At 45.3% G+C, this 50,971-nt stretch overlaps 2 protein-coding genes across 2 annotated transcripts; one reads left to right on the forward strand and one right to left on the reverse strand.

The window, feature by feature from the left end:
- The first annotated feature begins 12,024 nt into the window (after nt 1–12,024).
- Nucleotides 12,025–38,985, forward strand: LACTB (lactamase beta). Its single transcript, XM_038747320.1, has 7 exons — nt 12,025–12,072; nt 12,154–12,300; nt 22,994–23,060; nt 25,426–25,616; nt 26,041–26,389; nt 29,055–29,220; nt 38,238–38,985. Exons 1-7 carry the CDS (start codon nt 12,025–12,027, stop codon nt 38,779–38,781), a joined length of 1,512 nt encoding a protein of 503 aa, XP_038603248.1. The 3' UTR covers nt 38,782–38,985.
- Nucleotides 38,986–39,897: 912 nt separating this feature from the next.
- Nucleotides 39,898–47,713, reverse strand: RPS27L (ribosomal protein S27 like). Its single transcript, XM_038746514.1, has 4 exons — nt 47,664–47,713; nt 42,233–42,341; nt 41,218–41,328; nt 39,898–40,085 (listed from the first exon to the last, which is right to left on the reverse strand). The coding sequence occupies exons 1-4, from the start codon at nt 47,667–47,669 to the stop codon at nt 40,057–40,059; spliced, it is 255 nt and encodes an 84-aa protein (XP_038602442.1). The 5' UTR covers nt 47,670–47,713; the 3' UTR covers nt 39,898–40,056.
- Between the last annotated feature and the right edge of the window lie 3,258 nt (nt 47,714–50,971).

Below are 50,971 nucleotides of genomic sequence, written 5' to 3' on the forward strand. Positions count from 1 at the left end.
CTACACAACTTTGAGTTTTGTCTCAAATTTCCTCTGCTTCCTTTCATCCTTGCATCCTCTGGGAATTTTTCAAGGAATAACTCATGTAAATAACCAACTTAGATGGAAAACACCTCACCAGAACTCCCAAAATGGTATCCTGCCCGGAAGGAGACTTGTACTTCCCAAGCGCTTAGTACAGTGCTCTGCACACAGTAGGCGCTCAATAAATATGATTGAAGGAAGGAAGAAGGAGGTTTTTGAGGACACAAGTGACCCGAATGAAAATGGGCACTTAAAAGATATAGGTTTTGCTACCGTTCCTATTTAGTGGTACACTTGGCCAGAGATAATTCAGTACTTGGGACTCTTAATTAATCAATGAATGATGTTTAGTGAGCGCTTACTAGGTGCAGAGCATTCTACTAAGTGCTGGGGAGAGTGCAAAATAACAGAGTTGGTAGAAATATCCTCCACCCACACCCACTCTACAATCTAGACTGGGGCACAGACATTAAAATAAATTACAGATATGTACATAAGTGCTGTGGAGCTGAGGGTAGAGTGACTATTAAATGCTTAAAGGGTACCGACCCTAGTGTTAGACGAGGCAGAAAGAGAGGGAGTAGGAGAAAAGAGGGCTTAGTTGGGGAAAGCTTCTTGAAGAAGATGTAATTTTAATAAGGCTTTGAAGGTGGGGAGAGTGGTGGTGTGTCATATACGAAGAGGTATGGAATTCCAGACCACAGGGAGGATGAGGACAAGGGGTTTGCAGTGAGTTTGATGAGATCGAGGTACAATGAGTAAACTGGCATTGGAGGGGCAAAGTGTACAGGCAATAGCATCGTCTAAGGACCCAAAAAGAAATATCTGTATGGGGGGGTGGGGGGGGGCGGGGAGTGCTTACTGTGTGAGTGCCGTACTAAGTATATATATATATATATATATATATATATATATATATATATATATATATATATATATATATATATACACACACACACACTCATATGTATACTTATGAAAAGTACAGTTTGGCAACAGATAGAAACAATCCCTTATATATACATATGTGTGTGTGTGTGTGTGTTCTGGGGAGAATATACACATATGTGTTTGTGTGTATGTGTATATATAGCCATATGTATAATATTAAAATGCAGAAAATGAATTTACTTTAACTTTTCTCCATCAAAATCAGTTCCTTAGTGGAATTAAATCCTGCAGAACCAGACAGCACGTCAATAGAGTGCTAAGCCACTACATTAAAGAGAAAAAGATGAAGGATTTTGGGACATTCCCTTTAAAGAGAAAAAAAGCCCGAGGTACCATGCATATCATCTGGTCTGGATCGAGTTTTGCATACAAAAAAAGTATTTGGTTTGGTTTACTGCCAAATCCTGCAGCTCAAGATATCATCACAAATGGAGTTGGAAGCCAAGATTCCTTACATTAGATTCCCAGAATTTTCCTCTCCTTTAATGTAAAGATTTCAGCATAGGTCAGCCCTTCCTGGCCGGACATTTTGGTGGCTTCCCCAGCTGCCCCATTGCTGCTGTGAACAGTCTGGACTGCAAACAGTAGTTGGTTTCAAAATCTCAGAAAAAGGAGGGAACATATTAATATGTTTTATTTATTACTCTATTTATTTATTTATTTATTTATTTTACTTGTACATATCTAGTCTATTTTATTTTGTTAATATGTTTGGTTTTGTTCTCTGTCTCCCCCTTCTAGACTGTGAGCCCACTGTTGGGTAGGGACCGTCTCTATATGTTGCCAACTTGTACTTCCCAAGTGCTTAGTCCAGTGCTCTGCACACAGTAAGCGCTCAATAAATACGATTGATTGATTGATTGAGGAAATCTGATTTCACTTGCTCCTAATAACTGTGGCATTCGTTGAGTGCTTATTAGGTGTCAAGCACTGTTCTAAGCACTAGCAAAAATAGAAAGTAATCAGATCAAACATAGTCCTTGTCCCACAAAGGGCTCCCAGCCTAAGTAAGATGGAGAACAGGGATTGAACCCTCATTTTACAGATGAAGTAACTGAAGCACATAAAAGTTTAGGTGACTTGCCCAAGGTCACACAGCTGACAATTGGCACAGTCAGAATTAGAACCCAGGTCATGGGACTCCAAGACCTGTGCTTTTTTCCACTAGGCCATGGTGCTCCTCCAGTCCTTTGGGCAGGAATCGCGTCTACCAACTCTATTGTACTGTACTTTCCCAAGTGTTTAGTAGAGGTCTCTGTATACAGTAAGCGCTCAATAAATACCATTTATTAAGTTGCCTGAATGATGACAGACCTGAGACTCATTATTGCTTTCTCATTTAATTTTGATTTTCTAGGCATTAAATAGGTTGGACCTCTAGTTGTAAATATTTTTATGGTCTGTTTCCCCTCCTAGAATTCATTCATTCATTCGTATTTATTGAGCGCTTACTGTGTGCAGAGCACTGTACTAAGCGCTTGAAAAGTACAGTTTGGCAACAGATAGAAACAATCCCTACCCAACAACGGGCTCACAGTCTAGAAAACAGAAAAAGAACATGAAGGAATCATGAAGTTTTTCCTCCCATTATCTTCTTAACTCGAATCGTGAGCCCAATTTTGGATTCCTCAACAGAAGTGGGAAACGGAGACAGACCATAGAGTTTAGAGGATAGTCACAAAGATAAATAAAGTTAGAAAATTAAGACCAAGAGGAAATGGTTAAAGGATGTGGACTAGGGTTGGGGTGAGGTGGATTATTTATTTTGGAGAAGAGATCGCTGAAGGGTGTTTTAATCTAAACCTTTGTCTGTAGGAACAACTTTTACCCAGAAAATGGTGACCAGATATTTTCATTCTCCTTTTGGACAGAACAAGAGGAAACAGGCTTATAAGGTGTTCCTCTGGCCAAGAGGCGAGAGCTATGGGTGAAAACCTTCTAGGAATGAACTCTCTGTCCCCTAGACTGGTTCCAGCTGCCAAAATCAGAAGAGAAACTTTTTGTTCAGTCATTCCAGTTTCAGGCAGCAGTTGCCAGGGACTGGAAAGTGATCACAAAATATCGAATTACCAGCCCAATCCCAAAGCTAGAATTTTCAAAGCAAATAGAGCTGAATGACCATCTGATAACCTCAAGATGGAGAGGAAGGCCTTTTCCAGCCAAGGTGGCTGAAGTGGGAAGACTGAATTCACTTAGACAAGATAAGAAAGAAACTAGCGCCTGAAAGAAGCAAATGTTCCTGTGGGATCCTTCTATGGGGAAATAATATATACTGTGAGTTAACGTAACATAACCTGCTATTTGTTCATTCAGTCATATTTATTGAGCGCTTACTGTGTGCAAAACACTGTACTAAGCACTTGGGAAGTAGAAGTCAGCAACATATAGGGACGGCCCCTACCCAACAACGGGCTCACAGTCTAGACAGACAGTTATGTTATTCAGCTTGGAGTTGTATTTAATGTGATCAATCAATGCATGGTATTTATTGAGTGCTTAACTGTTTGCAGAGCACTGTACTAAGCACTTTAAGAAGTAGTGTGGTCTAGTGGAAAGAGCACAGGCCCGGGAGCCAGAGGACCTGGTTTCTAATCCTGGCTCGGCCACTTGTCTGCTGTGCGACCTTGGGCAAGTCACTTCACTTCTCTGTGCCTCAGTTACCTTATCTCTAAAATGGGGATTAAGACTGTAAACCCCACGTGGGACACTGACTGTTTCCAACCTGATATACTTTTATCTACCCCAGAGATAAAAGATAGGTACAGTGCCTGACAATAGGCACTTTAAAAATACCATTTTAAAAAAAAGCATTTGGGAGAGTACATTATAGCAAATTTGGTAGCCACATTCCCTGCCCACAAGGAGCTTACAGCCTAGAAGCAGCGTGGCTCAGTGGAAAGAGCCCGGGCTTTGGAGTTAGAGGCCAGGGGTTCAAATCCCGGCTCTGCCAATTGTCAGCTGTGTGACTTTGGGCAAGTCACTTCACTTCTCTGTGCCTCAGTTACCTCATCTGTAAAATGGGGATTAAGACTGTGAGCCCCCCATGGGACAACCTGATCACCTTGTAATCTCCCCAGCGCTTAGAACAGTGCTTTGCACATAGTAAGCGCTTTATAAATCCCATCATTATTATTATTATTTGCACATAGTAAGCGCTTAACAAATGCCATCATTATTATTATTATTATTATTATCCCGGCTCATTTGACAGATGAGGGAACTGAGGCACAGAGAAGTTAAGTGACTTGCCCAAAGTCACACAGCTGACACTTGGCAGAGTCGGGATTCGAACCCATGACCTCTGACTCCAAAGCCCAGGCTCTTTCCACTGAGCCACGCTGTTTCTCTTATGGACCTTTTGTCCACGAATTTATCCACACTCAGCACTGTGAGCCACGCTGCTTGGCGCATAGTAAGCGCTTAACAAATACCATTATTATTATTATTATTATCATTATTATTACCATCGTTAATTTGTTTATTTTTTAAGGGTGCAGTGAAGGCAGAGAGCTGAGGTCTAAGCACTGTGTGACCTTGGGCAAGTCACTTAACTTTTCTGGGCCTCAGTTACCTCATCTGTAAAATGGGGATTGAGACTGTGAGCCCCATGTAGGACAGGGACTTTGTTCAACCTGATAACCTTGTATCTGCCCCAACATTTAGGACAGTGCTTGGCACATAGTAAGCTTCTAGGCTGTGAGCCCGTCGTTGGGTAGGGACCGTCTCTATATGTTGCCTACTTGTCCTTCCCAAGCGCTTAGTCCAGTGCTCTGCACACAGTAAGCGCTCAATAAATACAATCGAATGAATGAATGAACAAATACTATTATGCACTTAAGCACTATGATTATTATTATCATTATTATTATATGATATAATCAGGCTGGATACGGTCCCCTTCTAGCCTGTGAGCCCGTCGTTGGGTAGGGACCGTCTCTATATGTTGCTAACTTGTACTTCCCAAGTGCTTAGTACAGTGTTCTGCACACAGTAAGCACTCAATAAATACGATTGAATGAATGAATAATTCCATTTGTTCTGGTATTGACACCAGTCTACGTTTTGTTTTGTTGCCTGTCTCCCCCTTCTAGACTGTGAGCCCGTTGTTGGGTAGGGACCGTCTCTATCCGTTGCCGACTTGTACTTCCCAAGCGCTTAGTACACTGCTCTGCACACACTAAGCGCTCAACAAATACGACTGATTGAATGAATGATGGTATTGACACCCGCCTACTTGGTTTGTTTTGTTGTCTGTCTCCCCCCTTCTAGACTGTGAGCCCGTTGTTGGGTAGGGATGGTCTCTGTTGCCAAATTGTAGTTTCCAAGTGCTTAGTACAGTGTTCTGCACACAGTAAGCACTCAATAAATACGATTGAATGAATGAATAATTTTATTTATTCTGATGGTATTGACACCTGTCTACATATTTTGTTTTGTCGTCTGTCTCCCCCTTCTAGACTGTGAGCCCATTGTTGGGTAGGGACCAGCTCTATCTGTTGCCGACTTGTCCTTCCCAAGCGCTTAGTCCAGCGCTCTGCACCCAGTAAGCGCTCAATAAATACGATTGAATGAATGAATATTTGCTATTCTATTTATTTTGTTAATGATGTGCATATAGCTATAATTCAATTTGTTCTGACTGTTTTGACACCTGTCTACATACTTTGTTTTGTTGTCTGTCTCCTCCTTCTAGACTGTGAGCCCATTGTTGGGTAGGGACTGTCTCTATCTGTTGCCGACCTGTACTTCCCAAGTGCTTAGTCCAGTGCTCTGCACACAGTAAGCGCTCAATAAATACGATTGAATGAATGAATGGTGGTATTGACACCTGCCTACTTGTTTTGTTTTGTTGTCTGTCTCCCCCCTTCTAGACTGTGAGCCCGTTGTTGGGTAGGGATTGTCTCTGTTGCCAAATTGTAGTTTCCAAGCGCTTAGTCCAGTGCTCTGCACACAGTAAGCGCTCAATAAATACGACTGAATGAGACTGAATGAATTCTATCTGTTCTGACGACTTTGACACCTGTCTACATGTTTTGCTTTGTTGTCCGTCTCCCCCTTCTAGACTGTGAACCCGTGGTTGGGTAGGGACCGTCTCTATCAGTTGCCAACTTGTCCTTCCCAAGCGCTTAGTCCAGTGCTCTGCACACAGTAAGTGCTCAATAAATACGATTGAGTGAATGTATGAATTATGCACTTAAGTACTATTACTATTATTGTTATTATAAGATATAATCAGGCTGGATACAGTCCCCTTCTAGCCTGTGAGCCCGCTGTTAGGGATGGACCGTCTCTATCTGTTGCCGATTTGTCCTTCCCAAGAGCTTAGTCCAATGCTCTGCACACAGTAAGCGCTCAATAAATACGATTGAATGAATGACTAATTCTATTTATTCTGACGGTATTGACACCTGTCTCCATGTTTTGTTTTGTCATCTGTCTCCCCCTTCTAGCCCCTGAGCCCGTTGTTGGGTAGGGACCATCTCTATCTGTTGCCGATTTGTCCTTCCCAAGAGCTTAGTCCAGTGCTCTGCACACAGTAAGCGCTCAATAAATACAATTAAATGAATGACTAATTCTATTTATTCTGACGGTATTGACACCTGTCTCCATGTTTTGTTTTGTCGTCTGTCTCCCCCTTCTAGACCATGAGCCCGTTGTTGGGTAGGGACCAGCTCTATCTGTTGCCGGCTTGTCCTTCCCAAGCGCTTAGTCTGGTGCTCTGCACACAGTAAGCGCTCAATAAATACAATTGAGTGAATGCATGAATTATGCACTTAAGTACTATTATTATTATCGTTATTATTATATGATATAATCAGGCTGGATACAGTCCCCTTCTAGACTGTGAGCCCGTTGTTGGGGGTAGGGACCGTCTCTGTTGCCAAATTGTAGTTTCCAAGCGCTTAGTCCAGTGCTCTGCACACAGTAAGCGCTCAATAAATATGATTGAATGAATGACTAATTCTATTTATTCTGACGGTATTGACACCTGTCTACATGTTTTGTTTTGTCATCCGTCTCCCCCTTCTAGACTGTGAGCCCGTTGTTGGGTAGGGACCGTCTCTATCTGTTGCTGACTCGTATTTCCCAAGTGCTTAGTACAGTGTTCTGCACACAGGAAGCGCTCAGTAAATAGGATTGAATGAATGAATGATGGTATTGACACCTGCCTACTTGTTTGGTTTTGCTGTCTCTCCCCCTTCTAGACTGTGAGCTCGTTGTTGGGTAGGGACTGTCTCTGTATGTTGCCGACTTGTCCCTCCCAAGCGCTCAGTCCAGTGCTCTGCGCACACAGTAAGCGCTCAATAAATACGATTGAATGAATGAATGAGTGTCGGGTAGGGACCATCTCTGTATGTTGCCAACTTTAGGGACCGTCTCTGTATGTTGCCAACTTGTCCTTCCCAAGCGCTTAGTCCAGTGCTCTGCACACACAGTAAGCGCTCACTAAATACGATTGAATGAATGAATGAATGCCGGGTAGGGACCGTCTGTGTATGTTGCCAACTTGTCCTTCCCAAGCGCTCAGTCCAGTGCTCTGCACACATCATCATCATCAGTCGTATTTATTGAGCGCTTACTACGTGCAGAGCACTGTAGGAAGCGCTCAGTAAATACGATTGGATGGATGAATGAATGAATGATTATTGGGTAGGGACCGTCTCTGTATGTTGCCGACTTGTCCTTCCCAAGCGCTTAGTCCAGTGCTCTGCACACAGGACGCGCTCAGTAAATACGATTGAATGAATGAATGAATGAATGATTATTGGGTAGGGACCGTCTCTGCATGTTGCTGACTTGTCCTTCCCAAGCACTCAGTACACTGCTCTGTGCACGGCAAGCGCTAAGTAAATACGATTGGATGAATGAATGACTGAATGAATGACTGAATGAATGAATGAATATTGGGTAGGGACCGTCTCTGCATGTTGCCGACTTGTCCTTCCCAAGCGCCCAGTCCAGTGCTCTGTGCACGGTAAGCGCTAAGTAAATACGATTGGATGAATGAATGACTGAATGAATGACTGAATGAATGAATGAATATTGGGTAGGGACCGTCTCTGCATGTTGCCGACTTGTCCTTCCCAAGCGCTCAGTCCAGTGCTCTGCACACACAGTAAGCGCTCAATAAATACGATTGGATGGATGAATGAATGAATGATTATTGGGTAGGGACCGTCTCTGCATGTTGCCGACTTGTCCTTCCCAAGCGCTCAGTCCAGTGCTCTGTGCACGGTAAGCGCTAAGTAAATACGATTGGATGAATGGATGACTGAATGAATGAGTGAATGAATGAATGAATATTGGGTAGGGACCGCCTCTGTATGTTGCCGACTTGTCCTTCCCAAGCGCTTATTGGGTAGGAACCGTCTCTGTATGCTGCCGACTTGTCCTTCCCAAGCGCTCAGTACAGTGCTCTGTGCACAGGAAGCGCTCAGTAAATACGATTGGATGAATGGATGACTGAATGAATGAGTGAATGAATGAATGAATATTGGGTAGGGACCGCCTCTGTATGTTGCCGACTTGTCCTTCCCAAGCGCTTAGTCCAGTGCTCTGCACACAGGTAAGCGCTCAGTAAATATGATTGGATGAATGAATGAATGAATGAATGAGTGAGTGGATGAATGAATGAATGATTATTGGGTAGGGACCGTCTCTGTATGTTGCCGACTTGTCCTTCCCAAGCGCTCAGTACAGTGCTCTGCGCACGGTAAGCGCTCAGTAAATACGATTGGATGAATGGATGACTGAATGAATGAGTGAATGAATGAATGAATATTGGGTAGGGACCGTCTCTGCATGTTGCCGACTTGTCCTTCCCAAGCGCTCAGTCCAGTGCTCTGCACACAGGTAAGCGCTCAGTAAATATGATTGGATGAATGAATGAACGAATGAATGAATGAATGAATGAATGAGTGGATGAATGAATGAATGATTATTGGGTAGGGACTGTCTCTCTATGTTGCCGACTTGTCCTTCCCAAGCGCTCAGTCCAGTGCTCTGTGCACAGTAAGCTCTCAATAAATACGATTGAATGAATGAATGAATGAATGAATGAATGATTATCGGGTAGGGACCGTCTCTGCATGTTGCCGACTTGTCCTTCCCAAGCGCTCAGTACAGTGCTCTGCACACAGTAAGCGCTAAGTACAGTGCTCTGAGCACGGTAAGCGCTAAGTAAATACGATTGGATGAACGAATGACTGAATGAATGAGTGAGTGAGTGGATGAATGAATGAATGATTATTGGGTAGGGACCGTCTCTGCATGTTGCCGACTTGTCCTTCCCAAGCGCTCAGTACAGTGCTCTGTGCACGGTAAGCGCTCAGTAAATACGATTGGATGAATGGATGAATGAATGAATGAATGAATGATTATTGGGTAGGGACCGTCTCTGTATATTGCCGACTTGTCCTTCCCAAGCGCTTAGTCCAGTGCTCTGCACACAGGAAGCGCTCAGTAAATACAATTGGATGAATGAATGAATGAGTGAATGAATGAATGATTATTGGGTAGGGACCGTCTCTGTATGTTGCCGACTTGTCCTTCCGAAGCGCTTAGTCCAGTGCTCTGCACACAGTAAGCACTCAATAAATACGATTGGATGAATGAATGAGTGAATGAATGAGTGAATAAATGAATGAATGAATATTGGGTAGGGACCGTCTCTGTATGTTGCCGACTTGTCCTTCCCAAGCGCTTAGTCCAGTGCTCTGCACACAGGTAAGCGCTCAGTAAATATGATTGGATGAATGAATGAATGAATGAGTGAGTGGATGAATGAATGAATGATTATTGGGTAGGGACCGTCTCTGTATGTTGCCGACTTGTCCTTCCCAAGCGTTCAGTCCAGTGCTCTGTGCACGGTAAGCGCTCGGTAAATACGATTGGATGAATGAATGAATGAATAAATGAATGAGTGGATGAATGAATGAATATTGGGTAGGGACCGCCTCTGTATGTTGCCGACTTGTCCTTCCCAAGCGCTTAGTCCAGTGCTCTGCACACAGGTAAGCGCTCAGTAAATATGATTGGATGAATGAATGAATGAATGAGTGAGTGGATGAATGAATGAATGATTATTGGGTAGGGACCGTCTCTCTATGTTGCCGACTTAGACTTCCCAAGCGCTCAGTCCAGTGCTCTGCGCACAGGAAGCGCTCAGTAAATACGATTGGATGGATGAATGAATGAATGAGTGAGTGAATGAATGATTATTGGGTAGGGACCGCCTCTGTATGTTGCCGACTTGTCCTTCCCAAGCGCTTAGTCCAGTGCTCTGCACACAGGTAAGCGCTCAGTAAATACGATTGGATGAATGAATGAATGAGTGAATGAATGAATGATTATTGGGTAGGGACCGTCTCTGTATGTTGCCGACTTGTCCTTCCCAAGCGCTTAGTCCAGTGCTCTGCACACAGTAAGCACTCAATAAATACGATTGGATGAATGAATGAGTGAATGAATGAGTGAATAAATGAATGAATGAATATTGGGTAGGGACCGTCTCTGTATGTTGCCGACTTGTCCTTCCCAAGCGCTTAGTCCAGTGCTCTGCACACAGGTAAGCGCTCAGTAAATATGATTGGATGAATGAATGAATGAATGAGTGAGTGGATGAATGAATGAATGATTATTGGGTAGGGACCGTCTCTGTATGTTGCCGACTTGTCCTTCCCAAGCGCTCAGTCCAGTGCTCTGTGCACGGTAAGCGCTCAGTAAATACGATTGGATGAATGAATGAATGAATAAATGAATGAGTGGATGAATGAATGAATATCGGGTAGGGACCGCCTCTGTATGTTGCCGACTTGTCCTTCCCAAGCGCTTAGTCCAGTGCTCTGCACACAGGTAAGCGCTCAGTAAATATGATTGGATGAATGAATGAATGAATGAGTGAGTGGATGAATGAATGAATGATTATTGGGTAGGGACCGTCTCTGTATGTTGCCGACTTGTCCTTCCCAAGCGCTCAGTCCAGTGCTCTGTGCACGGTAAGCGCTCAGTAAATACGATTGGATGAATGAATGAATGAATAAATGAATGAGTGGATGAATGAATGATTATCGGGTAGGGACCGTCTCTGTATGTTGCCGACTTGTCCTTCCCAAGCGCTTAGTCCAGTGCTCTGCACACAGGTAAGCGCTCAGTAAATATGATTGGATGAATGAATGAATGAATGAATGAGTGGATGAATGAATGAATGATTATTGGGTAGGGACCGTCTCTCTATGTTGCCGACTTGTCCTTCCCAAGCGCTCAGTCCAGTGCTCTGTGCACGGTAAGCGCTCAGTAAATACGATTGGATGAATGAATGAATGAATAAATGAATGAGTGGATGAATGAATGAATGAATATTGGGTAGGGACCGTCTCTGTATGTTGCCGACTTGTCCTTCCCAAGCGCTTAGTCCAGTGCTCTGCACACAGGTAAGCGCTCAGTAAATATGATTGGATGAATGAATGAATGAATGAATGAGTGGATGAATGAATGAATGATTATTGGGTAGGGACCGTCTCTCTATGTTGCCGACTTAGACTTCCCAAGCGCTCAGTCCAGTGCTCTGCGCACAGGAAGCGCTCAGTAAATACGATTGGATGGATGAATGAATGAATGAGTGAGTGAATGAATGATTATTGGGTAGGGACCGTCTCTGTCTGTTGCCGACTTTCGGCGTGGCTCAGTGGAAAGAGCCCGCGCTTCGGAGTCAGAGGTCATGGGTTCGAATCCTGCCTCCGCCACGTCTGCTGTGTGACCTTGGGCAAGTCACTTCACTTCTCTGAGCCTCAGTTCCCTCATCTGTCAAATGGGGATGAAGACTGTGAACCCCACCCCAGGGGACAGCCCGATCACTTTGTATCCCCCCCCAGCGCTTAGAACAGTGCTTGGCACATAGGAAGCGCTTCACAAATGCCAACATTATTATTATTATTATTGTCCTTCCCAAGCGCTTAGTCCAGTGCTCTGCGCACGGTAAGCGCTCAATAAATACGATTGGATGGATGGATGAATGAATGAAGGGGGCGAGGGGGGAGGGGGCGATCGATGCGTTCTGTGTTCGGCGCCCGTCCGCCCGCCCCGCCCTCTCCGTGCGTCTGTGAGGCGGGGGGGGGGAGGGGGGGATGACGGGGTGTCTATCGGCCGTCGGCTGGTGATGCCTGCGGGGGGACCGAGCCGCCATGGCCCGGATCCTGGACGCGGCCCGGCACGCGCCCTCCGCCCGCACTGCGCCCTCTGCGGCCGGTGCGGGGACTGCGCCCCCTGCGGGCTGTGCGGCCTCCATTGGTAGTGCGCCCTCTGCGGGGACTGCGGCCTCCATTGGTAGTGCGGCCTGTGTGGGCGGTGCGGGCTCCGCGCTCAGTGCGCCCCCCGTGCGCAGTGCGGCCTCCGCGGGTAGTGCGCCCTCCGCGGCCTGTATGGGCGGTGCGGGCTCCGCGCGCAGTGCGCCCCCCGCGGCCTGTATGGGCGGTGCGGGCTCCGCGCGCAGTGCGCCCCCCCGCGGCCTCCATTGGTAGTGTGGGCGGTGCGGGCTCCGCGCGCAGTGCGCCCTCCGCGGCCTCCGTGGGTAGTGCGCCCCCCGCTTCCTGTACGGGCGGTGCGGGCTTCGCGCGCAGTGCGCCCTCCGCGGCTTCCGTGGGTAGTGCGCCCTCCGCGGGTAGTGCGGACTCCGCGCGCAGTGCGCCCTCCGCGGGTAGTGCGCCCCCCGCGGCCTCCGTGGGTAGTGCGCCCTCCGCGCGCAGTGTGCGCAGTGTGCCCTTCGCGGGCAGTGCGCCCTTCGCGGCCTCCGCGGGCTCCGCGCGCAGTGTTCCTTCCGCGGGCGGTGCGCCCTTCTTGGCCTCCGCGGGTAGTGCGGCCTCCGCGGGCAGTGTGCGCTTCGCGCCCTCCGCGCGCAGTGTTCCTTCCGCGGGCAGTGCGCCCTTCTTGGCCTCCGCGGGTAGTGCGCCCTCCGCGGGCAGTGTGCGCTTCGCGGCCAACGCGCACAGTGTTCCTTCCGCGGGCGGTGCGCCCTTCTTGGCCTCCGCGGGTAGTGCGGCCTCCGCGGGCAGTGTGCGCTTCGCGGCCAACGCGCGCAGTGTTCCTTCCGCGGGCAGTACGCCTTTGTTGGCCTCCGCGGTTAGTGCGGCCTCCGCGCGCAGTGTCCCTTCCGCGGGCAGTGTGCCCTTCTTGGCCTCCGCTAGTAGTGCGGCCTCCGCGCGCAGTGTGCCTTCCGCGGGCAGTGCGCCCTTCTTGGCCTCTGCGGGTAGTGTGCGCTTCTCGGCCTCCGCGCGCAGTGTGCCTTCCGCGGGCAGTGCGGCCTCCGCGGGCAGTGTGCAATCCGCGGCCTCCGCGCGCAGTGTTCCTTCCGCGGGCGGTGCGCCCTCCTTGGCCTCCGCGGGCAGTGCGCCCTTCTTGGCCTCCGCGCGCAGGGTGCCTTCCGCGGGCAGTGCGCGCAGTGTGTCCTCCTCCGCGGGCAGTGCGCGCTCCGCGGGCAGCGCGGGGTGGGTCGGGCGCTGGGCCTGGCGGTTGGTCCGTGGCGGCTGGGCCCGCGGGCTGGGGCTGGGGCTGGGGTTGGGGCTGGGGCTGGGCCTGGGGACCCAGTTTTCCGGCAGCCTGCGCGGTGCGGAGGCCGGGCCTCCCCCCGGGCCTCCCCCCGGCCCCCCCCCTCGCCCAATTTTCCAGAGCCGTCCACACCAGTCGGGACCTGCTGGGCCGGATCAAGGTGCGGACCCCACAGCTCCATCATCATAATGACAAGAACGGCGTTTATTAAGCGCTTATGGCATTTTTTTTATGATTAAGCGCTTACTACGTGCAGAGCGCTGTTCTAAGCGCTGGGGAATTTACCGGGTGATCAGGTTGTCCCACGTGGGGCTCACAGTCTTCCTCCCCATCTTACAGATGGGGGAACTGAGGCCCAGAGAAGTGAAGGGACTTGCCCAAAGTCGCACAGTTGACAAGTGGTGGAGCTGGGATTTGAACCCATGACCCGTGACTCCAAAGCCCGGGCTTTTTCCACTGAGCCACGCTGCTTACTATTGCAAAGCACCGTTCTAAGCGCTGGGGAGGTTACAAGGCCACCAGGTTGTCCCACGGTGGGGGCTCCCAGTCTTCATCCCCACTTTACAGATGAGGGAACTGAGGCACCGAGAATAATAATAATAATGGCATTTATTAAGGGCTTACTATGGGCAAAGCACCGTTCTAAGCGCTGGGGAGGTTACAAGGCGACCAGGTTGTCCCACGGGGCGGGGCTCCCAGTCTTCATCCCCACTTTACAGATGAGGGAACTGAGGCACCGAGAATAATAATAATAATGGCATTTATTAAGCGCTTACTATGGGCAAAGCACCGTTCTAAGCGCTGGGGAGGTTACAAGGCGACCAGGTTGTCCCACGGGGCGGGGCTCCCAGTCTTCATCCCCACTTTACAGATGAGGGAACTGAGGCACCAAGAATAATAATAATAATGGCATTTATTAAGCGCTTACTATGGGCAAAGCACCGTTCTAAGCGCTGGGGAGGTTACAAGGCGACCAGGTTGTCCCACCGGGGGCCTCCCAGTCTTCATCCCCACTTTACAGATGAGGGAACTGAGGCACCGAGAATAATAATAATAATGGCATTTATTAAGTGCTTACTATGTGCGAAGCACCATTCTAAGCGCTGGGGAGGTTACAAGGTGATCACGTTGTCCCATGGGCGGCTCACAGTTTTAATCTTTTAGACTGTGAGCCCGCTGTTGGGTAGGGACTGTCTCTATATGTTGCCAACTTGTACTTCCCAAGCGCTTAGTACAGTGCTCTGCACACAGTAAGCGCTCAATAAATACGATTGATGATGATGATGATCCCCATTTTACAGATGAGGGAACTGAGGCACCGAGAATAATAATAATAATAACGGCATTTATTAAGCGCTTACTATGTGCAAAGCACCGTTCTAAGCGCTGGGGAGGTTACAAGGTGATCAGGCTGTCCCATGGGCGGCTCACAGTTTTAATCCCCATTTTACAGATGAGGGAACTGGGGCACTGAGAATAATAACAATAACGGCATTTATTAAACACTTACTATGTGCAAAGCACTGTTCTAAGCACTGGGGAGGTTACAAGGTGATCAGGTTGTCCCACAGTGGGGCTCACAGTCTTCATCCCCACTTTACAGAAGAGGGAACCGAGACACAGAGAATAATAATGATGATGGCATTAGTTAAGCGCTTACTATGTGCAAAGCACCGTTCTAAGTGCTGGGGAGGTTACAAGGTGATCAGGTTGTCCCACGGGAGGGCCTCACAGTCTTCATCCCCATTTTACAGATGAGGGAACTGAGGCACAGAGAATAAGAATAATAATGGCATTTATTAAGCACTTACTATGTGCAAAGCACTGTTCTAAGCGCTGGGGAGGTTACAAGGTGATTAGGTTGGCCCACGGGGGGGGGGCTCACAGTCTTCATCCCCATTTTACAGAAGAGGGGACTGAGACACAGAGAATAATAATAATAATGGCATTTATTTAGCGCTTACTATGTGCAAAGCACTGTTCTAAGCACTGGGGAGGTTACAAGGTGATCAGGTTGTCCCTCTTGGGGCACACAGTCTTCATCCCCATTTTATAGATGAGGGAACTGAGGCACAGAGAATAATAATAATGATGGCATTTATTAAGCGCTTACTGTGTGCAAAGCACCGTACTAAGCGCTGGAGAGGTTACAAGGTGATCAGGTTGTCCCCACTGGGGCTCACAGTCTTCATCCCCATTTTACAGATGAGGGAACTGAGACACTGAGGATAATAATAATAATAATGGTATTTGTTAAGAGCTTCCTATGTGCAAAGCACTGTTCTAAGCACTGGGGAGGTTACAAGGTGATCAGATTGGCCCATGGGTGGCTCACAGTTTTAATCCCCATTTTATAGATGAGGGAACTGAGGCACTGAGGATAATAATAATAATGGCATTTATTAAGCGCTTACTATGGGCAAAGCACCGTTCTAAGCGCTGGGGAGGTTACAAGGTGATCAGGTTGTCCCGCGGGGGGCTGAAAGTCTTCATCCCCATTTTATAGATGAGGGAACTGAGGCACAGAGAATAATAATAATAATGGCATTTATTAAGTGCTTACTGTGTGCGAAGCACCGTACTAAGCGCTGGGGAGGTTACAAGGTGATCAGGTTGTCCCATGGGGGGCTCAAAGTCTTCATCCCCATTTTACAGAAGAGGGAACTGAGGCCCAGAGAAGTGAAACGACTTGCCCAAAGTCACACAGCTGACAAGTGGCGGAGCCGGGGTTTGAACCCATGACCTCTGACTCCAAAGCCCGGGCTCTTTCCACAATCATATTTATTGAGCGCTGACTGTGTGCAGAGCACTGGAGTAGGAGAAGCAGCGGGGCTCAGGGGAAATCAGTCAATCAATCAATCGTATTTATTGAGCACTTACTGTGTGCAGAGCACTGTACTAAGCGCTTGGGAAGGACAAGTTGGCAACCCGGGCTTGGGAGTCAGAGGGCGTGGGTTCCAATCCCGGCTCCGCCACTTGTCAGCTGTGAGAAGCAGCGTGGCTTAGTGGAAAGAGCCCGGGCTTGGGAGTCAGAGGTCGTGGGTTCTAATCCCGCCTCCGCCGCTTTCATTCAGTCGTATGTATTGACTGCAGAGCACGGGACTAAACGCTTGGGAAGGACCAGTGTCTGCTGTGTGACTTTGGGCAAGTCACTTCACTTCTCAGGGCCTCAGCGACCTCATCTGGAAAATGGGGATGAAGACTGTGAGCCCCACGTGGGACAACCTGATACTACTAATAATGCTGATGGCATTTGTTAAGTGCTTACTAAGTGCCGAGCACTGTTCTAAGCACTGGGGGGGATACAAGGTGATCAGGTTGCCCCACGGGGGGCTCACAGTCTTCATCCCCATTTTACAGGTGAAGGAACTGAGGTTCAGAGAAGTCAAGTCACTTGCCCGAGGTCACGCAGCTGACAAGTGGCAGAGTCGGGATTAGATGATGGTATTTGTTAAGCGCTTACTATGTGCCAAGCACTGTGGTAGATACAAGGTGATCAGGTTGTCCCCCTTGGGGCTCACCGTCTTCATCCCCCTTTTACAGCTGAGGGAACTGAGGCACAGAAAATAATAATAATGATGATGGTATTTGTTAAGCGCTTACTATGTGCCAAGCACTGTGGTAGATACAAGGTGATCAGGTTGTCCCCCTTGGGGCTCACAGTCTTCATCCCCCTTTTACAGATGAGGTCACTGAGGCCCAGAGAAGAATAATAATAATGATGATGATGGTATTTGTTAAGCGCTTACTATATGCCAAGCACTGTTCTAACTGCTGAGGAAGATACAAGGTCAGCAGGTTGTCCCACATGGGGCTCACAGTCTTCATCCCCCTTTTACAGATGAGGTCACTGAGGCCCAGAGAATAATAATAATAATAATAATGGTATTTGTTAAGCGCTTACTATGTGCCAAGCACTGTTCTAAGCACTGGAGGAGATACAAGGTGATCAGGTTGTCCCACATGGGGTTCACAGTCTTCATCCCCCTTTTACAGATGAGGTCACTGAGGCCCAGAGAATAATAATAATAATGGTATTTGTTAAGCGCTCACTATGTGCCAAGCACTGGGGGAGATACAAGGTCATCAGGTTGTCCCACATGGGGCTCACAGTCTTCATCCCCCTTTTACAGATGAGGTCACTGAGGCCCAGAGAATAATAATAATAATGGTATTTGTTAGGCGCTCACTATGTGCCAAGCACTGTTGTAAACACTGGGAGAGGTACAAGGTGATCAGGTTGTCCCATGTGGGGCTCACAGTCTTCATCCCCATTTTACAGATGAGGGAACTGAGGCACCGAGAAGTGCCCAAAGTCACCCAGCTGACAAGCGGCAGAGCCAGGATTAGAACCCATGACCTCCGACTCTGAAGCCCGGTTTCTTTCCACTGAGCCACGCTGCTTCTCATGGCCACATACCCATCATTCCCCCTTTTTATATTACCGCCTGTTTACTTTCATTCATTCAATCGTATTTATTGAGCGCTGACTGTGTCCAGAGCACTGGCCTAAGTGCTTGGAATCAATCAATCAATCAATCAATCGTATTTATTGAGCGCTTACTGTGTGCAGAGCACTGTACTAAGCGCTTGGGAAGTACAAGTTGGCCACATATAGAGACAGTCCCTACCCAACAGTGGCCTCACAGTCTCAATTCGGCAACAGAGACAATCCCCACCTCACAATGGGCTCACAGTCTAGAAGAGGGGAGACAGACAACAAAACCAGTAAACAGGTGTCAATACCACCAATCAATCAATCAATCAATCGTATTTATTGAGCGCTTACTGTGTGCAGAGCACTGTACTAAGCGCTTGGGAAGTACAACTTGGCAACACATAGAGACAGTCCCTACCCAACAGCGGGCTCACAGTCTAAAAGGGGGAGACAGAGAACAAAACCAAACATACTAACAAAATAAAATAAATAGAATAGATATGTACAAGTAAAATAAATAAATAGAGTAATAAATATGTACAGACATATATACAGGTGCTGTGGGGAAGGGAAGGAGGTAAGATGGGGGGGATGGAGAGGGGGACGAGGGGGAGAGGAAGGAAGGGGCTCAGTCTGGGAAGGCCTCCTGGAGGAGGTGAGCTCTCAGTAGGGCCTTGAAGGGAGGAAGAGAGCTAGCTTCTCTTACCACCAAAATAGGTAAATGGAATTATAGATATATACACATCATTAATTATTGAGCCCTGACTGTTCGCAGAGCACTGGACTAAGCGCTTGGAAAGTACAATTCAGAGAAGTGAAGTGACTTGCCCAAAGTCACACAGCAGATAAGTGGCGGAGCCAGAATTGGAATTTCAGTTCAATTGAAAGTACAATTCGGCAACAGATAGAAACAGTCCCTACTCAACAACAGCCTCACAGTCTAGAAGGGGGAGACAGACAATAAAACAAGTAGACAGGCGTCAATGCCATCAAATGGTACTACTTGTTCTCATGTGTATATAGCTCTCTAATTTTATTTATTTATTATTGTTGTTATTGATTCCTGTGTCCTTACAGCAGACAAGTGGTGGAGCCAGAATTGGAATTTCAGTTCAATTGAAAGTACAATTCGGCAACAGATAGAAACAGTCCCTACCCAACAACAGCCTCACAGTGTAGAAGGGGGAGACAGACAATAAAACAAGTAGACAGGCGTCAGTGCCATCAAATGGTACTACTTGTTCTCGTGTGTATATAGCTCTCTAATTTTATTTATTTATTATTGTTGCTATTGATGCCTGTGTCCTTACAGCAAAGTGGCGCCAACTTGTACTTCCCAAGTCCTTAGTACAGTGCTCTGCACACAGTAAGTGCTCAATAAATACGATTGATTGGCAGAGCCAGAATTGGAATTTCAATTCAGTTGAAAGTACAATTCGGCAACAGATACAAACAGTCCCTACCCAACAACAGCCTCACAGTCTAGAAGGGGGAGACAGACAATAAAACCAGTAGACAGGCGTCAGTACCATCAAATGGTACTACTTGTTCTCATGTGTATATAGCTCTCTAATTTTATTTATTTATTATTGTTGCTATTGATGCCCGTATCCTTACAGCAGACGTGATGGAGCCAGAATTGGAATTTCAATTCAGTTGAAAGTACAATTCGGCAACAGATAGGAACAGTCCCTACCCAACGACAGCCTCACAGTGTAGAAGGGGGAGACAGACAATAAAACAAGTAGACAGGCGTCAGTACCATCAAATGGTACTACTTGTTCTCATGTGTATAGCTCTCTAATTTTATTTATTTATTATTGTTGCTACTGATGCCTGTGTCCTTACAGCAGACAAGTGGCGGAGCCAGAATTGGAATTTCAGTTCAATTGAAAGTACAATTCGGCAACAGATAGAAACGGTCCCTACCCAACAACAGCCTCACAGTCTAGAAGAGGGAGACAGACAATAAAACAAGTAGACAGGCGTCAATGCCATCAAATGGTACTGCTTGTTCTCATGTGTATATAGCTCTCTAATTTTATTTATTTATTATTGTTGCTATTGATGCCTGTTTCCTTACTTTGATGTCTGTCTCCCCCCTTCTAGACTGTGAGCCTAGTGTTGGGTAGGGATCATCTCTATTTGTTGCTGAATTGGACTTTCCAAGCGCTTAGTCCAGTGCTCTGCACACAGTAAGTGCTCAATAAATACAATTGAATGAATGAATGAATGACCCCACAGCACTTGTGTATATAGGCACATACTGCTAATTCCGCTTATTTGTTTTAGCTCCTGTTTACCTGTTCTCATGTGTGTATATATATATATATATATATCTAATTCCATTTATTTATATTGATGCTATTGATGCCTGTTTATTTGCTTTGTTGTCTGTCTCCCCCATTCTAGACTGTGAGCCTGGAGTTGGGCGGGGATCGTCTCTATTTGTTGCTGAATTGTACTTTCCAAGCGCTTAGTACAGTGCTCTGCACCCAGTAAGCACTCAATACGATTATCTATAATTCTATTTGTATTGATGCTTTTGATGCCTGTTTACATGTTTTGATGTGTACATATATAATTCTATTTATATTGATGCTATTGATGTCTGTTTACATGTTTTGATGCCTGAGAAGCAGCATGGCTTAGTGGAAAGAGCCCGGGTTTGGGAGTCGGAGGTCGTGGGTCCCAATTCTGGCCCCGCCACTTGTCTGCTGTGTGACTTTGGGCAAGTCACTTCACTTCTCTGGGCCTCAGTTCCCTCATCTGGAAAATGGGTTTTAACCCTGTGAGTCCCAGGTGGGACAACCTGATTACCTTCTATCTACCCCAGTGCTTGGAACAGTGCTTGGCACATAGTAAGCGCTTAACATATGCCATCATTATTACTATTATTTTAGGCTGTTACCTTCTATCTACCCCAGTGCTTGGAACAGTGCTTGGCACATAGTAAGCGCTTAACATATGCCATCATTATTACTATTATTTTAGGCTGTGAGCTGGTTGTGGGTGGGGATTGTCCCTCTCTGTTGCTGAATTGTACTTTCCAAGCGCTTAGTATAGTGCTTTGCACACAGTAAGCACTCAATAAATACGATTGAACGAATGAATGACCAACCAGGACAATGGGGGCAGCCCTTGGGGCCAGAATCAGACTCGGGCCCCTCCTCCTCCCTTCCCCCCCCCCCCCCAAAACACAAATACCCCTCTGTCCCCAAACGGGGGGGGCCTCACCTCTTCCCCCACACCCCCTCTTCCCCTTTCCACTTCTTCCTCATCTCCTATTCCTCCCTGTCACACCTTCTTTTACTTTTAATGGTACGTGTTAAGTGTTTACCGAGTGTCAGGCGCTGCGCTAAGCGCTGAGAGAGGTACAAGCTAATCAGATTGGACACTGACCCACGTGGGGCTCACGGTCTTAATCCCCATTTTTCAGATGAGGAAACTGAGGCACAGAGAAGCGAAGTAACTCGCCTGTGCCTAAAGTACATTCCCCTCCCCATTCTCTCTCCTACCGGACCCATTCTTTCTTCCTTTCCTCCAACCCCCTTCTTCCTCTTTTCCTCCTCTCTCCCTCTCCATTCCTTCTCCCCTCATTCCCTCTACCCTTCTCCCAAACAATGAATCCTAAACACTTCGCACAGGGCCGTGCACACGATAGAAGTCCAGTAAAGGCTATTGATTCAGTGGTTGGTAAGTACAATGTGAATAACAGATGGGATCCCCTTCCGCAAAGAGTGTACAAAGTAATGGGAGGGACAGACGCTAAAATAAAGTACAGAAAGGAAGAAGGAAAAGAGGATGTGTACATGAGTTAAGTTCTTAAGTAACAGGGTATGAAAGATGCGTACATCAGTGTTACCAGAGGGGTTTTTTGTGGTATTTGTTAACCACTTAGAGTGTGCCTGGCACTGTACTAAGCCCCAGGGTAGATACAGGGTAATCAGATTGGACACAGTCCCTGTCCCACATTCATTCATTCAATCGTATTTATTGAGCACTTACTGTGTGCAGAGCACTGTACTAAGCGCTTCGGAAGTACAAGTTGGCAACAAATGGAGGCGGTCCCTACCCAACAGCGGGCTCACAGTCTAGAAGCAGGCTCACCCACATAGGTTTCACAGTCTTAATCCCCCCGCCCTACCTCCTTCCCCTCCCCACAGCACCTGTTTATATGTTTGTACAGATTTATTACTCTATTTATTTTACTTGTACATATCTACTATTTATTCTGTTTTGTTAATATGTTTTGTTTTATTGTCTGTCTCCCCCTTCTAGACTGTGAGCCCGCTGTAGGGTAGGGGCCGTCTCTATATGTTGCCAACTTGTATTTCCCAAGCGCTTAGTACAGTGCTCTGCACACAGTAAGCGCTCAATAAATACAATTGAATGAATGAATGCACACAGTAAGCGCTCAATAAATAAGATTGAATGAATGAATGAATTTTACAGATGAGGGAACTGAAGTACAGAGAAGTGAATTGACTTGCCCGAGTGCCCAGCAGACAAGTGGTGGGGCCAGGATTAGAATCCAGGTCCTCCGACTCTCAGATCCAAGCTTTTTCCACTAGGCCACTCTGCTCCTCGAGTGCTTATGAATACTTAAGTGCTTAGGTGGGACAGAATTGCTGTAGTGGCAGTTGGGGGGATATAAAATGGGAAGGTTAAAAATGAATTAAGGAAGACTCCTTGGAGATGCGATCTCGAAAGGGCTTTGCAGGTGGAAAGAGCAGTAATTTTCCTCCCCTCCTTTCCCCTCTCCTTCTCCCATAGACTGTAAGTTTCATGAGGAACAGGGTCTGTGACCACCCTCATTATCTTAGTACAGTGTTTGGTACAGAGTATGTGCTTAACAAATACTGCTGCCCCCTCACCACCTCTCTCCAGCACCCTTGCCACCTTCTTCCCTTTTCTTTTCTCCTTTCCTCCCCTCCCAATTCCCTCTTTTCCTAACTAATCCTTCCACTTCTCCTCCCCCCTCTCCCGACTCAAATAGAAATTCATTTGTTTTGTGCATTGCTCCCTGCAACACAGGATGAGGTCGGAGCCCCCGGCATACTAGTTGGAGTTTCCGTAGATGGAAGAGAAGTCTGGTCAGAAGGTAGGCTCTGGGAAATACCTTTTCTGTTTCAGATACCAAACTGAAGCTTTATTTTGTTATTTGAACGAAATCAATTTAAAGGCAAACTCTTTAACTTTTAGAAAATGAAAAATTAACCATAGGGAGTCTTCAGTTGGATACTTTTGGAGTTTGGCCGTCTGGGACTTTTTCAGGCCTCAGTTTTGCTGAGATGGCACTAATCTGGTTCTCCGTCCACATCTGGGACCACTCTTCAGTTTAATTCACTGGCTCCTGTTCTGCCTCTCATCCTCTTACTAGGTTGGCTTTGGGCATCCTTGTTCCTGTGACCCACGCTCTATTCTGCGTCCCTGACTCTTCTGTATAAACTCTTGGGGAGCTCACCTACCCACACGGCTTCAGCCACAACCTTAATGCAGATGACTCCCAGATCTATTTGTCTTAGCTCGATCTCTCATTCATTCATTCATTCAATCGTATTTATTGAGCGCTTACTGTGTGCAGAGCACTGTACTAAGCGCTTGGGAAGTACAAGTTGGCAACATATAGAGACGGTCCCTACCCAACAGTGGGCTCACAGTCTAGAAGGGGGAGACAGAGAACAAAACAAAACATATTAACAAAATAAAATAAATAGATCTGACTTGACATCCCACACCTCTTCTTGGATGTCCCCCTCGCACTTTAAATTCAATATATCTAAAACTTTCCCATCTTTATTCGTACTACCACCGTCCTCCCTCTCCTAGAAGAGCCGAATCTCATTGGCAACCTTCAATCCTTGCAGTCTTGCAACACTTAGGTTCATTCTTCCACCAAACATGCTGGTTTTGCGTATACAACATCTTCCAGTTCCACTGCTTCCTTTCCACCCTAACAGCTATCCCGTATAAACTCTGGCCCTACTGCAGGTAGACTACTACATTGGCTTCCTTGCTTTTCTCCCTGCTTCCAACCTCTCCCCTCTAATGTATACTACATAGATCATCTTCTTAAAGCACCACTCAGCACCCATCTCTCCATTCTTCAAAACCGTCCGCTGGCATCCCGTCTCCTGCTGTATTATGTAAAAAAAACTCCTCCGATACGGCTTCTAAGCTCTTCAGCTTGCCCCACAATTATGTCCTCTCTTCCTCCATCCCAAACTCACCCTCTAACAGCACCTCACTCTCCTCTCTCACGCATCCATCCATACCCTCACTCACAGTGTTCCTGCTGGTTTGGAATTCCCTCCTTCCCGAAATCTGACCGAGGGTAGCTTTCCCCACTGCATCCACCAAGTCTTCCCTGATGAATCCGCACCCCCTCAGTCGTACAAGCTGTCAGCCATCTCTAGCACTAATGTAGCTATTTATACCGATCCTCAGCACCTTTGTTTAGATGTGTATTCAGTTGTAAATTCAGTTATTTATTTCTACTGTTCTATTTCTCAAATATTTTCATGTCCTTCCTGTCATTGTTGGTCTCTTGTGGACAAGGGACATGTCACTTCTTTAATTTCAAACTTTCCAAGCACATGGTTCAGGCATCACACCCAGCCGGTGCTTAATAAATACTATTGCTACTGAATTTACACGATTTCAGCTTTATAACACATCACATCACATGTTTTGATTTCACGACACAGGCCCTCTTATATGTCAACTGCTCCAGGAGTGTGGTCAATAGGGTGGAGGCAGGAGGGCTTGGGTGTTTGGGGAATTGGGGAAACCATTTTAAAGGCCTTGATGGGAGTTGGAGGAGAAAGCTTAAATGGGCATGGGAGTGGGGAGAGGACTGAGGTTACCAGATTGCCAGCTGGCATCATCAGGAGTGGTCAGCCTGTCCGTTTTACTGCCGCTGAAGTGAAATTTGGCTACCTTATCAACATGGATGTTAGAAAGCTTTGGTGGGAGCGTGAGGGGATGTGTTTCAGGATCCCTAAGGGCTTTGTGAGAGAAGGAAGCTTGACAACTACTGCTTTAAAGAACTTTCCAAAATGAGAATCTAATCTTTCAGAGAAACTTAACTTTTACAGTCCTCTAGGTTGTATCTGAGGCTTTCTTTAAAAGCAATTAATCTTGATTCTCTACTTATTTAGCTTTTACCATTAAGGAACTCATGTGAAAAGGAGGCACTGACTTTGCTGTTCCACAAAAAGGGCTCACTGGAGAGCAAATATTTGGTTAACTCTGTCTTTTGTGGAATTAGTAGTTGGTTTTAAGTTGTCGGTGACCTGAATGTTTATGAGGGATTTCCTTATGAGGTCTCATCTTAATTGATACTTTGAAGGTAAAATAATTAGTTGAACTCGTAGCCTGGGTTTCTATCAGTATTTTGCTGAACCTTTAGAAGAATTACTCTCCACTCCAAGACCTGTTATCTGTGCCTTTTTTTTCTGTTAAAGGTTTGGGCTATGCCGACGTAGAAAATCGAGTACCGTGTAAACCAGAGACAGTAATGCGAATTGCTAGCATCAGCAAGTGTCTTACCATGGTGGCCATTGCCAAGCTGTGGGAAGAGGGGAAATTAGATCTCGATGCTCCGGTGCAGAAGTATGTCCCCGAATTCCCAGAAAAAGAATATGAAGGTGACAAGGTATAAAACATTCATTTTACTCAATCAATCAGTCAATCAATCAATCAATCATATTGAGCGCTTACTGTGTGCAGAGCACTGTACTAAGCGCTTGGGAAGTACAAGTTGGCAACATATAGAGACAGTCCCTACCCAACAGTGGGCTCACAGTCTAGAAGGGACTCAGTGTTAAACAGTTTATTTCAAATTTTAAACGGATGGCACATAGAGCTGTATTTCTTTCTGACGTGTGCAAGTCATTCTGTACAAAGTATCGATGGTGTCAGAAATTTGGCTCATGAAAACTGCGAGGAAAAAGGAAAAATTGGTTTAAAATTGGGAAATAGGTCTAGGACTTTCCGGCATCCCTAAATGTTAAAAGCACGTATCGTGGAATTAACTTTTTTTGCTCAATTTAACTTTTTCTGTTTTATGAATTTATTAGGTTTCTGTTACTACACGATTACTGATTTCACACTTAAGTGGAATTCGTCACTATGAAAAGGATATTAAAAAAGTGAAAGAGGAGAAAGCCCTTAAAGCCTTGAAGGTGAAAGAGACACTGGAATCCAACCACGAGAGACACTTAAAAGAAAAAGACGACAAAAAAAACGAAAAGAGTGATCTAGTCCCAGTTAGGTCAGAACAGGAGAATGAAAGCAAAGGCCGCAATTCAAAATCTGGGAAAAAAAAGAATGATTTTGAACAAGATGAATTGTATCTAAAAGACAAGTTTGAAAATACAATCGAGTCCTTAAGGATATTTAAAAATGATCCTTTGTTCTTTAAACCAGGTGAGTGTTCATTCCTATTCTTAATAGTCATTAACTCAGTATTAATTTTCAGGATTTCAGAATGATGCCACCTTTCGAATATTAGAGAGGGTTAAACACTGTGGATGAGTCTTAGTGCCACCCATTTTCTTATTCGTTTGGTGTCATTTCCTCAAAGGGAAGAGCAGTTAGAAAGCAGCACATTTAAATCTAGGTATATTTAAGACTTCTAGCCATATTTAACTTCATTCTTAGTTGATCATTATTACGGCATTAGCGTTACGATATGAGGGGCTTACTTTGTGCCAGGCGCTGTATTCACTGCTGGGCTAAACCCAAAATAAGTACCACGAGTGGCTCACAATCTAAAAGAGCGAAGAGAGGTAACAATAAAAGTAAACTGTGAACGTCTTGAGAGTTGGAACGGTAAGCCCCATTCCCAGCGTCAGAAAGAGGAATGGAGCTGCCCCGGCCGCTAGTTACAGTCATCCCTTCAAGGCCCTACTGAGAGCTCACCTCCTCCAGGAGGCCTTCCCAGACTGAGCCCCTTCCTTCCTCTCCACCTCGTCCCCCTCTCCATCCCCCATCTTACCTCCTTCCCTTCCCCACAGCACCTGTATATATGTATATATGTTTGTACATATTTATTACTCTATTTATTTATTTATTTTACTTGTACACATCTATTCTATTTATTTTATTTTGTTAGTATGTTTGGTTTTGTTCTCTGTCTCCCCCTTTTAGACTGTGAGCCCACTGTAGGGTAGGGACCATCTCTATATGTTGCCAACTTGTACTTCCCAAGCGCTTAGTACAGTGCTCTGCACACAGTAAGCGCTCAATAAATACGATTGATTGATTGATTGATTGATCCTCCTCCCCAAATCCAGCCCCTTCCTCTCCTCCTTCCCTCCGCCTCTGCCCCCACTCTCTGGCCATTTGGTTCTCAGCTGCTGGTTCTCAGTTCCTAACCGGTGGGCCTTCGTAGTGTCAAACGAAGAAGAAGAGAAGCAGCGTGGCTCAGTGGAAAGAGCCCGGGCTTTGGAGTCAGAGGTCATGGGTTCAAGTCCCGGCTCCACCAATTGTCAGCTGTGTGACTTTGGGCAAGTCACTTCACTTCTCTGTGCCTCAGTTCCCTCATCTGTAAAATGGGGATTAAGACTGTGAGCCCCCTATGGGACAACCTGATCACCTTGTAACCTCCCCAGCGCTTAGAACAGTGCTTTGCACATAGTAAGCGCTTAATAAATGCCAACATTATTATTACTATTATTATCCCTCATCTACACCAGGCTTTTTGAGACTCGTTTGGGGAAAAAAAAATGGCAAATACATATTCTTTGAATATAAAATAGCCCTTAAGGAAAGTCAAGAAGTTGGTAATTTTTTGAAGGAGTAATTTTTGAGGAAGGAACCGTGGCCTAGTGGATAGAGCACAGGCCTGGGGGTCATAGAGACCTGGGTTCTGATTCCGGCTCCAGCAGTTGTCGGCTGTGGGACCTTGGGCAAGTCATTTCACTTTTCTGTGCCTCAGTTACCTCATATGGAAAATAGGGATTAAGACCGTGAGCCCCTTGAGGGACAGGGACTGTGTCCAACCGGATTTGTTTGTACCTACCCCGGCGCTTAGAACAGTGTTTGGCACCTAAATAAACACTTAACAAATGCCGTTATTAATGTAGATTTACAATAGTATATATCTGAAGCTAAACACAGAAATTGGCATAGGGCCTTAATATGAAGGAACAGTATTTCCTAAGTTTATTTTTCACTATGGTTAGGGAGGGACTTCACCCTTTCGATCATGTGTCCTTGAGTTTAGCTTGACAAATACCATCATTATTATTATTAATATCGTTGATCTGTATAATTTTGTGTTCTTTATCTTTTCACAAGTAATGGAGGTGGGGTGTGGTTGGTAGAGAAGCAGCGTGGCTCAGTGGAAAGAGCCCGGGCTTGGGAGTCAGAGGTTATGGGTTCTAATCCCGACTCCGCCACGTGTCAGCTGTGGGACTTTGGGCAAGTCACTTCACTTCTCTGGGCCTCAGTTACCTCATCTGTAAAATGGGGATTAAGACTGTGCGCCCCATGTGGGACAACCTGATCACCTTGTATCTCCCCCAGCGCTTAGAAGAGTGCTTGGCACATAGGAAGCGCTTAACAAATACCAAAATTATTATTATTATTATCCCTGTAGATGGAAAAACCATTTACCATGATGATTTTATATGCATTTCATGAATTTTCTGGAAAATCTCAAAGCCAAATATTCTATCTTGAAAGGTATACTAATTTAGGAGAAGCAGCGTGGCTCAGTGGAAAGAACCTGGGCTTTGGAGTCAGAGGACATGGGTTCAAATCCTGGCTCCGCCAACTGTCAGCTGTGTGACTTTGGGCAAGTCATTTAACTTCTCTGTGCCTCAGTCACCTCATCTGTAAAATGGGGATTAAAACTGTGAGCCCCCCGTGGAACAGCCTGATCACCTTGTAACCTCCCCAGCACTTAGAACAGTGCTTTGCACATAGTAAGCGCTTAACAAATACCATCATTATTATTAATATTTTCAACAAATCCCCGGTGGGCAAATATTATGTTAGTGTAACAAGTTAAATGTATGCAGTCATTGTTGACGTCTATTAACCATACCCCGATGTCTCTTTTTTTTCCCCTCACTGATGTCTCAAGGTAGTCAGTTTTTGTATTCAACTTTTGGCTATACTCTTCTGGGAGCCATAGTGGAAAGAGCTTCGGGACAGAAATTTGTGGACTACATGCAGAAAATATTTCATGACTTGGGAATGCCAACCACTGTGCAGGAAGAAAACGAGCCCGTGATTTACAACAGAGCCAGGTAAAGAGTACTTCTTTGTGCACGCAACTGTACATATTCAGGGGCCTGAGATTCAAAAACCTTTGATTTCTGTTTTGCTCTCAGTCACTGACCCACAGTGGGAGCATTAAGAAATCACTGAGTCTTCTTTGCTTTCATTTTTCTGGCTTGGGAAAATAAAACTTCTTTGTGTAGTACTCTGATCACCAACGATGAAGGCACTGCACGTGCCCTTTTCTCTCGCTGTCGAGAGGAATGGCTGGGAGAAACCCATCCAAGTTTTAATTGTGGGGATGTCTTGGCCGAGGGCAGTAAGTGGCATTAAAATTAAGGTGAGTCTGCCTGGTTAGCAATGCTCATCTACCTCCTCTCTGTCTTATCTACATGCCTGAGGGACCAATCAATCCATCGGTCAATCGATGATCTATAATGAATGCCTTGTGAGTAAACGTTTGGGAGAGATCAGCAGAAACAAGACGCTCCCTGCTTTGAATCCATTTACAGTCAAATGGGAAAAATAACCGTACAAATGATTTACATATAGTGGGAGCCCGAGAAAGAGCTAGGATTTACAAGAAGTAGTACAAATATACCAGGACGATAATAATTGTAGTATTTGGTAAGGGCACTTTGTGCCAAGCACTATGTAAGTAATCAATCAATCGTATTTATTGAGCACTTACTGTGTGCAAAGCACTGTACTAAGCTCTTGGGAAGTACAAGTTGGCAACATAGAGAGACGGTCCCTACCCAACAGTGGGCTCACAGTCTAAAAGGGGGAGACAGAGAACAAAACCAAGGAAGGGGCTCAGTCTGGGAAGGCCTCCTGGAGGAGGTGAGCTCTCAGTAGGGCCTTGAGAGGTAGTAGGGTCTTAAAGGGAAGTACTGGGGGTGGGGGCAGTAGTTTCCTTTTCCACTTGGTGTTCACAGTCCGTGTAGGAAGGAGAGCAAGTATTTTATCCCTGTTTTACGAATGGGGAAACTGAGGCACCGAAAAGGTAAGTGACTTCCCCAAAGTTATATGGCAGGCAAGTGGCAGAGGTAGGATTTGAACCCAGCTCCTCCGACTACCAGACCGCACTGCTTCTCTGAGTAGTACCTGAATGTGCAAATAAATAAAAGTGCTGAGGATAGGACTAAAATGAACCAGGCATATTTATGGGCTCAAACAGGGTGCAGAGCACTGTGGTAATTGCTTGGGAGAGTACAAGATAGCTGAGTTGGTAGACACGTTCCCTACACACAAGGACCTTACAGTCTATAAGGGGAGACGGACATTAGTGTAAATTACAGATAGGTACATTACTGCTGAGGGTGGGGTGAATAAAGAATGCAAGTCCAAGTACGAGGGGAGTGGGAGAAGAGGAAATGGGGGCATAGTCTGGAAGGCCTCTTGGAGGGGATGTGAGAATAATAATAATAAATAATAATGATGGCATTTAGTAAGCCCTTACTATGTTCTAAGCGCTGGGGAGGTTACAAGGTGATCAGGTTGCCCCACCAGGGGCTCACAGTCTTAATCCCCATTTTACAGGTGAGGTAACTGAGGCACAGAGAAGTCAAAAGTCACACAGCTGACAAGTGGTGGAGCCGGGATTTGAACCCACGACCTCTGACTCCAAAGCCCATGCTCTTGCCACTGAGCCCCGCTGCTTCTCAAGAGAGGGGTATAGGTATTGAGATTTGTTAAATGCTTCCAAGGTGCCAGGCACTGTTCTAAGCGCTGAGGTAGATTCAGAGGAATCAGGTTGGACACAATCCACGGGACTTACGGTTTCCATCCCCATTTTACAGATGAGGGAACCGAGGCACAGAGAAGGGAAGCGACTTACCCAGGGTTATGCAGCAGACAAGTGGTTAGAGCCCAGGTCCTTCTGACTCCCAAGCCTGTGCGCTATTCACTGCAGGCAACCCTGCTTATCTATCTATCTATCTACCTATCTATCTATTTATTTATTTGTTATTTATTTATCTTGTACATATCTATTCTATTTATTTTATTTTGTTAGTATGTTTGGTTTTGTTCTCTGTCTCCCCCTTCTAGACTGGGAGCCCTCTGTTGAGTAGGGACTGTCTCTGTGTGTTGCCGACTTGTACTTCCCAAGTGCTTAGTACAGTGCTCTGCACACAGTAAGCGCTCAATAAATACGATTGATTGATTGATTATCTAAGACTTCAGCTGTCATGGGGAACACCAGAGCCCAGACAGAAATTCTCATAAGCCTCGTTCCGATAGAGGACAGGGAGAAGCAAGGGAAGAGACTAGCCCCCGTATACATATATCCACTGGTATAAAGTTATTGTTTTCTAATCGGTTAGAAATTTTTCCAAAGGCTTTTTCTCATCCGCACCATCTAATAAATCTGGACTTTACACTTCCACAACTCTCCCCTTTCGTATTGCTAAGTTAACTAGACATAAAGTTCAGAGAAAAGATGTGAAGTTTGTTGACTCAGGTGTTCAAATACAAAAAAGGGAAAAAAAATCTTAGGAGAATTGTAAAGGCAGATCAGATAGAAAAATCCTGAGATCAGAGTTGGCTTTTTGCAAACTTTTAGGTTTTCCATCCTTGAAAATGACTATGAGTATTAAATCTTTTCCAGCTGTTTTAACAGTGGAAAATGTTTTTGTCAGATTTGTAACCTCAGTATTTTGATATTCAATATTGTATACTTGTTGTACATATTCTATTTATTTTATTTTGTTAATATGTTTAGTTTGTTCTCTGTCTCCCCCTTCTAGACTGTGAGCCCACTGTTGGGTAGGGACCGTCTCTATATGTTGCCAACTTGTACTTCCCAAGCACTTAGTACAGTGCTCTGCACACAGTAAGCGCTCAATAAATACGATTGATTGATTCAAGGGTAGCGTATTAATTTTCCATTATTTAAAATGTTAATAAAAGATTCCCATCTACTAAAGGAATTTTGGGAAAGGTCAAGTATCTTAAAGTCATAAACCCCCTTCTCAAAGTTCAGTTGAAAAGAATTACAGGTAAAGCAAAATACTGTGAACAGTATTCATAGAGAAGAATCACTTATCCCAGAAGCTGTGTGCTGTGTTTCAAATTCACACATGGAAGTACTTGAATTGCTGCCTTTCTGAATTACTGCAGGTGTTCTAAAATAGCAAAATAATTATGTAAGATGAAATAGTTAACTGGTGAAGAAGTGTAAATCATGTTATGTGTGCAGTATTTAGCAGAACTTGACATTCATTTTTCCTCTTAAATAATTTGGAATATTATTTATCACAGCTAAAGGAAAGTTTTTTTTTTTATAAAACAAGTATGTTGCATCATCAAATAGCTTTACTTCAGAATTTTGTAAACGGAGGATTTTAATTGGGTATTTTGTACCATGTCAGGTTGGATAGCTTAAGCGTCTAAGTTGAAAGGTTTTCCAGTTCAAGTATAATCAACCGTCGGTTAGCAAGGGTTAGAAATTTCCAGTTTGTTGATTTACCCCTGACCCTTGCTTTTTCCTATTCCAAAATTCCTGTGGTTGTTTCACTGATCGTTAGCGTGGGCCATCCAGGAAGGCACCACTTTCACCCATTGGGCTTGCAGTCTTTTTCTTTAAAGTTTAGAGTCACTGAAGAAATTTGAGAGATTGGTCTTGATTCTTGGGTAATACCAGAATGTGTTTTGAGGCCTTAAGTTGTTTTTTTTTGCACCATTCATGTTGATTTGCTAGGATATTTCTGTCCTGTTCTTCACCAAAAGGTGAAGGATACTAGTTTCCCAAAATCTGGGGGGAAGATATTAAAGCAGGAAGAGGTAATGGTTTTAATGTGAATAAATAAGTTCTCAACATACAGACCTAGGGGTAACGGGAAAAGTGAGCTTCCCCAATCTACAAGTTTTGCTTGTGTTTGTCCTAGGCAGGTGTAGCAACAATTTTTTGATATCTAGTTTGCAAACTTGAATTTAAGCCATGGGAAAAAAGGGATGCCTAGGCTAATGGGCTGGTGTGGATCCCAGAGCAAAGTTTGCCCTTTCTTGCATTCTCCGGAATGTATGGGGGGCTCCCTCTCTTTACGCATGCACTCTCCTCCACCGAGCAAGGAAAAGCAGGCATGAGGCAGGTAAAAATGGAGTTGTGGGGGAGGTGTAGTGAGCTCATCTGTTTGCTGTTGACAATCAGGGAAAATATTAGCTTTGGAATCTCTGCCTGTAAATACCTAAAGCAACAAAGATAGTGCATTAGTGCTAACTGAATCATTTTGCACCCCTACCTTGTATAGCTGGAACCTGGGGATTTAGAATGGGTGGGCGGAATTACTTTTCAGAGTCTGTCTCTGTAATTGGACTGTCAGTGTAGTGGGTTGGTTGTGCCAGAGGATTGGGAATAATCCCCCTGTAAATAATAGTGATGTAATTTGTTAAGCGCTACTATGTGCAAAAACACTGTTCTAAGTGCTGGGGTGATCAGGTTGTCCCACGTGGGGCTCACAGTTTGAATCCCCATTTTGCAGATGAGGTAACTGAGGCACAGAGAAGTGAAGTGACTCACCCAGAGTCACACAGCTGACAAGTGGCGGAGGCGGGATTAGAACCCACGACCTCTGACTCCCAAGCCCGGGGTCTTTCCACCGAGCCATTGCTGCTTATCGGCAATGCTACATAGTCTCGGTGCAGCTTAAACCCGTTGCATTAGCGTATTTCCAACCCAGGTTTCACCCCGATCCTGGGCCACGATCCAGACTGTGTGTGTGTGCGAAAGCCAAGCTGCCCGCTCTCCTTTAGAAACACCTCAGTAGTTCATGCATCCTCTAAAACATACAGAGAAGTACTCTAGTTAATAGCTTAGCAAAACCACGTATTTTCCTGCATGTGCTCCTCTGTCCTATACAGACTGAACGACAGAATGACCGAGACCATATAAAAGTAATTTTTGCTTTTGTGTTATGACTTCCTGCTTCCTCAAAGTGTAAAAGGGTAAAATGGATAACTCGGTTTTATTCTGCCGGAAAGATGGGTAGCTTCCATGTCTGGAGAAAGAGTGGTTGGGTATCATCATCAATCGTATTTATTGAGCGCTTACTATGTGCAGAGCACTGTACTAAGCGCTTGGGAAGTACAAATTGGCAACATATAGAGACAGTCCCTACCCAACAGTGGGCTCACAGTCTAAAAGAAGTCTATGAAGCAAGCAGTGATCAGAGCGAAGCGTCAAGGAACCTGACCGTTCAGATTTCTAACAGATGACATTGGTGATTTCTTGGTGCTTAATGGAAGAACGATTGAACCGGCCTTAGACAGCCCCTCCAAATCATCCTGCCCCTTCCCTCTTTTCTCATGATCATCATCATCAATCGTATTTATTGAGCACTTACTGTGTGCAGAGCACTGTACTAAGCGCTTGGGAAGTACAAATTGGCAACATATAGAGACAGTCCCTACCCAACAGTGGGGTTTCTAGAGGGCGGCTGGGCCCCCCCCCGAAAGCGGGAGGATTGGGAATTGACACATTCTGTTTATTCCTTTTCCCACTTGGCATTCAGCAATTCTTTTTATCTCCCCCTGTATTTATTTTGGCTCAAAAGACTCTGTGGGCACAAAAGCTTACATTGATATAAAGAAGTGCTATGAGGCTACACCTGAGCAGGCCAGATTTTATTAGAGGTGTGTCCACTCTTACTTTTTCATTCATTCATTCATTCTATCATATTTATTGAGCGCTTACGGTGTGCAGAGCACTGTACTAAAGCACTTGGGAAGTACAGCAGTGCTTTGCACATAGTAAGCGCTTAATAAATGCCATCATTTTATTATTATTACAAGTTGGCAACATACTTTTTGAAGAACACTTCCACCAGGCAGCCAGTGAATGTACAAAAGACCCCTTTCTTAGGCAATTGTGAACTTTGCTAGAGGAAGCAAATGAGTGGCAGCTAGCCCGTGGATATTTTTTTTAGAGCATTTGCCTGTCTCCACTGGCTGAAAAAGCAATGGATGTACCACTGCCACTTGTTAAAACACGAAAGGCAATGTCTGATACTATTTGTTGGCAAAACAATGTAGTATCTACTTGCAGTACAATTTCCACTCGAGCTATTAGAATCCATCAGTAACAATAATTTTGCTGAAATATCTCTCATTTTGTTTGTGTGGATGTGATCTATGACTTTAATCATACTGGAACAAAAGCTAGAAAATAATGCTCACCTGTCAAACTTACTTACATTCTCTCAACTGACAGAAACTTAAAACTTAAATCCTTGCGGGCCCTAGGACATGTGAGTAATGTTTCATTTCCAAAGAACCAGGATTTTTTTTTTAAGTAATAACATTTTCTCCCTAGATATAACTCTTGAAATCATTCCCTGCCAGTATATCCTCAAATCTCCTATTGTACTAAAAGCCTGCGGAGGAACATTACTCACATTCCAAGGAATTTAAGAAACACTTTGTAATAAAAATGTCTTGAATCATTAAGTTCGTGGGTTTCAGGCTTCCTTGGCCGCATAATCATTTTGGACAGCCTGGAGATTCAAGTCTAATTAAGAAATGGATGCCTGGCACATGGCACCATTGCGAACCGAATGGTTTTGCAATTAAAGGATCATGTCATGGGGCATTAGGGTCTATTTGGGAGATGGCATGTGGGTTCCAAGCTGGCAAACGCAACAGTCAAACTCCGTAAGCGTGTGGCAAGTCCATTTTGTCATTCAACTGAACAAAACCATTTGCCTGAAAAAGCAAATTAATTTCCACCGAATTAGAAGTTACTCAGAGGATTAAAGCTTAGATCGATTGCTTTCTCCGTGTTTTTTTACATATTAGGAGGAGATAATTGAGACGTCACAATTCTTGAGATGTGGCTGTAAATGGTTTAAAATGCTGTGGTGGGAAGGCAGAGGGAATCGTACAAGTTAGGTTTATTGTTCCCCAAGCACTCCGCCTGGAAGCATCCGTTGAATACAAAGTAATAAAATTTGAAAGTTGAAAAATGTACTGCCACTGAATGGCTTCATTCTACAACAAATACAAATGTAGAATCCTCAGGGCAATCAGTAAACTTTTAAATAGGACATTAAACTTGAAAATTATTTAAGTATAGTTTCCTTCAGAGCCTAAAAACTCTAGAGAAGGTGCCACGTTTATTTTACTCTGGTTTCGGAGGGCAGTAGGTGGTTCCAGGTCAGTGTCACTGGTGTGCTTAGTACGGTATAGTACTCTGCACATAGTAAACCCTTAATAAATGCCATCGATGATGACTAAACTTCATAACCAGGCAAATCAATCTGTCAATGGTATTTATTGAGTGTTCGCTGTGTGCAGAGCACCATACTAAGCGCTCTGGAGAGTACAGTACAGTGAACCCCTAGCCCTCTCCAAAGAGTTCCCATGGCTTGAGGCTGCTGGCTGTATACAGTTCAAGAAAATTACAAAAGGGGAAACAAATGTTTTTTGGGTTTTTTTCCAGTACCTCTACTGATGGTAGCTTGTTTTGGATAGCGTATGTCACTCTATATATGTATATATGTTTGTACATATTTATTTACTGTAATATGTAATACAGTACTATAATATGTACTTTGTACATATTTATTACTCTATTTTACTTGTACATATCTATTCATTTTATTTTGTTAGTATGTTTGGTTTTGTTCTCTGTCTCCCCCTTTTATACTGTGAGCCCACTGTTGGGTAGGGACTGTCTCTATATGTTGCCAACTTGTACTTCCCAAGCGCTTAGTACAGTGCTCTGCACACAGTAAGTGCTCAATAAATACGACTGATTGATGATCTAATAGGATGGGATGTTAGATTGTCCAAGTGCATGTTGCTAAGGAGATTGCTTTGCTTCTCTTCAGGATCCAAGTCTACCGTGAGCAGGGAATGTGTGTGTTAATTGTTATATTGTCCTCTCCCAAGCACATAGGACAGTGTTTGGCACAAAGTAAGCACTCAGTAAATATGACTGAATAAGTCTGTGGGAGTCAGATAAAGGAGTCTCGCATCTATGTCTGATCATGAAGTTTTGTCCTTTTCCGCTTTCTATTTTTTTCAAAAGTCACTTCTTAAGAGCGGCTCATCTGAGCTGAGTGTCATGCTTTGCTCCACCATATCGAGAGCATATACCAGCCGGTGCTTCGGGTCAGGTGTAAGGCTTTGGATTTATGTGGCACTTTTATCCAAAGAACTCTTAAGCTCCTTGGAAATATTACCATTTTGAAACTCCCTGTCGATATAGTAGCTTCGTCCCCATTTTGCGGTTGTAGACAGTGAGATCCAGAGAGGTTATAAGTGACTTGCATAAGGTACTTAGTAATAATAATGATGGCATTTATTAAGCGCTTACTATGTGCAAAACACTGTTCTAAGCGCTGGCACTGTTCTAAGCATTAGGAGGCCTTCCCAGACTGCGCACCCTCCTTTCTCTCCCCCGCCTTACCTCCTTCCCCTCCCCACAGCATCTGTATATATGTATATGTTTGTATGTATTTATTACTCTATTTTATTTGTACATATTTATTCTATTTATTTTATTTTGTTAATATGTTTTGTTCTCTGTCTCCCCCTTCTAGACTGTGAGCCCACTGTTGGGTAGGGACCGTCTCTATATGTTGCCAACTTGTACTTCCCAAGCGCTTAGTACAGTGCTCTGCACACAGTAAGCGCTCAATAAATACGATTGAATGAATGAATGAAAGGTACCATTGAAAATAAATGCAGTTTATAAATGGGCACTATAGTTGTTTCTGAAAAAATGCAGGTTAAATGTATTTTTACTGCCAAACCATTGGAGAATAAAAACTGTTCATATAAGCAGGTAGGCAGAAGAAACTACCCCCAGATTTTCTCATTCTGAGTTTATTGCTTTATTTGTAGTGTGGCCTCTCCAGTAATCCACACTGCATTAGAACAGGGGTCCAAACTGATCTGAATTTCATGTGTAGTGCTTCCTGTCTGACAATTATTGGTCCCTAAATATAAGCAGTGGCATATTTTCCACTTCTCAGCTCAGGCAGTGAAAAATGGAATACCGAATTCTTCCTATCCGCCACTGACGGCTCTGATTTCATTTTAGGTTCTACATGTATAATAAAAAGGGACGCCTCGTCAACACGCCTTACGTGGATAACTCCTACAAGTGGGCCGGTGGTGGCTATCTGTCTACGGTCGGCGATCTTCTCAGATTTGGAAACGCAATGCTCTACAGTTACCAAGTTGGGATGTTGAAGAACTCCAACGAGAAACTCCTACCTGGGTACCTCAAGCCTGAAACCATGATGATGATGTGGACGCCGGTGCCCAACACAGAGATGTCTTGGGACAGAGAGGGCAAATATGCAATGGCGTGGGGCGTCGTGGAGAAGCAGCAGAGGTACGGTGCAGGCAGGCAACAGCGGCATTACGCATCCCATACTGGAGGCGCGGTGGGAGCAAGCAGCGTTCTGCTGATCCTCCCGGAAGAACTGGACACAGAGGCTACAGATAACAAGTTAGCGATTCCCCCGAAAGGGATCGTCGTCACCATCATTTGTAACATGCAGTCTGTTGGCCTTAATAGCACCGCCTTAAAAATCGCACTGGAATTTGATAAAGACAAGGCAGGTGGCTACTTTCGTTAAAGTCGATCAAAAAACCTTCTTAAAATGCTCTTAAGAATACAGGGAGAGGAAATGGGAATGAAAGAATGATGTACCTAATGGGTAGGTTTTATAAACGTCAAAGTAGTGATTTGTTTTTAATGCTCAGGGAAGCAACCCGTTTTTAAATCTTCAGAAACAACAAATGTTTGAACTACTTTGAAATAAAATGCATTCTGATATATATATGTCCTCTGATGTGGTTGGATTTTTTTTTGTCCCCGTGGAGTCTAAGATATTGGCCAGTTACGGTTAAAATTTCTATTTCGGTAGCTTCTTGACAGAATCAAGGAGGTTGGGGGAGGTGGTTTGTGTGTGTGTAGCATTGCATCAGAGGGGACTAAGTACATGAGGTGGGTATTTGGGTCCCTTTAGCTCTCTTGGCTCGCTCTTTCTTTCCTGTTTTTCTCTCCAAGAATCTTATGCTACTGTTTTGGCCCCATGAAAGCTCTGTTAAGAAGAGGCCATTCTAGTTATCAGTCCTACATCCCTTTTTTCCTATTTGGTACAAAGTTGCTAATTATTAGTGCTTTATTAGTCACTTGAAATGGGAGAAGTAGCAGCGTGGTTTAGTGGAAAGAGCCCGGGTTTGGGAGTCAGAGGTTGTGGGTTCTAATCCCAACCCGCCACTTGTCAGCTGGGAGACTTTGGGGAAGTCTTCACTTCGCTGTGCCTGTTTCCTCATCTGTAAAATGGAGATTAAGACCGTGAGCCCCAAGTGGGACAACCTGATAACCTTGTATCTTTCCCGGTGCTTAGAACAGTGCGTGGCACATAGTAAGCGCTTAACAAATACCATCATTCTTATTAAGTCAGCAGGCCATCCCTAGAAATGGGTCCGGCATAGCTAAGAGAATGGCCACCAGAGCTTTAACTGCTCCAGCCCAGACCTGAATCTGCATTTTCCACACAGTCATGGTTTAATTCCCTTTTAATTCCTAATGGGCATAGCCTTGACAAGGCAGCAATTTTCATTTAACAAAAGGAGCAATTAGGCAAATAGTTGAGATTGTTTCTAAAACAGCAGGTGATGTGGCTCAGATGACTTGATTAAAGGAAAAAAACACCCTCTAGAGAGGGTAATCACAAAGAAAAAAGTTGCATATAATCAAAACTTTATTGAAAAACGGGTTCCAAAACAGGAGATCACTGGTGTATACAAAGTCATATGTAATTATACTAACTTGTTGAATTAACTGCTGTTGCTGAACAGATAAGGCTGAGTGTTACATAGAGTCAGACTGGATGAATGGATCATTAGTGTTGCTTTCTTCTAAATGAGCATCCTAGAAATGAAAACCGCAGGAGAAAATATTAGACAAAAGGATCCTTTAAAAGCTCCTACGCTGCACAAGTTTTAGGGTGTTCTGCCTTAAATATTTACAGTGAAAGAAACTGCAGTAAAGGCTAAATTTACCCTCTTACAGAAATCCTACCAGATAAAATCTAATGCCTTATTTGTGGCCCACAGAGAATGTAATAGCTGCCCTATCTTCTGAGCAGTTCTATTCAAATCCAACCCTATTCAGGGCCATTCCATCGTCACAAATTCCAAAAGTGAAGTATTATGATGGGAGATAAGCTCCCCTTTCCTAAGAGCAAGGCTTCAGTACTCTTGCGGGGAAAAAAGGCTTGACTGGGAAGTCCTTCCCGGATTCCGACTGTCCAGAGAACATCTGCCAGAGGGGGAATAAAATACCCCTTTTATAACTGAAGGGCAATGGGCATAAACCCCTCCTTATAGGAAGACTCAAAAAATCAATCGTACTTACTGTGTGCTTACTATGTGCAGAGTACTGTATTAAGCGCTTAGGAGAGTGCACTATAAGAGAGTTTGTAAAACTCTTCCCTGTCCACGTGTCTATAGCCTCCTTGCATTTCAAAAGCTTAAGATAATCTCTTGCTTCCCACTTTGTCCAACCCTGTTTTTTCTAAGAAGTTGAGAGCATTTCATCAACAAGCCATTGAGAGTTTACCAAAATCTCTGTTCATTCAGACCTCCCAGAGTGGTGGCTGCAGTCGGGGAGGAGACTCTGTAGCTCACTCCCCGGCCCCAGGAGGAGAGGAAGAGCTCCAAAGGTGCGTATGTGTGTGTATTTGTTTCTAGAAGGCTTAGCTAAAGTTACACATCTATATGAAACAAAGTAGTTTGGGGAAAAAAGAAAAAGGTCCCATGATTTAACTCTTTTAGTGGGCACCCACTGTTTCTTTACCTAAACAATCCGCATCTCTAATTCTGCTATATTTCCAAAGGTAAGCCAAACAGAGCAACTTTAAGAAATGTTAACTAGACATGGTGGGGGAAAGATCACTAATGTTTTATGAAGATCACAACGTTCTATATTCTTAATTTAACACACGGCCTTGAAAGCGTGAACTCATAGTCTGGCAACTGCATGAGAAAATGACCATTTGTACCTTCTGTGAGCCTGGCCTTTCCTCCTGTTGGCTGGCACAACACAGTTGAGCAGCCAACACACAAAACCACCGTTTGGGCATGGCTGAACACCGTGGTGATCTTGTAGCAGCCTAGAAGGGAGCATTGGTTGAATGAGAGGGGGGGAAATGTAGCATCTAGCATTTTTCAAATCAAAAGCCTGCCCCAACAAAAACCCAGTGCTTTAAAAGGGCAAGACGCCATTTACGTTGCATTTTTAAAAGGAAAATTCACTGTTTAAACAGCTTGAAGGCTCAACAAGAGAGTCTGATAAGTTGCTAGGTTACCAAATTGAAAAAAGGGAAAGCGAAGCACTAAACAACAATATTTGGCCGACAGCAGGCACTCTTACTGGGAAATGTTATTTTCACTCAGAGTTCTGTAACTTCCCTGAATTCCAACACCTCGGATCTAAGTACAGGATGTTTAGGTTTGCATCGCCATGTGCCCTATCTGCCCAGAACAGGCACATTTTTACAGCGACTGCGTAAGGGCCTTCGAATGTTGGGCTTCTAGTTAATATGAACACTACTCAGACTTTTCAAGTGGGACTATCGCTTAAGGAAGGAGTGTTCCGCTTCTGAGCCCTTTCCAGGAACCATAGCGGGTGGGTAACATTTGGGATTCTCCCAGGTCTCCGCTTTGTCACGGCAACTGACCACAGGGAGCTTCAGGATCCAGGTGGGCAGACAGTGCGTTGAGGGGGGCAAACTGGAGCTGACAGCTCCTAGGCAGCAGCTGTAAACCCGGCAAACAATCAAGCCAAACAGGAGGTCCGAAGACCCGGCTTTTGGGAAGGAATTCCCCGTCTGAACCAGCTCAAGTTAATGCGGATGAGTCCTAGCTTGCTGAAGTAGTCGGAGAAAATCCCTCTATTGGTAGTTTCTTTTTTCAACCCTGCCGTTAGAATGGCCTCAGGAAGACACAGCTCATGTGTCCCTACAAAAAAAGCTCTGATTCTAATAAAGAAGATGCGAGGTTTCAGAAAAGTTTTACCTGGGCACTTTACATCCATAAAGTAAGAATTTGGACTCTGAACCAGCCGTTTCTTTTTGTGTTTCTTCTTCTCATCCTCTAAGGATGGATGCACTAAGTCTTTAGCCAACTAGACAGAAGAGCAGAAAAGACACGTTATTACGACTTCACTCGGGTGAGGAACTTGAATATACTGGGGGACTCGGACCACTTCTCATAAGGCCAAATTTACTAAATTTTATTTGTATTATTCCCTTTGTTTCCTACCATATGTATGTAATTTTGTGTCTGTGTCTCCCCACAGACAACACTCTTAATAATGATAATAATGGCATTTGTTAAGCGCTTACTCTGTGCCAAGCACCGTTCTAAGCACTGGGGTAGATCCAGGGTAATCATGTTGTCCCACGTGGGGCTCACAGTTTTTATTCTGTAGATGTATTATTTACAGGAGTTTCACTGTGGATTTAGGTAAGTCGCATGAATTTTAAACTTGCAGCAATAAGACAACCACCACTGCCTTTTCAGTTTCTGAAATGGTAGCTGGGAAAGAGTACAAGGAAGGAGTGACTCTAGCCTTCACTTTAATCTCTGCTCTTAACCCTTCTGGAGGAGGCAGTTACAGCCTAGAATAATGATTATGGTGTTTATTAAACACTTTATCTCATCAATCATATTTATTGAGAGCTATGTGGAGTGCACTGTACCAAGCGCTTGTAAAGTACAATACAGTGATAGAGACGATCCCTGCCCGCAACGGGCTTTCAGTCTAGCGGGGCGGGGTGGGGGAGACAGACATCAAAACAAGTACACAGGAATCAACACAGGTACCCAGCACTGTGCTAAACGCTGAAAAAGACGCAGCACAAGATTACCGGGTGGGGCTGAATCCCTATCCCTTTGCATCTGGAGATAGAGCGGATGGTGGAACGGAGTCCCAGAGGGAGGCTAAGTGACTGGCCCAAGGTCACACGGCCGGCTGGGGGCAGAGCTAGGATAATAATAACAACAATAATAATAATAATGGTATTTGTTAAGTGTTTACTATGTGCCAAACACTGTTCTCAAGTCGGGGTCTCCCCGCTCCTTGTTCTCGCTCTTTCCCCCAGGCCACGCTGAACCTTCGTAGTTGTTTATAAGTAAAAGGAAAACTCACTTCCAGGGAGGGGAAGGCAGGCTGACAGCCCCGCTCCCGGCACCTTTGCTTACAACAGTGCTTGGCACGTAGTAAGCGCTTAAAGCAGTGTGGCATTGCATAGCGGATAGAGCACCGGCCTGAGTCGGAAGGTCGTGGGTTCTAATCCCGACTCCACCCCTTATCTGCTGTGTGACCTTGGGCAAGTCGCTTCACTTCTCTGTGCCTCAGTTCCCTCATCTGCAAAATGGGGATTGAGACTGGGAGCCCCTCGTGGGGCAGCGACTGTGTCCAACCTGATTAGCTTCTATCCACCCCAGCGCTTAGTGTGCCTGACACACGGTAAGCACTTAATAATAATGGTATTTGTTAAGCGCTTAGTGTGTGACAAGCACTGCTCTAAGCGCTGGGGTAGTCACAAGGTGATCAGGTTGCCCCATTTTCCAGATGAGGTAACTGAGGCCCAGAGAATAAAACTAACAATAACGATTGTACTTGTTAAGCACTTACTATGTGCAAAGCACTGTTCTAAGCACTGGGGAGGTTACAAGGTGATCAGGTTGTCCCACGGGGGGCTCATGGCCTTAATCCCCGTTTTACAGATGAGGGAACTGAGGCCCGGAGGAGTGAAGTGACTTCACCAGAGTCACACGGCTGACAGTTGGCGGAGCTGGGATTTGAACCCGTGACCTCTGACTCCAAAGCCCGGGCTCTTTCCACTGAGCCACGCTGCTTCTCTAACTATAATAATGATGGTATTTGTTAGGTGCTTAGTATAATAATAATAATAATGGCATTTATTAAGCGCCTACTATGTGCCAAACACCGGGGAGGTTACAAGGTGATGAGGTTGTCCCCCGTGGGGCTCACAGTCTTCATCCCCACTTTACAGCTGAGGGAACTGAGGCACAGAGAATAACAATGATGTCATTTATTCATTCATTCATTCAATCGTATTTATTGAGCGCTTACTGTGTGCAGGGCACTGTACTAAGCGCTTGGGAAGGACAAGTTGGCAACATATAGAGACGGTCCCTACCCATCAGGTTGTCCCCCTTGGGGCTCACAGTCTTCATCCCCATTTTACAGCTGAGGGAACTGAGGTACAGAGAATAATAATAATAATGGCACTCATTCATTCATTCAATCATATTTATTGAGCGCTTCCTGCGTGCAGAGCACTGTACTAAGCGCTTGGGAAGGGCAAGTTGGCAACATATAGAGACGGTCCCTACCCATCAGGTTGTCCTCCGTGGGGTTCACAGTCTTCATCCCCATTTTACAGCTGAGGGGACTGAGGCCCAGAGAATTATAATAATGACATTTATTCATTCATTCAATCGTATTTATTGAGCGCTTACTGGGTGCAGAGCACTGTACTAAGCGCTTGGGAAGGACAAGTTGGCAACATCTAGAGACGGTCCCTACCCATCAGGTTGTCCCCCGTGGGGCTCACAGTCTTCATCCCCATTTTACAGCTGAGGGAACTAAGGCACAGAGAGTAATAATAATGGCGTTTATTCATTCATTCATTCAATCGTATTTATTGAGCGCTTCCTGCGTGCAGAGCACTGTACTAAGCGCTTGGGAAGGGCAAGTTGGCAACATATAGAGACGGTCCCTACCCATCAGGTTGTCCTCCGTGGGGTTCACAGTCTTCATCCCCATTTTACAGCTGAGGGGACTGAGGCCCAGAGAATTATAATAATGACATTTATTCATTCATTCAATCGTATTTATTGAGCACTTACTGGGTGCAGAGCACTGTACTAAGCGCTTGGGAAGGACAAGTTGGCAACATCTAGAGACGGTCCCTACCCATCAGGTTGTCCCCCGTGGGGCTCACAGTCTTCATCCCCATTTTACAGCTGAGGGGACTGAGGCCCAGAGAATAATAATAATGGCATTTATTCATTCATTCAATCGTATTTATTGAGCGCTTACTGGGTGCAGAGCACTGTACTAAGCGCTTGGGAAGGACAAGTTGGCAACATCTAGAGACGGTCCCTACCCATCAGGTTGTCCCCCGTGGGACTCACAGTCTTCATCCCCATTTTACAGCTGAGGGGACTGAGGCACAGAGAATAATACTAATGACATTTATTCATTCATTCAATCGTATTTATTGAGCGCTTACTGTGTGCAGAGCACTGTACTAAGCGCTTGGGGAGGACAAGTTGGCAACATATAGAGACGGTCCCTACCCATCAGGTTGTCCCCCGTGGGGCTCACAGTCTTCATCCCCATTTTACAGCTGAGGGGACTGAGGCACAGAGAATAATACTAATGACATTTATTCATTCATTCAATCGTATTTATTGAGCGCTTACTGTGTGCAGGGCACTGTACTAAGCGCTTGGGAAGGACAAGTTGGCAACATCTAGAGACGGTCCCTACCCATCAGGTTGTCCCCCGTGGGGCTCACAGTCTTCATCCCCATTTTACAGCTGAGGGAACTAAGGCACAGAGAGTAATAATAATGGCGTTTATTCATTCATTCATTCAATCGTATTTATTGAGCGCTTCCTGTGTGCAGAGCACTGTAGTAAGCGCTTGGGAAGGACAAATTGGCAAAGTACAGAGACGGTCCCTGCCCATCAGGTTGTCCCCCTTGGGGCTCACAGTCTTCATCCCCATTTTACGGCTGAGGGAACTGAGGTACAGAGAATAATAAGAATAATAATGGCACTCATTCATTCATTCAATCATATTTATTGAGCGCTTCCTGCGTGCAGAGCACTGTACTAAGCGCTTAGGAAGGACAAGTTGGCAACATATAGAGACGGTCCCTACCCATCAGGTTGTCCCCCGTGGGGCTCACAGTCTTCATCCCCATTTTACAGCTGAGGGGACTGAGGCACAGAGAGTAATAATAATGCCATTTATTCATTCATTCATTCAATCGTATTTATTGAGCGCTTCCTGCGTGCAGAGCACTGTACTAAGCGCTTAGGAAGGACAAGTTGGCAACATCTAGAGACGGTCCCTACCCATCAGGTTGTCCCCCGTGGGGTTCACAGTCTTCATCCCCATTTTACGGCTGAGGGAACTGAGGTACAGAGAATAATAATAATGCCATTTATTCATTCATTCAATCATATTTATTGAGCGCTTCCTGCGTGCAGAGCACTGTACTAAGCGCTTGGGAAGGACAAGTTGGCAACATCTAGAGACGGTCCCTGCCCATCAGGTTGTCCCCCGTGGGGCTCACAGTCTTCATCCCCATTTTACAGCTGAGGGGACTGAGGCACAGAGAATAATACTAATGACATTTATTCATTCATTCAATCGTATTTATTGAGCGCTTACTGTGTGCAGGGCACTGTACTAAGCGCTTGGGAAGGACAGGTTGGCAACATCTAGAGACGGTCCCTACCCATCAGGTTGTCCCCCTTGGGGCTCACAGTCTTCATCCCCATTTTACAACTGAGGGAACTGAGGCACAGAGAATAATAATAATAATGGCATTCATTCAATAGTATTTATTGAGCGCTTCCTGTGTGCAGAGCACTGTACTAAGCGCTTGGGGAGGACAAGTTGGCAACATCTAGAGACGGTCCCTGCCCATCAGGTTGTCCCCCGTGGGGCTCACAGTCTTCATCCCCATTTTACAGCTGAGGGAACTGAGGTACAGAGAATAATAATAATAATGGCACTCATTCATTCATTCAATCGTATTTATTGAGCGCTTCCTGCGTGCAGAGCACTGTACTAAGCGCTTGGGAAGGGCAAGTTGGCAACATATAGAGACGGTCCCTACCCATCAGGTTGTCCCCCGTGGGGCTCACAGTCTTCATCCCCATTTTACAGCTGAGGGAACTGAGGTACAGAGAATAATAATAATAATGGCACTCATTCATTCATTCAATCATATTTATTGAGCGCTTCCTGCGTGCAGAGCACTGTACTAAGCGCTTAGGAAGGACAAGTTGGCAACATATAGAGACGGTCCCTACCCCTCAGGTTGTCCCTCTTGGGGCTCACAGTCTTCATCCCCATTTTACAGCTGAGGGAACTGAGGTACAGAGAATAATAAGAATAATAATGGCACTCATTCATTCATTCAATCGTATTTATTGAGCGCTTACTGGGTGCAGAGCACTGGACTAAGCGCTTGGGAAGTCCAAGTTGGCAACATCTAGAGACGGTCCCTACCCAACAGCGGGCTCACAGTCTAGAAGGGGGAGGCAGAGAACAAAACATATTAACAAAATAAAATAAATAGAATATGTATGTAGAAGTAAACTAAATAAATTAATCATGCTGTTCCTCCTGCTCCTCAGGCCCAGGGCGGTCCTGAGCGCGAAAACAACTCACAGGCATGTCGGTCGTCGCGGGCCTCCCGTCTGCGGGCCGCCTCACTTCCGGCGCGGGCCGCCTCACTTCCGGCGCGGGCCGCCTCACTTCCGCCGCGGGGCCGGAAGCTGCGGACGCTCTGGGCCTCCCACTCGATGGTGAGGCGGGGCCGCTCTGGGCCGGCCGCCCTCTCGATGGTGAGCGCCAGGCACGCCAGGCTCGGGCCCGGAGGGACAGGCCTCGGCCCCTGGGCATTCATTCATTCATTCATTCATTCATTCATTCATTCATTCATTCATTCATTCATTCATTCATTCCATCCTATTTATTGAGCGCTTCCTCTGTGCAGGGCGCTGAACTGAGCGCCTGTATTTCATCATCATCATCAATCGTATTTATTGAGCGCTTACTATGTGCAGAGCACTGTACTAAGCGCTTGGGAAGTACAAATTGGCAACACATAGAGACAGTCCCTACCCAACAGTGGGCTCACAGTCTAAAAGGGGGGGTATTTCATTCATTCATTCATATTGAGCGCTTCCTGTGTGCAGAGCACTGGACTGAGCGCCAGTATTTCATTCATTCAATCGTATTGATTGAGCGCTTCCTGTGTGCAGAGCGCTGGACTGAGCACCTGTATTTCATTCATTCAATCGTATTGATTGAGCGCTTCCTGTGTGCAGAGCGCTGGACTGAGCGCCTGTATTTCATTCATCCCTTCATATTGAGCCCTTACTGTGTGCAGAGCGCTGGACTGAGCGCCTGTATTTCATTCATTCAATCGTATTGATTGAGCGCTTACTGTGTGCAGAGCGCTGGACTGAGCACCTGTATTTCATTCATTCAATCGTATTGATTGAGCGCTTACTGTGTGCAGAGCGCTGGACTGAGCGCCTGTATTTCATTCATTCAATCGTATTGAGCGCTTCCTGTGTGCAGAGCGCTGGACTGAGCGCCTGTATTTCATTCATTCAATCGTATTGAGCGCTTAACTGTGTGCAGAGCGCTGGACTGAGCGCCTGTATTTCATTCATTCAATCATATTGAGCGCTTCCTGTGTGCAGAGCGCTGGACTGAGCGCCTGTATTTCATTCATTCAATCGTATTGAGCGCTTAACTGTGTGCAGAGCGCTGGACTGAGCGCCTGTATTTCATTCATTCAATCATATTGAGCGCTTCCTGTGTGCAGAGCGCTGGACTGAGCGCCTGTATTTCATTCATTCAATCGTATTGAGCGCTTACTGTGTGCAGAGCGCTGGACTGAGCGCCTGTATTTCATTCATTCAATCGTATTGATTGAGCGCTTCCTGTGTGCAGAGCGCTGGACTGAGCACCTGTATTTCATTCATTCAATCGTATTGAGCGCTTACTGTGTGCAGAGCGCTGGACTGAGCGCCTGTATTTTATTCATTCGTTCATTCATATTGAGCGCTTCCTGTGTGCAGAGCGCTGGACTGAGCGCCTGTATTTCATTCATTCAATCGTATTGAGCGCTTACTGTGTGCAGAGCGCTGGACTGAGCGCCTGTATTTCATTCATTCAATCGTATTGATTGAGCGCTTCCTGTGTGCAGAGCGCTGGACTGAGCACCTGTATTTCATTCATTCAATTGTATTGAGCGCTTACTGTGTGCAGAGCGCTGGACTGAGCGCCTGTATTTTATTCATTCGTTCATTCATATTGAGCGCTTCCTGTGTGCAGAGCGCTGGACTGAGCACCTGTATTTCATTCATTCAATCGTATTGAGCGCTTGCTGTGTGCAGAGCGCTGGACTGAGCGCCTGTATTTCATTCATTCAATCGTATTGATTGAGCGCTTCCTGTGTGCAGAGCGCTGGACTGAGCACCTGTATTTCATTCATTCAATCGTATTGAGCACTTCCTGTGTGCAGAGCGCTGGACTGAGCGCCTGTATTTCATTCATTCAATCGTATTGATTGAGCGCTTCCTCTGTGCAGATCGCTGGACTGAGCGCCTGTATTTCAGACCTCACCTCCTCCAGGAGGCCTTCCCAGATTGAGCTCCTTCCTTCCTCCCCACCCTCGTCCCCCTCTCCACCCCCACATCTTACCTCCTTCCCTTCCCCACAGCACCTGTATATCATCATCAATCGTATTTATTGAGCGCTTACTGTGGGCAGAGCACTGTACTAAGCACTTGGGAAGTACAAGTTGGCAACATATAGAGACAGTATATATGTATATATGTATGTATATATGTTTGTACATATTTATTACTCTATGTTATTTGTACATATCTATTCTATTTATTTTATTTTGTTAGTATGTTTGGTTTTGTTCTCTGTCTCCCCCTTTTAGACTGTGAGCCCACTGTTGGGTAGGGACCGTCTCTATATGTTGCCAACTTGTACTTCCCAAGCGCTTAGTACAGTGCTCTGCACACAGTAAGCGCTCAATAAATACGATTGATTGATTCATTCATTCATATTGAGCACTTACTGTGTGCAGAGCGCTGGACTGAGCGCCTGTATTTCATTCATTCAATCGTATTTATTGAGCGCTTACTGTGTGCAGAGTGCTGGACTGAGCGCCTGTATTTCATTCATTCATTCATATTGAGCGCTTACTGTGTGCAGAGCACTGGACTGAGCGCCTGTATTTCATGCATTCAATCGTATTTATTGAGCTATTACTGTGTGCAGAGTGCTGGACTAAGCGCCTGTATTTCATTCATTCAATCGTATTTATTGAGCTATTACTGTGTGCAGAGCGTTAGACTGAGCGCCTGTATTTCATTCATTCATTCATATTGAGCGCTTACTATGCGCAGAGTGCTGGACTGAGCGCCTGTATTTCATTCATTCATTCATATTGAGCGCTTCCTGTGTGCAGAGCGCTGGACTGAGCGCCTGTATTTCATTCATCCCTTCATATTGAGCGCTTACTGTGTGCAGAGCGCTGGACTGAGCGCCAGTATTTCATTCATTCAATCGTATTGATTGAGCGCTTCCTGTGTGCAGAGCGCTGGACTGAGCGCCTGTATTTCATTCATTCAATCGCATTGAGCGCTTACTCTGTGCAGAGCGCTGGACTGAGTGCCTGTATTTCATTCAATCATATTTATTGAGCGCTTCCTGTGTGCAGAGCGCTGGACAGAACGCCTGTATTTCATTCATTCAATCGTATTTATTGAGCACTTCCTGTGTGCAGGGCGCTGGACTGAGCACCTGTATTTCATTCATTCAATCGTATTTATTGAGCTATTACTGTGTGCAGAGCTCTGGACTGAGCGCCTGTATTTCATTCATTCATATTGAGCGCTTCCTGTGTGCAGAGCGCTGGACTGAGCGCCTGCATTTCATTCATTCAT

Source organism: Tachyglossus aculeatus, chromosome 5 (genome assembly GCF_015852505.1).
Source record: "Tachyglossus aculeatus isolate mTacAcu1 chromosome 5, mTacAcu1.pri, whole genome shotgun sequence".
In the NCBI taxonomy this organism is placed as follows: Eukaryota; Metazoa; Chordata; class Mammalia; order Monotremata; family Tachyglossidae; genus Tachyglossus; species Tachyglossus aculeatus.

What these genes read in the sequence shown, in the direction of transcription:
- LACTB (XM_038747320.1), top strand. Translation starts at nt 12,025, where the DNA reads ATGCGTTCTGTGTTCGGCGCCCGTCCGCCCGCCCCGCCCTCTCCGTGC. An exon ending in AAGAGAAGTCTGGTCAGAAG is followed by an intron (nt 23,061 to 25,425) that starts GTAGGCTCTGGG and finishes TTTCTGTTAAAG; the next exon opens with GTTTGGGCTATGCCGACGTA. An exon ending in GTGATTTACAACAGAGCCAG is followed by an intron (nt 29,221 to 38,237) that starts GTAAAGAGTACT and finishes ATTTCATTTTAG; the next exon opens with GTTCTACATGTATAATAAAA.
- RPS27L (XM_038746514.1), bottom strand. An exon ending in TATGGATGTAAAGTGCCCAG is followed by an intron (nt 41,329 to 42,232) that starts GTAAAACTTTTC and finishes GCTCCCTTCTAG; the next exon opens with GCTGCTACAAGATCACCACG. An exon ending in AAAGGCCAGGCTCACAGAAG is followed by an intron (nt 40,086 to 41,217) that starts GTACAAATGGTC and finishes TTTCATTTCTAG; the next exon opens with GATGCTCATTTAGAAGAAAG.